The 54,378-nt window shown below is 45.5% G+C and overlaps 2 protein-coding genes across 3 annotated transcripts; one reads left to right on the forward strand and one right to left on the reverse strand.

The window, feature by feature from the left end:
- Nucleotides 1-1,044: 1,044 nt before the first annotated feature.
- RPN2 (ribophorin II) lies at nt 1,045-33,052 on the reverse strand. 2 transcript variants are annotated; one of them, XM_054045676.1, is made up of 18 exons: nt 32,948-33,052; nt 31,239-31,432; nt 28,183-28,278; nt 26,259-26,434; nt 24,502-24,577; nt 21,679-21,813; nt 19,565-19,741; nt 18,953-19,071; nt 17,856-17,961; nt 14,834-14,925; nt 13,620-13,734; nt 12,658-12,852; nt 11,991-12,077; nt 11,233-11,328; nt 8,790-8,865; nt 7,854-7,983; nt 4,326-4,399; nt 1,045-1,393 (listed from the first exon to the last, which is right to left on the reverse strand). In XM_054045676.1, exons 1-17 carry the CDS (start codon nt 32,958-32,960, stop codon nt 4,348-4,350), a joined length of 1,935 nt encoding a protein of 644 aa, XP_053901651.1. In that variant the 5' UTR covers nt 32,961-33,052; the 3' UTR covers nt 1,045-1,393; nt 4,326-4,347. The 2 variants fall into 2 exon arrangements, with proteins under 2 accessions (XP_053901651.1, XP_053901653.1); XM_054045678.1 differs by lacking the exon at nt 4,326-4,399 and having other exon boundaries at nt 32,948-33,051.
- A 3,039-nt stretch (nt 33,053-36,091) lies between these two features.
- Nucleotides 36,092-38,506, forward strand: LOC128847082 (uncharacterized). The gene is made up of 2 exons (XM_054046414.1): nt 36,092-37,030; nt 37,957-38,506. Exons 1-2 carry the CDS (start codon nt 36,476-36,478, stop codon nt 37,984-37,986), a joined length of 585 nt encoding a protein of 194 aa, XP_053902389.1. The 5' UTR covers nt 36,092-36,475; the 3' UTR covers nt 37,987-38,506.
- Nucleotides 38,507-54,378: the final 15,872 nt, after the last annotated feature.

Raw genomic sequence — 54,378 nt, forward strand, 5'->3', positions numbered from 1 at the left:
TTTTCCAATTCCATGTTTTCACAAAAAGAGGTTGAGATAATGGAGCTAAAAGATCACAGTGGTAAGTCACTATGGGGGTGTGGATTGCTAGGGCATCACTCAAGTATTTAAACTTTTCTAACCTTTGGCCTTCCAGTACACCCAGGCTGGGCTCCAATGGCCCAGGAATATAAAGCCAGCGTGGCTTAGCGTTTAACCAGTCCTTTAGACTTCAAAACAAATCCATCACACGTCGCTATGTCACAGCCAGCAAGCCCACTGCAGACTCTTGACATTCATTTATCAGAAAAACGCTCTCTCTCTCTCTCTCTCTCACACACACACACACACACACACACACACACACACACACACACACAGAGAGAGAGAAATTAACCTACTATAAAAAGACACAAAACAAAGAAATCACCCTTGAAGTGGCAAGGTCTGTACCCAGTATTGGAACGGAAACAAAGCTAGGCTAACAAAACTGCTCTGATGGTAGAGATTTAGGCTGAACATCCCTCACTGGAGTTTCACTGACGCTGCATGGGACCTATTAAAAATAATTAACAATTCAGAGTAAAAGGGAGGATGCACGTTAGTCTTCATATTTCAGCACCATGGACAGTTTCTCCCTCAGTTTAGGCAAAGAACTGGCTCTTGACTCTTTTGGTTCTAGGATCAGGGAATCTAACATTAATACAAACAGAGGCCCTGTCTACACAGCCTTCCAGTGTAAGCAGCCGGAGAAATGCAGATGTGGGCTTCCCAGTTGTATCCTCTGCAACCATCATTCAAGACAGCACAAGAGTAGAAAGTCCTGCTGCACAAACTTCTTTACACGAATAGAATGGGGCGAGGCCAAGGAAGGACTTGAAAGCAAGTGCCAGGCACACTGCAGGAGCAGCATCATGAAAAGAGAAGCTTCACACAACAGTATGCCTTGCCTAGAATAAAGAAATTATGGGCTAAGCAAAGCCAGTGAAAACGTGTTTCACTCTCACATGGAACCCAAAGTTACATCACAGCCTCTGAAGCAGCTGGGAATAAAACATTGAACCCTTCTTTCCTCTCATCATCCTCTTTATTCCACAAGGGGGGAAAATGTCAGAATTACAAAATTTGTACTGTCAGAATTTAAACACTTGGGGGGGGGGGGGTGAAGAGGGAGGGGAAGAAAAGACATGGCCTTTGCTGGTTTAATTCCAAAATTGCTCAAACAGCCACTAAAAACAAGTGAGGGAAAACATTCAAAAAAATAAAAAGTATAACCACAATTCTCTTGACTTCATAAAAAAAATTCTTTTCTGCCTTCCAACTTCTGGCCTTTGGACTGTTTCTTGGCCACTTTTCTGTGTAGATTTGAGTTTTTTCCCTCCTATTTCATCCATTCTTCTGGTACTAATGTGTCCTGAAAGGAAAGAGAAATCCAAACAAAATTAACATTTTCAATGCAAGGTTGAAATTCCTTGCTCATTAAGTGTCCCGTGCTCTTTTGAAGGAAGACACAGGATTTCTTTTTACATGGCAAAGATGTAATAAACCGTATCATAACATAACAAGGGGGGGCAAACAGAAGGAGCAGTGAAATGTCCAGAAAACGCAAAGGTGGATTTCTGGCAAATGGCAGAGGTGACCAGCCTTGCAAAACAAAAACTGAATTAAAAAATGGTGGCTGAGTGCAAAGCTTTCAACGGGCTTAGTCTAATTCTTAAACTTACCAAGAAACTGCTGGTTTATGCAATTAGAATGAGTGGGTTTGGATCTTTGGGCTGGTCTACACTGGGGGGGGGGGGGTAATCACTCTAAGATACGCAACTTCAGCTACCTTGGGTCCTCATAGCGCGGGATCGACGGCCGCGGCTCCCCTGTCGACTCCGCTTCGGAACTCCACCAGAGCGAGAGGCGGGAGTTGGCGGGGAGCGCGTTCGGGGATAGATTTATTGCGTCTAGACGAGACACGATAAATCGATCCCCGATAGATCGATTAATACCCGCTGATCCGGCGGGTAGTGAAGATGTACCCTTAAAAGGGAGACTTAAAATGTCTTCTCCAAATGAAAACCTGAGCCAAGAGAAATCTAACACATACATGACAAACCCACGTCCTGGGAAGGGACAAGACACCTGAAGGATCCACTGACTTCAATTAGAGCCATGGATGCTCAGCACTCTTGAGTCAGGCCCCAACACTCTGCAGAGTTCAGAGCGTGCACGTACACTGAACTCTGTTACAGGAAAGTGCAAACTGATGCATTCTTGGAGTATCAGAGCAACCCTGGCTGTGGTTTTGAGGGGCTGGCAAAGACAACTGCCTGCAGCTGACAGCATTTAGCTCTGGCTAAGGGAGAAGTGTTCAAGGGACACACAATGCCATTCCTTACCTACTCCACACTGGGGCACCGAGAATTTAATGTTACGAACATTCATCAGCCAAAGCAAAGTGACACTAAGCTCACATATGGATATCAAGCCAATTCCTCTCTAGTTATGTCAGCTTTTTCGTGTGTGCAGTCCAAGTTTCAAAAGCACCTGCGAGGGAGTTGAGAGGTGGTGATAGGGGTGTCTTGAAAGGGTCTGAAAAGGGACATAAGGCCAAATCTTCAATGTTGTGGACAGTAAATGTACTCATGCACATGTAACACAAAGCATACTGGATACAGATTGGGCAATTACAAATGTAAACAGGAATTTGTACTCACAAGTAACAGTGCTATGTTTTAAGGATACAGTTCCTGTGCCTGTACTTTTGTACATAAAATTTAGTCCCCCTTTGAAAATTTGAATCGTTGGGTCCTCGTTATGTGTGCCTAGAGCACTGGGTAGGTACAATTGTATATACTTCAAAACAATCAAATAGAAGCTTGAGAGATCTTTCATCAGTGTATTCTGCAATGGTTTCAATTCCATCAGATGAATGGTATTACAGTCTGATTCTCTCTCTCAACCCTGAAAGAGTGCACAGTGTAGGAGAAATGAAGGATATCACACATGCACAGAAACAAGAGACATGCAGAAAGACAGGCAGCATGCTGGGCAGTCTGACCCCCACAGGACTATTGCATGGTAAATGGGAACCTTCCCCATTTCAAATTAACAGCAGAAATGAAGGGCTTTATATTGGGAAAGTGATGTGGGGGAGATCTGAAAATGATTTCATTTTCGGAAGGGACTGACCGCTGATGCAGGAAGCCAGGAAGGGATTTTCTTCCCATAGTGTTCTGGGAGTTTAGTTTTTTTTTTAAATGCATCTCCTTCCTCTGAAGCATCAAGGGCCACATGGCTGAAGAGGGGACATCAGACATGGGGGCCAGGGCTTTGAGCTGGCATGGAGCATTCTCTCTCGAGGTGCCTGCCTGCCTGGCTGGTTGGTTTTGGCTCACATGCTCCAGGTCTAACTGCTTGCCGTGTGGGGTCAGGAAGGAATTTGGGTTTCTTTTCCACCTCTCTCTGCAGCATGGAGGGCAAGTCACTTGCAAGATTATCTGACTATATCTTAATTAATGATTTCCCTGCCACTACATAGGCCATGAGCACTGGTGGTCCTTGGTCCTGCCTGTGGCACATAACAGTCTAGTCTCCTGTAACGCTTTGGCCTAATTTGGGTTGTTGGGTTTAGCGTGTGGGTGTTGGTGGCCTGTGATATACAGGCAGTCAGACTAGATGATGTAGCAGTCCCTTCTGGCCTTAAACTCTATGATGCCACAGAGGGAGCCATCAAATCTAGTCTGATTTGATACTTGGATAAATCACAGCTTGGGTCACAAGTCAAAAGAGGTGGGTGGTTTGGCCTTGCTTCTACTGGATATCTGATTACCCACTCCACAAAGCCACACCCAGTTCAACTGGACTCTCAGTCTCTGGTAAAGATGCCCAGGAATGAAATAGCAGAAACAGTGCAGGTCAGTGCAAGTTTGTACAGCGACCACTTCCACTACGCTCACCTCTAGACTACATTTTCCATTCACTTACAGGCATGACAATCCCCCTCCCCCACGCCGGGTTTCCGTGATTAATTTAGCTTTTGTTTCATTGTCGTATAGAATCCCCAGACCCACAATAAAAAGGATGCACGTGTGTTTGTGTATGTATGTGTCACATAAACTTGGGAGAGTGAAGGCTTCACACTGAAGTCGTTTTCTCTTAATGCACGTAGATAACAGAACAACATCTAAAGACAGCTATAATTAAAAATAATACACCCCCACCCCAGATTCAAAGCCATACGTGACAGGTTGGAAAGTGGCTTCAGCTAAGATTTCTTTTGGCCGAGGAGGGAGCGATGAGAATGAAATGAAGTAGCCAGAATGCCTGGGAAAGGCAAATTCCAGAAGAGCCCTTACTTCTAGGAAGAGCAACCCCCTTTTACCGCAGCGTTCTATACTTTGCCAACCTACTGCTCTGTTCTGCAGCAATCCTGCCAAAAGGAGAGAGGGAAAAGATTCAGAGGACAGCGAGGAGGAGAGCAGCCCAGCTCCAGGAACTGGAGCAGATGAAAGAAAAAGCAAAAAGCAAAACCAGGGCTTCCAGTACCTTCAATAAAGACACAGGGATAGGCCAAGCATTACTGCTGCTACTTCTCCTGTGCTGCCCACACCAGGAGAGTGGCTTTGACTCAAAGTCTGTGTCAGGTAGCCATTGCTCTGAGTATCTGACATAGGCTAGTAACAAGGGTTACTCTGGGCTGGCAGTAAGCCAACAAAAGATGCCTTGTAGTAGCTTATTCTCATATGAGAACCTGAAGGATGGGCCACCTCCACAGTTAGGTGGAAGTTCTATTTTAAAGTTGGCATTTTGGTAAAAGCTCTTACGTGTCACAACCAATGAAACTGTATGGCTCAACATGGAGAGGCTGTTTAGAGAGGTAGGGAGTAAGCCAGCCCCCATTTATCTGCTAACAGAAGCCCTGGTAGAGCTGAACCAGTCAGAGATAAGCTTCAATTAATCTCCTTTGCCTGCTTCTCCAGATTTCTTAATATAGACACTAACAATTTCTGGTTTTACTTTTACCATTTCTATTTATTGTCTTAGCAAGAAGCAAACTTCAGACTTACTAACAATTGAAATACAGGAATGAATGACAAAACACAGCTCCATCAGAAAAGAACTCCTGCTAGAGAACTCTATGCAAAGAAGGAGAGGGGAAATACCACATTGAGCATCCCGAGCATGGCTGGAAAATGCTGATTTGAGACAGGATTGAGCTCTGATGATCTAGCTGATTATCTTTGCCCAGCTGCAGTCTCCGCATACTGCTTAATTTTAAAGGTAATAAATCAGTATAAAGTTACTGAAAATACTATTTTTCTCTCGGGTTTTATGGGTCAGATTGCTTTGTAAAAAATGTGTGAACATGCATGTGCAAACTCCTTCCAGGGGACCAACAAGGGCAAGGTAAAAAAAGAGGACAAGTTTGACTAAAAATGTGTTAAGGGGTAAGCCCAGGAGCCAGGCATCGCACTCACAAGACAGGGATCAAAGCCTGAATCTTTAAATTAGATTCAAAGTGACAGCAGTTGAGTGTGGCAACTGAGGGGACTCGAGGCTCTGAGGAAGAAAATGGCTGAGACTCAGTCTGTGGTGATGTTGGGGTCAGGGAGCAACAACCTGAAGGCAGCCTAAGTGCGTGTGTGTTTGAAAGATGACTTTGCAGTAGCGAGGTATGTATGAGAAGGATCTATGGATACTCTGATTAGAGGGCCAAGGATACATCTACAGGGTGATGGTAGCTAACTAAGCTTTAGATTCATGTTCTTATAAAGGTTTGCTTTCACTAGGAAGGTTTGTGCTGATGGGTAAGCCACAGGGAATACTGACAGCAATTGTGCAGGCTAGGGAAGGTCTTGCATGGGGCATCAGGAAAGTAGCTGGTTACATGCTCGCACTCCCACCGTCCTTGAAGAGTGTCATCTTTATAATAGTGGGGAAGGGAGGGAAATTCCACATGCACAGCAAGTTAGAACTGTAGTCTCATGGCTGATGTCTTTTAAAGGCCAATCCAACAGGAGTCTTTCCAGTGGCTTTAATAGGAATTGAATCAACCCTATAGTATAGGGAAGTCAAAGCAACATCCCCTTTACCACAAAAAGCATTTACCACCCAGTAAGTGGAGATGTGGAAGGTTGGAACTTCAGAGTACCTTTATAATGAAAGTTACTGTAAATGTTTGATACACCATAGAGTGAACACTCTCTTCAGAGCATGTGCTTTGTTGTAAGTACAGTTCTTCCAAGGAAAGCCTTATGACCTAGACTTTCAAACTTGGATACCTCAAATTAGGCTCCCAAGTCTGCATTTAGGCATCTAAATGAGCAGGCTGGCTCTCAAAAATGCTAAGCCACCAGCAGCTTCAGTGAAATCCATAGAATCATAGAAGTGTGGCGCCTAAAAGTGGACGCAGTTCTCCAGCTGAGGCCTCACCAATGCTGAATAGAGCCGTACAAATACCTCCCGTGTCTTACATACGACACTCCTGTTAATACAGCCCAGAATGATATTAGCTTTTTTTGCAACTGCATTACATTGTTGGGTCATCTTCAATTTGTGATCCACTAGAACCCCCTGATCCTTTCTAGCAATACTACCACCTAGCCAGTTATTCCTCATTTTGTAGTTGTACATTTGATTTTTCCTTCCTAAATGAAGTGTTCTGCACTTGTCTTTACTGAATTTCATCTTGGTGATTTCAAACCAATTCTCTAATTTGTCAAGGTCATTTTGAATTCTAATCCTGTCCTCCTAAGTGCTTGCGGCTTGGTGTCATTCACAAATTTTCTACACATACTGTCCACTCCATTATCCAAATCGTTAATGAAAATAATGAATAGTACCAGACGCGAGAGAGACCCACCCTGTGGGGCCCCACTAGTCGCAGCTTCCCAGTTTGACAGAGAACCTTTGATAACTACTCTTTGAGTAGTTTCTCAATCAGTTTTGCACCCACCTTATATTTCATCTACACCACACTTCCCTAGTTTGCTTATGAGAATGTCATGTGGGACTGTGTCAAAAGCAATACTAAAAATCAAGATATATCGCGTCTACTGCTCCCCCTATCCACCAGGCTGGTAACCCTGTCCAAGAAGGAAATTAGGTTGGTTTGGCATGATTTGTTCCTGACAAATCCATGCTGGCTATTCCTTATACACCTCTACCCCGATATAACGCGACCCAATATAACACGAATTTGGATATAACGCGGTAAAGCAGTGCTCCGGGGTGGGGGGGGAGGGGCTGCGCACTCCAATGGATCAAAGCAAGTTCAATATAACACAGTTTCACCTATAATGTGGTAAGATTTCTTGGCTCCCGAGGACAGCGTTATATCGGGGTAGAGGTGTAACTCTATTATCCGCCATGATTGCTGTGGCTGTTCTGCACTTCTGAGAAACAGCTCATTCATTTAAGTGCCTTAATTTAGGCCCCAAGTTGAAAAGTCTTGGCCTGTGACTTCAGGAAAACCCATGTTCTGTCAATGCCCAAGGAAAAGCACACATTCCTTCTCTCAAGTATCAGAGGGGTCTTGCATCTGAAGAAGTGAGGTTCTTACCCACGAAAGCTTTAGCTCCCAATACTTCGGTTAGTCTTAAAGGTGCCACAGGAGCCTCTGTTGCTTTTTACAGATTCCCTCTCTCAAAATTCAAAGTATCTGATCAAGTCATTGAGCTGCTTTATAATCCACTCTCCTCAAAACTCCACAGCTGGTAATTCTCCAGTGACAGCCACCCCTACTGCAAGCAGCTAGACTACTTGCTATTTAGCACTCCATTAGGTGTTTGTGCTGAAAATGGCCAGTGGAACATGGCCTCCTTCCTTCCCCCGGCTTTGTAGAAACCAGACCCTACAGTTACATCCACCTCTCTTCCTCTTACCTCTTTACTGCTTTCTGGGCCAACATTCTGTTGCCTGCCAGGAATGTGACACTGCCCAAGATGGCCAGGTACTTCAGAGTCTGGAACATGTTCAGTTGAGTCCAATAGACATACATGAGCCCCAACATGGCTATGAAGAGACAAGACAGAAAGTCTCATTTCAAAGCAAGACCCTGGTTAAAACTGTTCATGGCACTAGACGGTTTAGAAGTAACATATTGTGCTGCCACCCCTCAGCCTTGGATTCCATTCTCTCTCTGGCTCCTTGGCCTAGGAGAACCAGAGAGACTCTGCAGTCAGTTCCATGGGAACAAGGGCCTTGTGCCATTGTTGTTGATGAAAGAGCAGCACTGGTAAGTTATGTCCAATTCTCTTCAAATGGAAGATTGGTGGATGCAATATGAAGGTTTGTGAGTGTTAGAGGAGGAGGATCTTCCAGGGTTCTCCGAGGGACCAAAAAACCAATGAGAACTCAGAGCTCTCAGAGAAAACTAGGTCCCATCCATTCCTGATGAGGACAAGTTGGTCTACAGTGTGTGCACGTGTGTATAAATAGACTCAAGAAGGAGTATAGGGAGACCCCATAGGCCTTCATCCCCACTCTACTGCCTCAAAAAAAATCCCCCATCTACCAAAGGGTGAATACACAATAAAAATAGTGACCTCTGATATGAAGAGTGCTATTAAGTGTAGGTAAGTGGTGTGCAAGAGGAGCCTAGTATAATGACAGCTGTTATAAGCTGATGGACAAAACAGGTTTGTTTATCACCATATTAACAATTCTGAAAGGCAGAAAGGAAGAGGAAAACGAGAGAGAAACGTTATGCTATTAAGTCATTACAGTTAATAGGTTGTGAGTCCATTTATCATCAGAGTACATCTGTAAAGTCCATGTGGGAAGGAGGTCATACAAAGCAAAGAGCCTCTGGCACTTACCAGCATGACCCAGGTGAAAGATAATGGTGCTGGGAGCGAAGCTGAAATTGGAGATGTTGGCACCAATCTTTATCCACTGAAAGAAAAAATAAAACCCCAATCACAATGGATTTATTAGACATTAGCTTTTATTTGTCATCAGTTAACCACAAAGTTCTTCAACATGCCTTTCAAACTGGAGTTACTTCAAATTCCTCATAAATTAAAATGATGGCCAAGACTGCAAAACCAACTTGTTTGTTACTGCTTGTCCACATGAGGAAACAGCCTGGAGTAGTTACTGCAGAACAGCTATTCCACAATAGCTTGCCACACCGCACTAACAGTGTCTTTGTGTGGTTTAGCTTCAATTCACACCTGAGTTTATTTCACAATAGCTTCCCTGTGCAGACAAGCTCTTAAACAGTGGCCAGCCCAAGATCCCATCTACTTCTGCCAAGCTTTTAAAGCAGAAGACACTGCTCCTAGTTGCAATAATGAGTCTGTTTCATGAAAGCAGTCAGTTAGCTGGTATTTAACTCTTAAAGAAATAATATCTTGGAGTCTGCAGGATCTTACAAGTATTTTGCTAAAGCAAGCCTCCAAACCCATCCTTCCCTCAGAAAAATCTGATTTCCCTTGAATTCATATGAATAAAACTGGTAATTGTGAACATAATGTTCTGTTACTGAACCCAGGATGAAACTAGCTACAATTATAGAAGAAATAAAAGGTTATGAATGACCATGTAATAATGTCAGTTTGAAGGGAGTAGAAGCGAAGATGAAAAGGAGAAGCATCACTGAGGGAGTGCTGGCTAAGTCATCAACAAGTGCACCATGGATTCCCAAGGTAACTGGACACGGCTCTGTCCGATTGCCCCCAAGCCGTCAGAAGAGGCGAGGTTGCATTTGGAACACACTCATAGACTCAGACTTTAAGGTCAGAAGGGACCATTATGATCATCTGGTCTGACCTCCTGCATGATGCAGGCCACAAAGCCGTCCCTACCCTTTCCCTGGACAATGCTGTTGAAGTCCCCAAATCCTGTGGCTTAAGAGACTTCAATTAGCAGAGAATCCTCCTGCTAGCGATCCCTACCCCATGCTGCGGAGGAAGGCGAAAAACCTCCAGGGCCTCTGCCAATCTACCCTGGAGGAAAATTCCTTCCCGACCCCAAATATGGCGATCAGTAAAACCCCAAGCACGTAGGCAAGATTCTCCAGCCTGACCCTCATTAGCCATTATACTATTTACCTGCCATGGCACGCTGATCCCTTGACTAAAATCATGTTATCCCATTAAACCATTCCCTCCATAAACTTATCTAGCTTAATCTTAAAACCAGACAGGTCCTTCGCCCCCACCGTTTCCCTCGGAAGGCTGTTCCAATATTTCACCCCTCTGACGGTCAGAAACCTTCGTCTAATTTCAAGCCTAAACTTCCCCACGGCCAGTTTATATCCATTCGTTCTCGTGTCCACATTAGTACACGATGAGGTAAGGATGAGGGTTCAAAGAGGAGCCATATGTTTATCTCACCAAACCATGTATAATTTAACTTGATGAGCAGAGAGATTTTAAAGTATATCAAGCAAGTTCTAAAGTGGTGTTTAGTTGATGACAGGTGCTTGGCTGATGCTGTACATTTCACCTCTGTCAACATGGACTCAAATGCTGATTAGGTCCACAAGTGGGAATCAATCTGGTGGTCTCTCAGCCAAGTCCTTTAGCATGTGAATCCACATCACAAAAAATTGCCATGCAGTTTGGTATGACTGCCTTTGTTCTGGAAGAATCTAAGGCTGGAACAGCAGGGGCAACTGAGGTCAGAACTGAGAATGTCAGCAGAGCCATGTGGGAGAAGATTACACTGTACGATGCCTCATCCTAATCAGTGCTCTTAGTTTTCTAACTGGAGCATGAATTCAGCAAAACAATTTAGGGACAGGAAGTTAGAACTGAAGCTAGTCCAACCCTTTGCACCTAGATTGAGCCCTGAGGAGCTCCATTAATTTGCTTGTAACGTCCCATTTCCATAATGCCCTGCCTTGTTAACATCAGGCTCTTTCTAAGGACTGGAGAGAAGCTATATCAGCCAATAAGTAATATTGCTGAGTGAGGCAAGGATTCCTCTAGTCACCTGATAGCCTCTCATTCGATGTCTGGGAATCAAAACTGCACTTTTACCGAGGCTAAGGGGCTTTATTACATTTTCCTTAACCTGTTCAGTGCTTTAAGATGATTTGCTGGAAGTCCAGCATAGAATGAAACAGAACCAGAGAGTTATCTGAGTTAGAAGGGACCTCTAGGAAGACACTGTTCTTCCCTCTGTATCACAGCAAGATTGGCTTAATTACTCCTAACCAGAGTGTAGGTAAGAGGTGTGGCTGTAGTTGTTTACTGTGCTAGTTTTGGGTTGTAGGGCAGAAGAGAAATTCTATATGGAATCTATTCAACTTACCAGAATGAACAGCAAAAACAGTGGGGAGAGGATCAAGGCTGTGAATGTGTTGGACACCACTGTAGGAGGCCTCTTCTCAGGTTCCCTGAACAGGTGCTGTGGAGAGAACTCCCTTTAGAAGCACTTCACAAGAATAGTTTCAGCTCAACAGGTGACAAGTTTCTGTCCCAGCAACAGGTCCCACACACTAATTTTGATTGGGGTGGCCCCTTTAAGTATCAAAGGCCCAGTCCATGTCTTCCTTGTGGAAGTGTCTCCCCCTCCCAAATGTAATTCCTTGCTTTCTTGCAATATCAATTTTTCCTTGTAGTTGGTAAAACAGGGAATCTCTGGGTACTCAGCATGCATCATGGATTCTACTCTATGAGCTGACCTGGAGGGAACGGTAGGGGGAAGAGATCTTTAGGAGCTCGAAGCTTTCTTTGGTCTCCACTTGATGAAGCATAGAAAGTGTGATCTCTAACAGAGATCAGAGACAGAGTGTGTTCTCATTGCTCAAATATGGATCTCCTCAATGATGGCACAATATTTTGTTGCCACACCACTGGGACACAGAGTTTATTTCTGCCTACTGATAAGTAATGCGACCCCAAACTCCCTATTCACCAAGAAGTTATTTTTGTTTTCCTCTAATGGGCATCACTAACATGGCGAAGATGCTCTCGTATGGAAGGCTACTTTTTAAGACTGTCACTGATAAGGGTAAAAGTGAAATAGTCTATCAAAAATAGAATTCATTCCCAGCTTTTGAGCTGTACCTGGATTTCTGGCTTGGGAATGAAAAGCTTCTTTGACTGGACTGCGGATGGAGCCTCTTCCTCCGGGAATTTGATAACAACATCAGCCTGAAATGGAATTGAACAAAATTACAAAGCCATGACCCTGGTGTATGACCTATAAAGGCTATTACACCTCCCTTCCCCCACAGAGACAGATTCCCCAACATAATGAAGGCATTAAAGACGACTAAGCAATTCAGCCACACTACAATGAACAACTCACCACATAGACCTACTGAATTGCATTTTAAACTGACATTTCCTTTTCTGAACAGGGAAGGGAATGCCCTTCATTTAGCACCATACAGCTGGATATGTTCAAATCCCAGCTGGTACACACAAGCTACTTCCAGGGGCAGCTTGCATCTGAGCCTACGCCCAGTCAGTACAGGACTGATCTCAGAGAGCCTGTTCCACGGCTGCTCTTCCATGACACACAGAGCTGAAAAGTCATTCTAGTCTTGCTTTTGCACTGATTCAAAATTTTTATTTTTAAACCAAGAGTCTACATATGCCATAAAAGGAAGCAAGATCAGCCACACAGAACTACAGCGTTTGTCTCTTTATTCTTCTAAGCTTCTATTATTGCTTCTCGCTACACTGTCAGTGATCCCACAACCATGTCACTGCACAGTCGGCAACATACCACATTCCACAGGATTGGATTTTCCAGAGTGGCATCTCCAATTATCAAGTAAAGGGTGTAGGTACCAGAGGCAGAATCAAACTCTGTCTTTCTCTCAGCAGTGTCCAGTTCAAACTTGTACACATTCTTGCTGTCTGGTTCTGCGACAAACACCACCTCCTGCCCAGTCTTTGGGTTGTGAAGACGGACAAATGTCTGAGAAGGAAAGTGATAATGACTTTAGATTTATAGAGGGATTTTCATCGCAGGAAGAAATCCTGGTTTTGACACACTGAGGCAGGCAAGTATTCATATTTTACAGATGGGGAAACTGAGGCACATGGTGGCAAGTGATATACCTAAAGTTAGTGATTCAGTGGCAGAGCTAGAAATAGAATTCAGGAGTACTGACTACTGGACACCTTACTGAATCACTTGAGCACAATCCTTCCCACAGTAGCCACACTAATATAGGAACCAGTGCAGTTCACAAAGTCTCTTGGGTGCTGGGCATTTCCTGCTGTGGCTGCAATGAGCGCTACTTGCAATGTATTACTATCATCACATGCCTGGTCTCTGGACTGTGAGGCTGGTATATCGAATGCAAGCGTAGGCGTGAGAGTTTCAGGGAACATTCTGTATCCAGGGTAGAAATGCACTTTTACAGCACAGGATGTAGCTTCCTCCACTCTGTATTTGTTTCTCTAAATAAGCCATGAAGTAAAGCTTAGCAGAGGCTTATTTAAAATGTAACAAAAAAAAGTAAGTGAATTGGATTCACTCTGTTCAGATCCAATCTTCTTTCCCTCCCTTTTGGGTGCACAAAGTATTTATCTACAATTTTCCCATCACAGTTCGTTTCAAACACAGACAATAGGATGGTTTTCAAAGCCTAAGAAAGCTTTTCAAAGAGCAACTGCTGCCTAAGATGCCTCAAGAGGCAGCATCCAGATGACAGGATAACTACATAAATTCATCCTGACCTGGTGAGGGATGAGCTCGGCTCCACTGTTCACATCCACCAGCTGGAAGGACAAGGCAAAATTCTGATGGCTGTCAGCTGTGAATGATCCTTTGGCTTTGGCTGGATAAGCTACCCTAAGGAGGAGGTGGGGGAATAAAAAGATTAGAGATGGTTTTCCAACAGAGGGTTTGGAGTCACTGACATGTAAGTCTGGCTAACAGTGTCACGATTTACTCATGGGGGACGTACTGTAGATTACTTGATAAAACAGACCATCAGTTCAGAGAATTAAAATGCCTCTCTGTTCCATCACTGCCCTCCCACAAAACTGAGGGGAAAAAAGTAATGATTTAGCATGATTTATTTCTGCAAGCTATTTGTGTATATTAAGGGGAAAATATTGGATTTAAAAAAACCCCACAAAATTTATAGTTAGATTTATAGTTAGAGCTGTGCAAATAATGGATTTCTTGGTTTGCTGGCAGTTAAAAAACAAAAACAAAAAACAAAAAAACCACAACACACACCCTGAAAACTAAATTTCCAATAAAGTGAAAAGTCAAAAAAAAAAAAAAATTGGTTTGGGTTGAATGAAATTATTTATTTGACCGGAAACAAAATGTTTGATTTGCATTTTTAAAAAATAAAATTGAAGAAAAATTCAAGATGAAAATTTACCACTCCCAACTCAAACATTTTGTTTTGAAAATGTCAAAACAAAATGTTTTAAACTTTCAGAATTTTTTGGCTGAAACTATTTGGCAAAACAGACAATTTCGCCGAATCTGCATTTCCCCCTGAAAATAAAGTCTCAGCTGACAAGTTTCACCCAGCTCTATTTGCAGTAACATGACCTCACACCACACATTCATCTTAGAGGTTCCTCTAGATGAAATCTGCCAATACCATGAGCACTTAAGCAATTATTTTAACTACTTCTATCTGCTAACTTGAGCACACTGCCAATATGAAGTAGCTGCATGGAAGTAACGGAGGACTACGGGGCTTGTCTAGCTTCAGTCAGCACTTTCTTCAGTTTAAAAAAAAGCCACTTTTCCCCAATGAGCTCTCAAGGATTTGTGAGTTGAAAGGAGAAGGCACAGATACACTTCTGATGACGTTTAGATACAAAAGACTACTTGAGCTTCCATAGCAGCAGATCAGGAGGTACTGAACAGCAGCCTCGGCTCAATCTTGTCATTTGTCAGTGAATCTCACACAATATTGCCTTACCTTGTGGTTTTTGGTGCAATGCTTTGATCCTTATCCACAGTAGAAAGATCCACATTTGTAATGCCAACTTCTGTGGAGACCTTTACTTTCAACTGCAGCCAAGCATAATAGGGAAATTAACAGTACACCCACACACACAAAGTTCATGCCAACATTTTCCTTTAGAAGTCTAGAAATCCCCCTTACTCCCAGATGCATAAGAGATAAATCGAGAACAAGTTTGAAGTACCCCTTTTGCCAGAATTTGGGGGTGGGCTGGAGACTGATCATTCATTTAGAATATACTCCCATACCAACCCCTGCACCCATGCGCCAACAATCCAGACCTCACACTGAGATCAGTAAAGTACAGCTTGTCTATTATGGTCAGATACCTGACCCTTTTTAGATAATAGTACCCCTCTCCAAAGAACAGCATAGGAAGATGGTTCAAGCAACTAGATCCCGCTATACGTTTTTTAAAATTAATGGAAATGATGTATGTTACTCTGCTCGCAGTTTTTAAAAATACATTTCTACTTTTCTCAGTTCCTATTAATATCTAGCTAACAAGTCTGACAGTAACCTGCTATATTTTTCTTGCCTTAGACCTCTGGTAGGTCTTTCTGCACAATCTCTTACCACCAGGCAAAACCAAAGGACTCACAAATGCTACTGGCCTCTACTTCAATTTAGCAAATTCTCCTTTATGATTACTGTCAAGTTATTATTTGTATTGCAGTGGCCCCAAGGAGTCCCAGTCATGGACCAGGACCCTGCTGTGCTAGGTGCTGTACAAACAGGACAGCCCCTGCCCCAAGAGTTGACAATCCAAGTAATCAATCAAATCAAGTGAGATTTACTTCCAGCTTCCTCCCAATCATAAATAGTTGCTGCAGAGTATAGCTTTTAATTGGCACATTTGTTCTCCTCACATAAGAATGGCCACACTGGGTCAGAGCACTGGGTCCATCTAGCGCAGTATCCTGTCTTCCAACAGTGGCCAATACAAAGTGCTTCAGAGGGAATGAACAGAACAGGCAATCATTGAGTGATCCATCCCGTCATCCAGTCCTAGCTTCTGGCAGTCACAGGCTAGGGACACTCAGAGTGTGGAGTTGCATCCCTGACCTTGTTGGCTAATAGCCGTTGATGGACCTAGCCTCCATGAACTTATATAATTCTTTTTTGAACCCTGTTATAATTTTGGCCTTCACACCATCTTATAAAAGCATTCCTTGGAGAGTTAAAATCTATTCATTGCCAAGATGTTTTCCCATCATGTACTATGGTTTGTTACTGTAGGGTTGCTCTGAATTCCAGACCCTGCCACACAAGAGGATTTCTTACATAAAGAACTTAATTTGCAATGTTCAAAGCAAAAGAGAGGTAGGTTAGAATTTGGCCCTGCCAATCTTGACTGTCCCTTTACAACTGAGAATTAGAGATTTCAATACAGATGTTACCCATAAGATTTCTTGTTAGTGGATCCTGCCCCAAACTAGCCAGAGAAGAGAACTTCATATTAGTTCTAGGACAGGAACAAAGGAAGCGAGAATCTGATCCACTTCCAGTTTGAAAGGCAACTGAGAGCACCTCAGTGCTGTTCCATAAAGCTCCCTTTATTGACTATTACACACAAGCCCATCTCACAAATATTTTAATGCCAGGAAATGCAGTCTTTCCACATGGAGTAATAACCCTGCAGTTTAGCTCATTACAGTCAAAAACTACTATGCATTAGGGACAATTAATGGTAATGACAGCCTCCGAACACACAGCTCCCCCGCAGCCCTCCCCGCTAACAATGAGTCTTCTTATTAGGAGACGATCACACAAAGCCATGGGCATTAATGCATTCCCCCGGTGCCACATGCCTCGAGAGAGTTTAAGCAAGACCATCAATCCCTTCCTGACACTCTAAGTGCAATTATTACCACAATTACAACGCCAATTTGATAAGCATGGCAGAGGCCAGCACTTGTAAATAAGTGTCTTCCTCCCCCCATTCTGTGCTGACTGAACTGTAAGATTTTAAATGCTAATTTTTTCATTAGCAGTAACTGAGGGCAAAAAGTTAACCCCCCAGAATACACATCACTTGAGGAGAGTGACAATTGTTCCCAACTGTCACCACTGCAGTGACTTTGTGAATGGAATGTTCTCCCTGGAGCAAATCTGGGGAAAAAGTAGAATCCCAAACATTTATTCACAATTACATTTCCTTGACTAACAGGCAGTGGGCAACTGTTCTACTAGCAGAGGTGTGTTTGAACAAGCGCTTTTTAATTTGCACCCACAACTTGACTCTCTCAGTCTTGCTCTGACACGAACATCAATGTCTACCTATTTTCAAGATGGAAGGAACGGAAGTTTGACTGTAGAGTATGTACAAAGACATTAAAAAATCAACTGTTTAATGTTCATGTTATATAAGGAACTGCGTAACATGGCTCTTTAACCACATCCTGAAGTTTATGGACTCAAATTCTGAATAGCTTGGAGAACCAATATTTCTAGTGAGTGCATAACATCCATTAGTATGAAGTGATGGAAGAAAACAGTTGCTTTACATCGCCAATGTTACTAATCTTTGTTCAGTATTTGATGTACATATATTACCTACTAAATGATTAATAATCAGTAAAATTACTCTAATTGATCCCCTCCAGATCTAGCTTCTGATCCTGAGGTAGTCATAACAATAATACAGCCTAAGCATTGGGTACTTTTCATCAGTAGATTTCCAGCTACTTTGTGGCCATTTTACACATAGGGAAACTGAAACAGGTGAAGCGACTTGCCCCAAGGTCACAGAGCAGGCCAGTGGCAGAGCTAGGAATTCACATCCCTCCGTTCCCCCCGGTCTCCTGACTCCCAGCCCCATGCTCAACCCCTTAGGCTAAATCAAAGTCTGCTGCTTTGCAGAAGATTGTGATAGCACACATTCAGTACAATGGGCCAGATCTTCATATGGGATACATTAAAAGTAGTTCCATTGAACAAACACTTGACAATTAGACAGCAATCAAAACACACCCACCTCAACTTTGTTTGCAATTAATCGACTGTCACCATCGACGCTGATGGAGAAATCATAATATCCACTGGCAGGCTTGGCATTCATGAAGTTCAGCTCAAAGATGTCTCTGTGACAACAAGAGCAGAGATATAAAGAACAGAAAACACACGCTCTACAATATCCATATAGGAAACTAACAAATAGGAAACTTGTGCAACTATACAGAAGTGAAAGGCTCCAAAGAGCAAGGTATACTAGATTTTCCTCTACCACAACTTACAAGAATCTGAGAGAAGCAGCATATACAAATTGAAAAATATTAGCATGAATTCAGCATTTCTGGTTAAGAAGAGACTTTAACGCTTCCAAAAATAAAAATATTTTCTACATTTAAGTCTGATATTTTCTAGGTACACTGCATCGTAGTTTTATTACAGCATTTTTTCTTGTAGACAAACACTTATGCTCTATCTACAGCAACTGCAACAGTTAACAGTCATGAGCAGAAGAACAGTAAGTTTATAACAGAGTGAATTTACACAGTAAAATGGAAGGCAGGAATGATCATTTCTTTTGAAGGCGGGGCAACTTCATCTCACCCTCACAAATTCTTGCTGGATCAGTCTGAACTGATGGATTATGGCAGTAACCCCAAACATGTGGCTTTTTGGGCACCATATGTGGCTCTTGTTAAGTCTACACCTCAGGTGCAAGTCTGATGTCAGAACAAACATAATTATGATAAGCATATACCACACTATCCAAAATAAGAAAGGCAACCCTAAGCATACAGATCAGCCCTGCCAAAATCATTCTTCATCCATCCAAGGAGTTAGGGAAAGAGGAGAAACACCCTATGTTCCCTCCCAGCAGTCAGAAATATTTTTGGGTGGGGAGAACTGCATCAGTAGGGAAATGACATGTGGCAATGATTCAGTATCATTACTAAAGAGCACTCAAAATCACTACGCTCACCAATAAATCACTATGGTGCCTTGAGTATTCCATCATTTAACAAGCGTTTCTTTCTTATGAGAGGCAGAGAAGGGGAATAATCCCGTTTTTATAACGGAGGTTGCTGCTTTATGTCAAACAGTACAAACAGGTTTGTTCCTTACTCTGAAACGGCAAACGGCATCTGGTGAAGGACAGTGGCTTTGGTAGAAGCAGACTTGGCATGGTCTAGCTTTACAGCAGCTTGAGTCAGTGGCTGTGACATGACATTGGTCACTTGCAGCTAGAAAGAGAAAAAGTGATTAGTAGGAGTGAGATCCACATTTCTGGGAAGGCTACCCAACCAGCGAGCTAATTCTTGGAAGATGGAGAAGCATCTAAAGACAACTCACTTGTAGGAATCCCCTGCCCTCTACTACTATTCCCCATGATTTGACGGCCAAACATGTCAAGTTTGAAACACATCATCCTCAGTCTACCAAGTTCCTTATGATGCCTTCATATAGGGATGAGAAATACTATTAATTCTCCTAATAAAAGCAATTATGCCGAGCACTGTGGTGCTTTTTGTGGTAGTGTCTCTGCTTAGTCCCCAGTACACAGGGATCCATAAGACTCAATTCCTAAATCCACATTCAATGTCTATGTGAAATAAGTCTGCACTTGAGCCCTGGTGCCAGAAGTGAAAGGCGTTATCCAACGCACTCAGCCATCCCATCCCTGCAATACTGCAGACTGAGCCAAGATTATGGACAAATTCAGATCTAGGAGCTCACCCTGAGGATGGGTTGATGATGAGACACGGCTGCTGGCCCATCAGGGACAACGATGACGGGCAAGTGGTAGCGGTTCTGGGATAAAGAGCCTGCAGCACAAGCCACGCTGAAGGCCTCAGAGACTGTCTCAAAGTTCTTCTTGCTAAAAATTGCATTCATCAACTGGATTATCTGATCCTGAAACAAAGAGGAACCAATCATGTGTTAGCCAAACGGGGGGGGGGGGGGGGGGAAGGAAGGAGAGCGAGGGCCACTTTCCCCAACATTTGAAAAGGGCCTAGCCTAACAAAGTGCTAAAAACCTTCTTGTGCAGGAACAGAAGCCTTGACTAATACTCCAGTGATTTTACCTTAGAGCTCTCTGCAGATATGACTGGCAAAATAGTCTCATTCAAATACAAATACAGTACCCAACAGCCACAAGATTTATGTTTCTTTTCTTTTAAATTCATTTTGTTTAAACTATTATTAGGTCAGCCCTGTAACAATGGAAGGTTAGTTACCTGTTCTTCGACTGGGTTGAACCTTAGGATTCTTGTTCTTGGGTCTAGAGTTCCCAGCACAAGACAGGAGGGTGAAGCCCAAATTAATACAGAATCTTTAGAATTCCTGTTTGTTTCCAACTATAAGACTACCCCTTGATGTAAGCACAGGCATTGGGGCCAGCTTCGGGTATGAAAATGGCATGGTACTCAAAGCCAATAAGAGGCCTGTATACACACCTCATATCCCAGAGAGTCCGTCCAATATCTGAGGAACGGATACAGTTCATTTATCATTACAAAACCAGACCAAAACCACCCACCACAGTCACCTTCTAAACAATCTCCTTTTAGTTTTCTCAAATGCATTTAAAGTTCCTCTAGTTGCTCAGTTTCCACTGTGTTCATATCTACTGATGTCTCATTTTTCCCCGTGTTTGCATCTACTGATGCTCAATGGACAAGAGACCCCAACTGAAGGCACCCAGATGGAAGCATCAGATCCTCTATTTCGTGCCAATCTCACAAAATGCTCTTCAACAGAAGAGAGCATCTTGCGGGATCAGGGACTTAATCATCAACAGATACACTGGTTTAACACCATGAAAACTGTAAGGGGAGTTGTTTTAAATATTATAAACTGGCTAAACTTTAAAATAACTCGGGCAGCTTTCTGAAGAGAAGGTATTTTCCCCATTCAGTTAAAAAGTCATCCAACAAAAGAGCTCCTGACAGTCTGATTTAGAATCAACGCTAAACAATTTTCTCTAATTGGACCAATTTATTTTTTTCTGTCTTGGGACTTTGACAGTCTGAAATGTGCGACTGTGTTCACCAGAACCTTTGTGTCAAAAGCGACATCCAAATTACTGCTTGGCAGCAACATGGAAAACGGCCAAGAATGAACTCCGATTCCGTACACAGGCTTCATTCTCAACCCCCTCCATTGCTGCTATTACCTGAATGATGCACCAAGTGGCTCAGCCTAGCTTCTTTATTCAGGTCCTTACACAAAACAGGTTATAACGGTACACTGAGGTTCAGTGAATTTTACCCTAAAAGATGCTAAGGAAATGATCCTGTAGAGGGCTCGCAATAATGATTTCTATTAGGGCTGTCGATTAATTGCAGTTAATTCACGTGATTAACTCAAAAAAATTAATTGTGATTAATCGCACTGTTAAACAATAGAATCCCAATTGAAATGTATTAAATATTTTTTTTATGTTTTTCTACATTTTTCAAATATTGAGACTTCAATTACAATACAGAATACAAAATGTAGTGCTCACTTTATATTATTATTTTTGATTACAAATATTTGCACTGTAAAAATGATAAACAAAAGAAATAGTTTTTTCAATTCACCTCATACAAGTACTGTAGTACAATCTCTATTGCGAAAGTGCAACTTATAAATGTAGATTTTTTGTTTTGTTACATAACTGCACTGAAAAACAAAACAGTGTAAAACTTTAGAACCTATAAGTCCTTGCTATGGGTCAATTTCTGCTCTCAGTTATACGTGCTGCTTACACCTTTTAAAGCTCTCCGGATACAATAATTAATGTTCTTTCACAAGTGTTTTTTTACCAGCTACTACACCTTCTGGATCATAGGATCTGTTACATACCTCCTTCATCGCTGGCTCTGTACCCACATGGTCTGACAGGCCGTAAGTAGCAGCAACAAATAATGCAGTAGTCTCGAGTCCTTCTTCAAACTGCAGATATACCCCACCTAGGTCATCCAAGCGGGCAACAAGGTCCTGGCAGCAACGAGTGAGAAAAATTGTATGAAAGGTAAAGACAAGTACCACTGACAGCAGAACTACTCAGATTAATTCCATCTATTAGGCATACATTCATGGAGTATTTGTATTGGGATCACTATAAGAATTTTCTCTACTGTAATCTGAACAACTTTTAAAGCTATGAAAATAGCCAAAACACAAGGCCTGGTAGTAATGAGGGACTTTAACTACCCAGACATCTGTTGGAAAACTAGTAGAGCAAAATAAAAAATGTCCAGTAAGTTCTCGGAATGTACTGAGGAGAACTTTTCATTTCTGAAGGCAGAGGAAGTAACTAGAGGGACAGTCATTTTAGACATGATTGTGACTAACCAGGAGGAACTGGTTGCAAATCCGAAGGTTGAAGGTATTTTGGGTGAAAGCGATCATGAAATGAGATTTCAAGATTCTAAGAAAAGGAAGGAGTGAGAGCAGGAGAACAAGGCCAAAGCAGACTTTAAACTCAGAACTGGTAGGTAAGGTCCCCTGGGAAGAAAATCTAATGGAAAGGAGAGCTGACAGTTTCTCAAAGAGACAATATTAAAAGGCACAACAGCAAACTATCTCAATGAGAAGAAAAGACAGAAATGGTAAGAGGTCAATATGGCTCCATTAGAAGCTCTTTCATAACCTGAATATTAAAAGGATTCCTACAGAAAAACTGAAACATGGACAAATTGCTAAGGGTGAACATAAAAGAGTAGCACAAACATCTAGGGACAAAATTAGAAAGGCTAAGATATAAAAGGGACATAAAAGGCAAGAAGAAGAGGTTCTTTAAATACATTAGGAACAAAAAGAAAGACAAAGGGAAGTGTGGGTCCTCTACTTAGCAGGGAAGGAGAGCTAATAATGAACACTATCAAGTAGTCATTTAATGCCTATTTTGCATCACTTTTCACTAAAAGGTTAACTGTGGCTCAACATAATTACTATTAACAACAAAGGGGAAGGAACACAAGCCAAAATAGGGTTAAAGAATATTTAGATAAGTTAGATGTATTCAAGTTGGCAGGGCCTGATGACACTCATCCTTGGGTACTTAAGGAAGTAGCTGAAACAATCTCAGAATGATTGCAATTCTCTTTGAGAACTCATGGTCGACAGGTGAGATCCCTGGGGACTGGAGAAAGACGAACATAGTTCCTCTCTTTAAAAGGGGGAACAAAGAGGACCCAAAGAATTACAGGTCAGTCAGACTAACTCTGATACCTGAAAAGACACTGGAACAAATTATTATAAGCAGTAGACAGGATACATCTTGATTTTTGTAAGGCTTTTGACACAGTCCCACATGACATTCTCATAAGCATACTAGGGAAATATTGTCTAGATTAAATAGCTATAAAGTGAGTCACAACTGGTTGAAAGACCATAAGCAAAATGGTGTTTTGCAGGGGTCAGCTTTTCATTAATGACTTGGCTGATGGGAGTGGAGAGCACACTTATAAAATCTGCACATGACACTAAGCTGGGAGAAGTTGCAAGCACTTTGGAGGACAGGACTAGAATTCAAAACAATGTTGACAAACTGGAAAGCTGGTCTGAAATCAACAAGATAAAATTAAATAAAGACAAGTGCAAAGTACTACACTTAGGAAAGAAAAATCAAATGCACAACTACAAAATGAGGAATAACTGGCTAGGTGATAGTACTGCTGAAAAGGATCTGGGGGGTTACAGTGGATCACAAATTGAATATGAGCCAACAATGTAATGCAGTTGCAAAAAAGGCTAATATCATTCTGGGTTGTATTAACAGGAGTGTCATATGTAAGACATGGGAGGTATTTGTACAGCTCTATTTGGCATTGGTGAGGCCTCAGCTGGAGCACTGTGACCAATTCTGGGCACTGTACTATAAGAAAGAGGTGGACAAATTGGAGAGTGCAGAAGAGAGCAACAAATGTGATAAGTTTAGAAAACCTATGAGGTAATGTTAAAAAACAGGGCATGTTTAGTCTTGAGAAAAGAAGACTGAGTGGGGGCTTGATAACAGTCTTCAAATATGTTAAGGGCTGTTAGAAACAGCACAGTGATCAATTGTTCTCCATGTCTACTGAAGGTAGTATAAGTAATAATGGGCTTAATCCGCAGCAAAGGAGATTTAGGTTAGATACGAGGAAAAACTTTCTTATTATAGGGATAGGTAAGCAGTGGAATAGGTGTCCAAAGCAGACTGGGAAATCCCCGACATTGGAGGTTTTTAAAGAAAAGTTAGAGAAATACCTGTCAGGGATGGTCTAATATACTTGGTCCTGCTTCAACATAGGGAGCTGGACCAGATGATGTCTTTAGATTACATTATTATGACTCTGTGAAAATACTCTAGTATCATTATTATGACTCTGTGAAAAATACTCTAGTATCATTGTCTTGGGAAAAAACAGAAGTAGTAAATAAAGACATTAATTGGCTTGAACCACCGCTAGTAATTTTCTGGGTTTAATGTGAATTGAAGATCCCCTTTGTTAGATCTAGAGTCCACATACTTGTTCAATCTTATTCACAGGGAAGAATTCTGCTTTGAAAGGAGTTTTCCAACAAACTCCAACACTGCAGAGAAGGGAGGGAGTTAGCCAATGCTGCATTCTAAAACAATCTTTCAGAGCTGCGGATTTCTAAAGACCGCCTCAGCAATTTAAGAGTAAAGCAAGTTCCTACCTCTATCTCCTCCACAATGCCACTCAGGTCTGCCTGCTGGGACAAGTAGGATGCCGTCTGTAACGCCTGAATGGTTCTGGAACAATGAAAATCAAAGCAGGGATGAGCAAGTAGTGTGTGATTTTGCCAGTTTAAAAGCGTAACAATTTTAAAACCAAAGCAACTGAAATGGAAAACAGAGGCAGTTAGTACATTCTGTCAGTTGATTTGTGGAGGTGGGGAGTTCTCAGGGGGCAACAGAAACCTGAAGAGGTACACGGGAAACTGAATATTTAATTTCAGCTATGTCAAGTAAAGGGACGCTATTGAGTTAAGGAAAATGCATGTATACAAAAAAAATAGTGCACTTGCATTACTGATAAAACCGTAAGTCAAATTTTTTGCATTTTAGTGCTTAAGGATTTCCAGAGACGATAAGAATCCAGAATTCCCATTGACTCTGATAGCAGTTGTGCCTGCCCAACACTTGTGAAAAGGAGAACACTCCTATAAGTCCCCAAATATGGATTTGGAGCCTGACATTAGGAATTTACATTTGAAAGTCTGGGCCCTAGATTATTCAAAGTAAATTACAGTGTTATAAATGGATCACTCTCAGGGTACAACAGTTTTCACAACTCCCTCTTCCCTTTAAAAAGATGGATGTTCAGGTCTCTAGTTTCTTGCAACTGCTTATCTGTACTACACAAAATTACTTAGCATATTTTTCAAAATGAGCAGAAACTTGTTTAGTTGGGTGTGGGGAAAGGAATAGATGTAATTACAAGCAAAGTATACAACAATTAGGTCAAGACTCTCAATCAAATGTACTATTCTGACAGGATGTTTAATAGTAAATGTCCATTCTGGTCATGATCTACAAGTCTGTTCACTGGCAAAGTAAGTGCTTATTGCATATAGGATATGGTTTTCTTGAGTACATCTCCTGCCTAATAAGCAAACTAGAAAACTGATTGACATGAGTGTCACAAGCAAACAAATTGAATTCAAGTTACAATACTAGCAGGAAAGAGCTTCTTATTTAGAGCCTCAGTTGGATGCTCAAAACAGAGAAATTGCTCTTGTGGAGCACACCTTGTGAGATAAAACTGCCAAATGACTGCCAATCAGTGCAGGTAACTTCAGAGGTCTGAGTCAACAGGCCCAATACTACAATCTGCTGATGGGCTCAGCTCCTGTTGTCTTTCAGTGGGAGTTGAGGGTCTTAGCACCTATAAAGCTTCCTCTCTTCTTCCAAACAGCTCCATTCTCTTTCCAAGCTCATCGACTCGAATAAAGCTATTAAAAAATTCTTAGGATGCTAAATATCATGATGCTTGTGCCACCAGACAAAGGATTCCCCCCCCACCAAATTAGATTGCTCTTGACCTGTGAGCAATGGATTGAGGCAGAACACAAGCCAGATTCTCCAGAGATCAAAACAAATGAACTTTTACTTTCTAAAAAAGCCAGTCAGTTTCTTCCAAGGTCATTGTTCTTAAACTAAAATGAAAATACTAAAACCTGAAGGTGAACAATTAAGGGAAGAGAGCATATTTTCACCTGCTCATTTACAAGCATTTTATTCTCCCAAGCAGTAGACACTGGAGTGGATAGAAGTCACCGCTGGAAATGCAGTGTCTAATTCACTAAATCTGCATTATAAAAAAACCCCATACATGTGCAAGTGGCCTTCACTTCCAAAAACCATCTTTACAAAGGATGAATATGCAGCTGAGTGAATGTTTTTTTTTTTTTTTTTTTTTTGCAAAACTTACGCCAGGACATTCTCTTCCTTGCTAAGACGAGACGTGAGGGCACTAAGTGCTTCCTGGGATGCTAGAGGAAGGCCAAAGCCACTCAGGGCTCCGACGGCATGGAAGATCTGGTTGACTGAGGAATCCTCGCTGACAGCTGCAAGCAGCAGCTCTCCGGTCTCATTTGAAATGGCAACCTGAGACGAACACACAGAAAATGTAAGACCACGTTTAAATGAATCTGTCCTTAAGAATGAAAGGGTGCTCAACATTTGACCTAAGAACGGGCAGAATCTGGTAGGGGAAAAAGGTCCTCTGTCATTTGCTATCTTTTAGGTTAAATAATAAAAAAAACCTTATTTGTATTGCAGTGGCACCTAGGAGCCCCAGTCACAGACCAGGCCCCATTGTGGTAGGTGCTGTACACAGAACAAAAATATGATCCTTGTCCCTAAGAGCTTATAAAGTATAATATGACCAGTTTTAGTGAGTCCTACCAGAAAGATAGTGGCTCCTTCTTTTTTGGCTATACAATAACTCACCAAGAGGGGCCCAAACAACATGAGGACCACCCCCACCCCAAAAGAGGCTGGCTCTGCCTCAGATACCATATCAGCTATCTGTTCATGCATGCAATTTGCTTGGTCCAGGCATTAGGGGTGGAGGGTGAGGCAGTAACCCTCACAACCCTGAGATCCTCTGACATCAGGAATGATATGGAGGGGAATTTGTGTTGATAAAAGGGGGCGACTGTCCAGGGGCAGAAAGGATATCTGCAGGATGACCAGCAGTGTTGCCACGTGGCATAAGGATACAGAGTAACTGGATGGTGAGGGAGGGCTGTATAGCCATGGGGGTAGCTATATACTCAGGTTTGGGTTGTATGTGAATTTTGAACATATTAAGGAACATTTTGTAACAAGATACATACATAACTTAGCAATCAAGTGGTCTTATGCAAGCATGTATGTTGTGACAGTCTTTAATTATACGACCACATACTGCTTTTCTACAGGGTCCACTGCTGCATTCAGTACACAGGACGGACGCACAAGGGGGCAGAATTAAGGTTGCACGGGTCACTCTAAATCTGGCATTTTCTAACTTTAGAGGTTGCAAAATCAAGCAGTCAATGTTATTTTAATGTAGTTTTTGTAAGTACAAATTATAAGGGCCTCAAAGCTGTGCCCCTGCCTGAAAATGCTGATAGTGCTGAGGTACAAAAAAAAAAAGGCCATATTGCTCTCTGCCTCATTAAAACTCAAGGTGAGGTGAAAAAGGTAAATTTTTGTCCAAATGTTCAAAATTGTTCAGGATCAAAATACTTGTTTATATATCAACTTCTACTTCCCCCTACTGTTAGTATGCTGCAAGGTGGCTATGTTTTTGTTATATTTTATATGTATGGTTTATTAAATGGCTTGGGATCCTCTAAGAAAAGGTGATTTTATATCATAGTCTTTATCCTAGAGCAGTGGTTCTCAAACTAGGACTGCCGCTTGTTCAGGGAAAGCCCCTTATGGGAGGGATGGTTTGTTTACCTGCCAAGTCTGCAGGTTCAGCCGATCGCGGCTCCCACTGGCCGTGGTTCATCGCTCCAGGCCAATGGGGGCTGCAGGAAGCGGCGCGGGCCAAGGGATGTGCCGGCTGCCCTTTCTGCAGCCCCCATTGGCCTGTAGTGGCGAACTGCAGCTAGTGGGAGCCGCAATTGGCCGAACCTGCAGACATGGCAGGTAAACAAACTGGCCAGTCCTGCCAGGGGCTTTCCCTGAACAAGCGGCAGCCCTAGTTTGAGAACCACTGCCCTAGAGGATCCCAAAGTACTTTGTAAACGTAAGATAAAACACAACCACTTTACAGCATGCTAACATAAGGTGAAGAAGTCGTTTTGGCCAAGAACAAAAGCAAATATTGAAATGACTATAATTTAGGGGCTTGAACTCACCTCACATCCAGACAGAGCCTGACTGGCTTGTGCAGCATAGAAAAGGGAATCGACACTGTTGGGATCCACGTTAGACTTGATGAAGTTACATGCAGCCTGTGCAGAAAGAGAAGTCAATTTATGATTTGAGTCACGCCTGTTGCCATTAAACATGGAGTTCAGTTACATTCTAAGAAGACCTTAAATACTCTTTGCAAGGGAGACAACTACACGTAATTCACTTCATTCCAGTATTGACCAAAACCCCAAAGTAGGATAACACACTCTAGAAAGCAAGATGATCAAATTATTTTCATGTTGTCTGCAATGCAAATGAATGCTGAATTAAAATTGTGTCCAATTTTACTAACCATATTGGACTTAAAATGTATTTAGCAGAGCTACTTCTTCAAGGACGGAGGAAATCCATGGGAATGGTGATTTTATTGATTAAAAAATGTGAAATGGTTAACAGATGACAAGCCAGACTTCCAAAAATAAACAGGAAGAAAATCAGCTCAACAAATACAAACTTGAAGTTAAGCAATATGGATTTTTCTCTGCACTCTATGACAAGTTTCTCACTGACAGACTAAAGGGATAAGTAGAGGTCAGATCATTACAATAAGGCACATAACTTGTAAAATAGGAGAGAGTTTTCAACCATTTGTAGATGTTATATGAATAGCTGCTCCTTGAATAACTGGAGAGCAAGTCTGTACCACAGGGTTTGGATACATTTATTCTACTGGATGAAGTTAAACAAGATGCAGTATTTTTGGGTATCAAAATATTATGAATTTGGCTAGCATTTTGTTACTACTACTTGTACAACGTTAAAATTTTTTTAGGTAAGTTCATGGAGGACATGTCCATCAATGGCTATTAGCCAAGATGGTCAGGGATGCAACCCCATGCTCTGGGTGTTCCTAAATCTGTCAGAAGCTGGGACTGGACAATTTGGGTTGGCTCATTCAACAACTGTCTTGTTCCTATTGCCTCTGAAGCGTCTGCAATCAGCCACTGTTGCAAGACCGTATACTGGCCTAGACCAGTGGTTCTCCACCAGGTGTCCAGGGCCCCCTGTGGGGCAACGAGCAGGTTTCAGGGGATCCTGAGGCTGGCATTAGACTTGTTGGGGCCCAGGGCAGAAAGCCAAAGCCCCACCGCCTGGGGCTAAAGCCCAGGGCTCTAAGCTCTGCCACCCAGGGCTGAAGCCAAAGCCTGAGCAACTTCACAGGGCCCCCTGTGGCATGGGGCCCTGTGCAACTGCCCTGCTTGCTACCCCCAACCCTGTTTTTTATATGCAGAAAAAACAGTTGTTGTGGCACAGGTGGGCTGTGGAGTTTTTATAGCATGCTGGGGGCGGGGGTTGCGGGGGCTCAAAAAGAAAAAGGTTGAGAACCCCTGGGCTAGATGGACCATTGGTGTGACCTGGTATGGCCATTCTTATCTTATTACTCTTAACCGTAGAAAAGTATAAGATCTAGAAAAAATAAGTAGAAAAGCACACATACTGGACACATATTGACAGTGTAGAAGCAAAAACTATGCTACTGCTGACAAAATGGAGAGAGTTCAAAGAACAGCAACACTATCATTAATGGGCTAGAGGAAATATTTATGAGGAAGGATTGAAACAGCTAACTATGTATAGCTTAACTAGGCGACATCTGAGTAGTGTGATGTGACATCTACACGTGTTTAAAAGATGTAAACACAAAAGATGAGGAATTACTCATAGTAGGAAAAGAGTGTAAAAATGCTAGAAGCTTAGGGCATACTGGTGATGCATGCACTAGAAATATATTTATATTACAACCAAGAATAACAGGAGAAAATTATGTGGGGTTTTTTCCACTATACCAGCTAAAATGAAGCTACTAAAAACTGGACAGGAGCACACTGCAAATTCCAACTTAACACAACTGCAAAGTGGTCATCTGATTTCAATGAAAGTGAAACGTTTTGAGTAAACCAGCATGACAAAAACCATTCTCCACAGCTGATACTTCCATGACAAAGTGAGTTGAAAGGTATTCTAATGTAGTAAAATGAATGGTCTTGTCAGTACTGACATTTTCTGAGTAGTAACTACAGTAGATTCTGCTTATTAGCAATGCCTCAGTTGTCAGCAAAATGTTGCTATTATCCAGCAGTTGCCAATAAGCAGAAGGCAGGTTTGTGAGGCTGCAGCCAGGGAAGAAAGCGCTGGGATGTGCCTCTCCTGGCTACAGCCCTGCAAAATTGCCTGTGGGCAGGACAGCAGGTGGGCTGCAGCCTGGATGCCAAGGCTTTCTATGGGGAGTAGGAGTGCTGGAGGCCCCTGAAGGCGCACGGCACCTCTCCCTATGCTCTCCGGGGGTTGGGACTCAGCATGTCCCAGCACTTTCTTCCCTGGCTGGGCACAGCGTGACGAGCACAGAGAGAGGTACCACACAGCATCAGCATTCAAGCTGCAGCTCTTCTCCCAATTACTGCCCTCATAGCCTGCACCCCTTACCTCCTGTGAGGTCCTTGTGTGCCTGCATGCCTGTTGCCAATATCCAAACCCCATTAACAATAAAGTAAATGGCATGGGACTAATTCCCAGCAAGCGTTGCTATTAACCAGAATCTGTTAATATCCGGGTTGTTATTAAGCATGATCTACTGGAGAGGAAAATGTAGTTGTGAGTTTTCTTGAATAAAATGCAGTATAGTACTATAGTATGGTAGGGGTAAAATTCACAATCAGTGTTACTGATCACAGATCAACAAAATGCTGCACTTCCTGCATTATATTTGTTTCTACAGTACAACACAATAGCTCAAGAAAACTCAGATCCTTAGCTTCAAAGAAGACCAATAATTAATATTAGTAAGTTATTTCAGGCACCATTCTAATGTTACTGCTTTTGGAAATACTTAGGGCAGCCGGAAGTACCTATCCAAGTTACTGATATGCAGAAATGCTTCCAACTGGTCTCAAAACCTAGGATTTAGCAACATATGAAAAAGATCTCCAGATAAAAAAAGGGTGAGAGGGAGAGAGGTGAATTTTTTATGACGATACAATTTATTGCAGCATCTCCTCACTTGTTCATCAGACACTTGCAGTCCCAGCTTGCTGAGTCCTACGATGGAGTAAAAAGCAGCTTCTAAATCATTGAATGGGCGGTCCAAGGAAGCTTTCAGTCTCTCCACATCACGCCTTGTGAGATAATGGGTAGGTGTCAGGGCTCGGATGCTGGCCACAAACGTTAAAGCCAAGATGAAGAGGGTGTGTGAACCTGAAAAAAGAAAGATGCTATTGAACACAGTGCATTTTGTTTCATTAACAGAAGGCATGTTTGGCATTAGTGAATAGTTAGCATTGCTGGACTAGCAGTTACTGTGGTCCACCCAACTTAAAAACACTTCAAATGGAAATACCTATTCTGGCCCATCCACTCCACAGAATTGAGCAGGAGAACTTAGTCTGAAGGCCACTTTTGGTCTAAGCTTTCACGAGTAAAAACCTCACTTCTTCAGATGAAGTGAGGTTTTTACTCACGAAAGCTTATGCCCAAATAAATCTGTTAGTCTTTAAGGTGCCACCAGACTCCTTGTTGTTTTTGTAGATACAGACTAACACGGCTACCCCCTGATACTTTTAGTCTCTCATTCTTCTGGATAGCACAGGCTGGGAGAGGTGATGCTCTCCAATCCCAAGAGGCAACCGACAGCAGCCTCTGAATAATTCTGACAGTTCTGAATAGTGACCAGTAAAACTGTTCAAGTCAGACGTGGTGACATAAGGCTTTGCAAGAATATTATAGACAAGTGAAAGATACTATTTAAGGTGCAGGACTGCTCAGGAGTCCCTTGTGAGCAGTTTACGGTGCTAAAGATTTGACTTGGTTCCTACATAACCGAAAGGGCTCCCAAGTGGGGAGAACTAGACAGAGGGCAGCTGGGGAAACTAAGTGCAGTAAAGATTTCAGTGTGGGATGCACCCCAACTGCACAATTGTGCCCTGCTGACCTTTATTTTCCACTACCAGATGGAAAATCGCCAACAGCACTACTAGAAATAGACACTGCTAGCGTAACTGTCCAATTCTGGCAGCCCTGTGGGAAAAGGCAAGGGAAAAAGGAATGACAAGGGGTGGGACGACTGCATTAAAATAGAGAACACAAGAACAGAGAAAGAGAGCCAGGTCAGGCTAACGGCTCTTGACCTAATTTTCAAAACCATCAATGGATCAAGCCCCAAGTACATTCAAGCCCCATTTCAATCTATGAGCCAGTGTGACTGCCGTGCTCCTCCGGGACAGTGCAGGTCACAAAGCCCAGGGGAAGTGTGGGGATCCGGCCATGAAATGCACTTCCAGAGGAGAACTAGCAAGGCCCGAGCCTGACCATCTGTAGGGAACCTGCGAAGCCTCCTTCTGCCAACACAATGACACAACCTACACCCGGAACCCCTCGTGTCTAGGTCAGGCAGCCCCCGGGCAACATGAAGGGAGGCCACACAAACTCCCCGGGCAGGGAGATAACGGATCCCACAAGCCCCCCCACAGCGGCCCCCTAGGGCTGGGGCACAGGGGAGCCACACGCCCCGTGCGCCGGGGCAGACCCGCCCCCCAGGGCTGCCGCGTACCGGCCCGGGATCGCGCCTCCCCAGACCGTGCGGCCCTGGCCCCACCTGAGTGGGGGGCGGGAGGGGAGCACCCCCGACAGGCGGAACCATCTCGCCCTACAGGGGGAGGCTGGCAGTGCACCCCCGCCGCTGCCCCGGGAAGGGGGGGAGGGGCTGCTCCTTACCCGGGGCCGCCATTCTGCCCCTGGCCGCCTCACCAAGGGAAGCAGAAACGTGTCTGCTTCCGCCCAGGGCGCCGGCCCGTACCACCCAGCTCCGCAGGGAGGGGGGGCGTGGAAGGGACGCGGAGGGAGTCAAACAGCAGTGGGCGCTGGTGAATTGATCCGTCTCGTCCCTGCCGAACCGGGAACAAGCACAACGCGCCCTGGGAGGTGGGTGGGGGTGGGAGCAGCGCGGAGACGATTCCAAATGATCTCCCCTCCCTAGTGAGGCCGCGTGGTTCACTCCAACCGGGTCGCTTCGGGAGAGGGGCGGGGCCCTGGCTGGGATGTGTATTTCGCTGATTGGTTGGATGCCTAGCCACTCAACTGAAGGGAGGCAGGTTTAAAGGGGCAGTAATAGGAAAAAGTTAAACTCGTGGGGAGCAATGGCTAGAGCTTTCCCTGCTGCCCGCAGGACCAGGCCTGCTGGGGATTCCTGTCCAAGGAGGATCTAGCCACGTCCCCACGCTGGGGCTGCCCATGGGGTGGGGCTCTTTGCCCCAGGCAGGGGTGCCCCACTGAGCTATAGTGGAGAATGGTGGAGGTGGCTGCTGTCCTGGGTGAAGCTGAGCCTGCAGGGGCTGCTCTCGATGCCGCAGCCAGACCCGGGCTAAAAGTCAAACTAGCCAGTGATAACAAATGGAGCTAAAGCAAAACCTCACCCTCCACAGGCTGCTGCGGTTCGCGCTGGTGTTCCCCCCAGGATAACCCCGGGGGTTAAAAGCAACAGAGGGTCCTGTGGCACCTTTGAGACTAACAGAAGTATAGGGAGCATAAGCTTTCGTGGGTAAGAACCTCACTTCTTCAGATGCATCTGAAGAAGTGAGGTTCTTACCCACGAAAGCTTATGCTCCCTATACTTCTGTTAGTCTCAAAGGTGCCACAGGACCCTCTGTTGCTTTTTACAGATTCAGACTAACACGGCTACCCCTCTGATACTTGACACCATGCCCGGGGGTTAGGAATCGCAAGCCTTAAATGCTCAAAAATCATGAGCCAGTCCTCCCCCCCATGTTCTGGATTTTGCTGAGAAATCACACGCTTTATAAAAATAATCAATAACAGGTTCTTTCTATTCGCCTTCTGGTTTCTGAGCACTCAGCATGCACTTGCTTCACATCTTCTGGCCTTTTTCTGCAGCACTGCAGGTTAGAAACTTTTTTTTTTTTAAAGGCAAAGTTCTTATTTTCATGCATTCTCTTGATTCCAGTAACAAGGGCTTTACAAAAATCATCAAATATCATGAAACTCATCATAAAGTTGCGAGGGGGGGGTGAAGACTGCCCCAACAGACGGGGGACATGGAGGGGTAGATTCAGAGACAGTTGCAGCAGAGAGATGGAGCGGAGGGTAAAGAGAATTCAGAGATCATAGCATTGGAAAGAGCTGAGAATTGCTGAAGGGAGATGAAGTTTCTTGGCAAGGGCCTGCAGCATCATAGGTCTGGCAGCAATGAGATGGGGACAGGTGGTGGCTGTGGAAAGAGAAAGGGCAAGAACCACCGAAAGGTAGTGAGGAAATGCAGAGATTGTTGGGATGAGGACCACTGCATGGATCAGCATCGTAAGAGCTATCCCTTGGATTGGTCAAATTGGGGTGACTATCTGGGCCCCGTGCTTTGGGGGGCCCGATGGGCCAGTGAAATTGGCCGGCCTGGTTGGTCCTGGAAGATGAATCCGTCACTTCCGCCTGGGCCCCGCCCCGCCCATTGGTGAAATAATGAATGGTATAGAGAAGGGAGATTTCTCTTCAACTTCTTTCATAGGACAAGGGGACATTGAATGAAATTGAAAGGAGACAGACAAATCTAAAGCTGATGAAAGGAAATACTTTTGCTTGCAGGGTGCTGGAACTAGGGGTGCGGGTTGTACAGCAGCACCCCCTGATTGAAGTTGTTTCCATCATATACAGGGATTAGAGTTTTGTTCAATGGCTCTCAGCACCCCCACTATAAAAACTGTTCTAGTGCCCCTGTTTGCATAACTAGTTTGTGGCACTCATTGCCACAAGATATGATTGAGGACAAGAAATTAGTATGACTCAAAGAGGGACCAGCCATTTATATGGATAAAAGAAATATCCAGAGTTAGAATAACAAATGATTAAAACCAGAGTAGTTTGGGAAGGGATATAAGCCCCAAGCTTTAGGCATAAGCCCACCTCTAACTGTGGAGAGCTAGAAGGAAACTTCCTGTGGAGGTAGGTTAGCCCATAGATGCTTACTGCAGAATTTCTCACCCCTTCCTCTGACACAACTGGCCCTGGGCATTGCTGGTGACATGATACTGGACAAGATGGACCACTGGTCTGATCCCGTACAGTATGTCCCTGTGTGTTCCCTTCCCCTATAGGAGTTGTCTCCCCAGGTTACGATAGAGGCTCATTGCTGGGATGGTGGGGGGCAGTTGCACTGCTGCTGCAGTGCTGCTCTAGCACGTTTTTCTGCCAATAAAAACAGGAGGTTTTGGGGGCTGTCAAGCCAAATAATTACAGTACTTAAAAGTCATTGTTTGACTGGCAAAGAAAGTTTGATTCTTCATCTGCCCTGCAGAGGGTGCTGGAATCTTATTTTTTGTTGTTGTTGTTTCCCAAGCTATTCATAGACCTACTGTTCAGAATCCAGTTTCACATGTACCTTCAGCTTAAAAGGCATCTGCATTTAAACAATCAGGTTCCGGAGGCTATTACTCTCTCCACTGTGGAGGATGATTTTGCTCATTCAGAAAACAACAGCCCTGAAGTTATCCAAGCGTGAAAAACAGCCACTGGGAAGGCAGTGCCCTTCTTTTCATAACTTTATTCTGATCTACTTTTCTTCTGCCTCACATATTGTTCACACTATTGGACTGAGTAGAGAGACTGGCTTCCGGATGGGTTCTCACCAGCCGCTGGGATGTAATGCCCTTTCCTTGACTTTTGTGTGTTAAGAATATGCAGTATAATTAAGATGTCAATGGAAGAACTGACATGATTTCTCTCTCACCGAATCAGGCCCAAAGTTCCTGGGGAGCTGACACAATCTGGGGGTGTCAGCTGTCTTGGTGCAACTCTCTACTAACTGGTCCCCTTCAATTCATCTACCATTAGATCAGGCTATAAACTCTTAACTTAGGCCTGGTCTACACTACGAGTTTAGGTTGACTTTAGCAGCATTAAATCGAATTAAACCTGGACACGTCCACACGACGAAGCCCTTTCTTTCGACTTAAAGGGCCCTTTAAACCGGTTTCTTTACTCCACCTCTGACGAGGGGATTAGCGCTAAAATCGGCCTTTGCGGGTTGGATTTGGGGTAGTGTGGACGGAATTCGACGTTATTGGCCTCCGGGAGCTATCCCTCAGTGCTCATTGTGACCGCTCTGGACAGCATTCTCAACTCAGATGCACTGACCAGGTAGACAGGAAAAGCCCCGCGAACTTTTGAATTTAATTTCCTGTTTGCCCAGCGTGGTGAGCACAGGTGACCACGCAGAGCTCATCAGCACAGGTAACCATGATGGAGTCCCAGGATCACAAAAGAGCTCCAGCATGGACAGAACGGGAGGTACGGGATCTGCTCGCCATATGGGGAGATGAATCAGTGCTAGCTGAACTCCGTAGCAGTAAACGAAATGGCAAAATATTAGAAATGGTTTCAAAGGCCATGAAGGACAGAGGCCATAACAGGGACGCACAGCAGTGCCGCTTGAAAATTAAGGAGCTAAGGCAAGCCTACCACAAAGCCAGAGAGGCAAACGGAAGGTCTGGGGCAGAGCCGCAAACATGCCGCTTCTACGCGGAGCTGCATGCCATTCTAAGGAGTGCAGCCACCACTACCCCAACCATGTGTTTTGACTCCGTCAATGGAGAAACACGCAACAAGGAAGCGGGTTCGGGGTACGCAGAAGATGATGATGATGAAGACAATGAAGATAGCTCACAGCAAGGAAGCGGAGAAACCGGTTTCCCCAACAGCCAGGATATGTTTATCACCCTGGACCTGGAACCAGTAACCCCGAACTCACCCAAGGCATGCTCCCAGACCCTGAGGGCACACAAGGGACCTCTGGTGAGTGTACCTTTGTAAATATTACACATGGTTTAAAAGCAAGCATGTTTAATTATTAATTTGCCCTGGCAATCGTGGCCAGTACAGCTACTGGAAAAGTCTGTTAACGTGTACGGGGATGGGAGCGGAAATCCTCCAGGGACATCTCCAGAAAGCTCTCCTTCATGTACTCCCAAAGCCTTTGCAAAAGGTTTCTGGGGAGGGCTGCCTTATCCCGTCCGCCAGGTAGGACACTTTACCACGCCAGGCCAGTAGCACATAGTCTGGAATCATTGCATAACAAAGCATGGCAGTGTATGGTCCCGGTGTTTGCTGGCATGCAGACAACATCCATTCCTTATCGCTCTTTGTTATCCTCAGGAGAATGATATCATTCACGGTCACCTGGTTGAAATGGGGTGATTTTATTAAGGGGCATTCTGAGGTGCCCGTTCCTGCTCGGCTGAACAGAAATGTTCCCCGCTGTTAGCCACGCGGTGCCGGGGAGGGGTGAAGTGATCATCCCAGAGAATTGTGTGTGTGTGTGTGGGGGGGGGGTAGTTGGGTTTGTGATGCATGTTAACCCGGAAATCCCAGCCCCTCCTTTTACATTGCAAACCCATTTTAAATGGCCAACCCAATGGGTCCTTGGTATGGGAAATGAGGGCGCTGCTGTTTGAAACCATTCCCACATGTTATGAAGGTTAAAAAAGCCAAAAGACTGTGGCTTACCATGGCTGACTGCAAGCCGAAATCTGTTGCCTGGCACTGCGTGAGTGATCTCTCACACCAAACCGGCAGGCCCTCAATATAAGAGGAAAAATGCAACCTTGTAATGAAAGCACATGTGCTGTGTAATGTGAACAGCATAATTTAACGTGAAAGAGTGTACCCATTGTTCTCTAAAATGTGTCTTTTTAAACCACCTCTCCCTTCTCCTCCACCAGCTGCAAATGTTTCTCCTTCGCAGAGGCTAGCAAAGATTAGAAGGAGAAAACGGCGGACTCGGGATGATATGTTCACAGAGCTTCAGATGTCCTCCCACGCTGAAAGCGCACAGCAGAATGCGTGGAGGCAGTCAATGTCAGAGTGCAAAAAAGCACAATTTGAACGAGAGGAGAGGTGGCGGGATGAATCGCGGGCTGAACAGAGCAAGTGGCGGGCTGAAGATGATAGGTGGCGTCAGCTTGCAGACAGAAGGCAAGAGTCGATGCTCCGGCTGCTGGAGCATCAAACTGATATGCACCAGCGTATGGTTGAGCTGCAGGAAAGGCAGCAGGAGCAGAGACCACCGCTACAGCCCCTGTGTAACCAACAGCCCTCCTCCGCAAGTCCCATTGCCTCCTCACCCAGACGCCCAAGAACATGGTGGGGGGACCTCCGGCCACCCAGTCACTCCAACCCAGATGATTGCCTGAGCATCGGAAGGCTGGCCTTCAATAAGTGTTAAAGTTTTAAATTGCAGTGTGTCCTTTTCCTTCCCTCCTCCCGCACCCATCCCGGGCTACCTTGGCAATTATCGGCCTAGTTGTGTGATGAATGAATAAAGAATGCATGAATGAAAAGTAACAATGACTTTATTGCCTCTGCAAGCGGTGCTCGAAGGGGGAAGGGGAGGGTGGGGTGGTTGGTTTACAGGGAAGTAGAGTGAACCGGGGGAGGAGGGCGGAGGGTTCATCAAGGAGAAACAAACAGAAGTTTCACATCATAGCCTGGCCAGTCACAAAACTGGTTTTCAAAGCTTCTCTGATGCGCACCGTGCCCTGCTGTACTCTTCTAACCGTCCTGATGTCTGGCTGTGCGTAATCAGCGGCCAGGCGATTTGCCTCAACCTCCCACCCCACCATAAATGTCTCCCCCTTACTCTCACAGATATTGTGGAGCGCACATCAAGCAGCAATAACAATGGGGATATTGGTTTCGCTGAGGTCTATCCGAGTCTAAAAGCGCGCTGGCGCAGCTTACTAACATCCAAATGCACATTCCACCACGATTCGGCACTTGCTCAGCCTACAGTTGAACAGGTCCTGACTACTGTCCAGGCTGCCTGTGTACGGCTTCATGAGCCATGGCATTAAGGGGTAGGCTGGGTCCCCAAGGATAACGATAGGCATTTCAACATCCCCAACAGTTATTTTCTGGTCTGGGAAGAAAGTCCCTTCCTCCAGCTTTCGAAACAGACCAGAGTGCCTGAAGACGCGAGCATCATGTACCTTTCCCAGCCATCCCACGTTGATGTTGGTGAAACGTCCCTTGTGCTCCACCAGGGCTTGCAGCAGCATTGAAAAGTACCCCTTGCGGTTTATGTACCCGGTGGCTTGGTGCTTCGGTGACAAGATAGGGATATGGGTTCCGTCTATCGCCCCACCACAGTTTGGGAATCCCATTGCAGCAAAGCCATCCACTATGACCTGCACGTTTCCCAGAGTCACTACCCTTGATATCACCAGGTCTTTGATTGCCCTGGCAACTTGGATCACAGCAGCCCCCATAGTAGATTTGCCCACTCCAAATTGATTCCCGACTGACCAGTAGCTGTCTGGCGTTGCAAGCTTCCACACAGCTATCGCCACTCGCTTCTCAACTGTGAGGGCTGCTCTCATCCTGGTATTCTGGCGCTTCAGGGCAGGGGAAAGCAAGTTACGAAGTTCCATGAAAGTGCCCTTACACATGCAAAAGTTTCACAGCCACTGGGAATCGTCCCACACCTGCAACACGTTGCGGTCCCACCAGTCTGTGCTTGTTTCCCGAGCCCAGAATTGGCGTTCCACGCCATGAACCTGCCCCAGTAACACCATGATTTGCACATTGCTGGGGCCCGTACTTTGTGAGAGGTCTATGTCCATGTCAATTTCCTCATCACTCTCGTCGCCGTGCTGCAGTCGCCTCCTCGGCTGGTCCTGGTTTTGCTTTGGCATGTCCTGGCTCTGCATATACTCCAGGACAATGCGCGTGGTGTTCATAGTGCTCATAATTGCCACGGTGATCTGAGCGGGCTCCATGATCCCAGTGCTATGGCGTCTGGTCTGAAAAAAGGCGCAAAACTGATGGAGGGAGGGAGGGGCGACTGACGACATGGCGTACAGGTACAGGGAATTAAAATCAACAAAGGTGGCTGTGCATCAGGGAGAAACACAAACAACTGTCACACAGAATGGCTCCCCCCCAAAGATTGAACTCAAAACCCTGGGTTTAGCAGGCCGTTGATTTCACGAAGGGAGGGGGAAGCAAATGAATACATCTATTTTTTACATCTTAAGCTGGCAGCAGACGGTACAGCATGACTGATAGCCCTCGGCATCTTCTGGGTGCTTGGCAGAAGATACTGTACTACGACTGCTAGCCATCATCGTCAAGACGGTTCAATAGGACTGCCGGCAGGACTGAGTCTCCAGGAGACAAAGCATGTCTGCCCAGGGCTTCTGATTGAACTGGAATACGAAGATGACGGATACCAGTCATAATACGCCATCTACTGCCAAAAGGCAAGGGGCTGCTGCTGTGTAGCAATGCAGCCCCATGTCTGCCAGCACCCAGATGACATATGGTGACGGTGAGCTGAGCTGGCTCAATGCTTGCCATGGTATGTTGTCTGCACAGGTAACCCAGGTAAAAAGGCGCAAATCGATTGTCTGCCGTTGCTCTGACGGAGCGGGAGGGGCCTGACAACATGTACTCAGAACCCCCCGCGACACTGTTTTGCATCATCAGGCATTGGGCTCTCAACCCAGAATTCCGATGGGTGGCGGAGACTGCGGGAACTGTGGGATAGCTACCCACAGTGCAATGCTCTGGAAGTCGACGCTAGCCTCGGTACTGTGGACGCAGTCCGCCGACTTCATGCACTTAGAGCATTTTATGTGGAGACACACACAATTGACTGTATAACACCGATATCTATAAAACCGGCTTCTATAAATTCGACCTAATTTCGTAGTGTAGACATACCCTTAAATTGAGTCCATCAGTCCTTAAGCTCCAGAGCTTTCAATCTCCTTTTGTCTCCATGTTAATGTCTCAGGGTCTCCTGGCAGGCTGCCTGTTACCCCTCTGCCATCCCAAGCCTTTCTGCCTCCCTTTTCCCTCTCTGTTCTCCCCCTTTATAGCTGGGCTTGTTTTCCTTATTGATCCCAGCTGTGGGTGCATGTCTCCACCCTTGGCAGTTCTGATTGCCTGTAAGCAGGGAAGACTCTCCCACTCCCTTCTGTCCTTGCCCAGTATGGGGCTTGTAAACCCCACTGCCGGTGATTATACTTAGAAAAAGGGACATTATCAAGTTCCATATTTATTCCCTCTTGGCTGCCTGCACACAAAAACTTTCCCAGTACAAGCTGAGCATTTCCAGCATCCTACATTCCTGGGATCTGAGAAGTAAGCTGTGTTCTCTTTCCACTTTTACTGAATCCGTTTCTGGCCTTTTCAAAGTGCCTGTCATGGTGCTATCTGAGCACTGATGGTAATAAAGACGACTCTGCCGTTAGGCACCAGCTGAGAAGGTGCAAAATCTCAACTTTGAGATGGAGTCATTTTTAATAAAGCCCATTATGGCACCTTGATAGCTTGATTAGGAATGGGATATAAAGCGTTTTATCTCCATGTTGTTGGTTCAACCCCACACAAAGTCAGCAGATATCCAGATTTAGCATCTGCTGGTTGCTCATCAGACTGTGTGAAATGAGGTGGCTGTCTCAGCTCCATTTTTAGTGATAGGTGTCCACAATCACAAAATCTACTCACTGAACAACAGTCTTGCTGGTCAGACAGGGTGGCCATGCAGACGGATCTACCTTCCCGCACTGGAAATTGGTTGCTCCAGATGAGGGTTGAGACCCATTAGCAGGGGGCAGAAGAGGTACATTTGCAGTGTGTCTGCCTCCTTTTTGGCTGCACAGAGAACTTCAGTCTACAGGGCTGTTACTCCAGCATGTTTCACCAATGACACTTACTCACACACATTTATTAAAAATATGAATAACCGCCACATAGTTTGCCAGAGCTCAGACCCTGTGCCGGTCCTAGGTGGTTGGAAAAACTTAGATGGAACCATTTTCCGTCAGAAAATGTAGCTTCATTGAAATCAAAACGCTGAGAGAAATTGGGTCAATTTTGCCAAAATTTTGTTTCAGAGGGAAAAAAAAAACCCAGGAAAAAAAAAAGTTCCTACGATGTGGAAATGTCCAACTTTGTCAGAACAAAACACCGATTTCTCACTTAGAAATGACTTTTCGTTCTGAAGTTTTTGAATTTGTTATTTATATTATAATATATAATTTTAAAAACTCCAGTGAACTATTGTGATTTTGTCAAAACTAATGTTCTGATCTATCCAGAACAAATTTCATTTAAAAAAAAATTTTATGGAGAATTTAGAAATGTTCAGGTTTCGTTCCGAATTGCATCAAAACCAAATTTCAAAATCTTGAAAGCCTTTGTGAAATGGAATTTCCATTCTCCCCACAGTTCTAAGCAGACGTGTAAAGAGCTTGGAGTCTAATTATAACCCCAAGTGGACATTTGTCCAAATCACAATACTGCTATAAAAATTCGTAATGAATGGCAGCCTCTCCTTTTTTTGAGCCCACATCTGAACCAGCAGAAATGCTGCAAGTTGCAGGGGACATGGGGGTGCATTGGTAGGCTTGTGCAATGAGCCCAGAATATCACAGGTTAAGGCTGAGGTGCATTGGCAGATAGCACCTGTGTGAAGCTTGCAGAGTGACTCTTTGCACCCTGCCAAATGCTATCCCTTGCTATCATGTGCATGGAAATTCATTCAACATTTCCCCAAAGCTTCTGAAGTAATTTGAAAGCTCCAGGCTGCAACCCTCACAACTTATCCTCAGCCAGGCCTCTGGTTCTGATGAGACTTGAGCTTTGAAACCAGCAGTAGCGCCAGGAGGAAGACCTCAATGTCTCCTCGAAACCCACTTCCTATTCTTGCAGTCCAGCATTGTCTCTTCTCTGGGTAAAAATGCCAAATGTGCTTATGGCCCATGCATGTGAGGGGATAAAAAAATTCCACAGTTGAGTTCTTCCACCCGTCACCAATCGAAAGGAGCCTTTTATGAGATGAGAGAGAAAAAACCAAAGGCCACTTGTGCAATTAAGTGCCTTAAATGCAGCTTTTATTTCTATTTAATGGGATGGCTATTGCATATAAAATAAGTGCCAGATGACTGTTAAAACCTTATTTACTAAGTTTTAATAACTGTGCACTTGATCTGTATCCTATTACAGAGCCGCTAAACCTCATTATGGAATAGCTGCAGAGCCCTGCACACAAATGGAGCTTTCTGATTGGTCCTTGATGAAGTCATACCCATGTCAATAATGCCCAGTAAGCGCATTGGGTCTCAGTGTGTATAAATTCCACTTCATAATAGCAATGAAACTCCCTGCATGGTGCACGTGGAGGGCATTATTGTTCTATTTGGGTAGTTAAAGTCATTCTGCCTCATGCTTTACGCCATCACCCAAGGTCGTCTTCTTTCGGATGGCTTGGGTAGGTAGCAACAACTACAAATTTATATCTAAGTTTGATAGCCAGCACATTGCCGCAGGTGTAGTCTTGGGTCTTGGGAGCCTGGAACTCCTGGGCTCTGCATCGCCTTTCATGATGGCTCTTTGGGTCGTGGACAAGTCATGTGGGCATACCCGAGCTAGCTTTGATCTAGCTGGCTCACTAAAAATATCTGTGAAGCCCGAACAGCACAGAAACAGCATGGCTAGCCACCGGAGTATGAATCCAGGGTCCTGAGCAGGGTTGTACTCATTATCCTTATCCTGCAGTCCCTTCCCAGACCTTCCTTAGGCAATTCTCCGGGGGCCCCATTCTTTCCCGAGACACAGGTAACCTCACTGAAGTCAGTAGAATGTACCTGTTTTGGGGGTGGGAGAATGGTTGCCCTTCACACATGGAAGACCCCTGGAAGGCAAAGGGAGTTCTGCATGCAGAAGTGTCACAAGACAGGGCTCCCTTTCAAGGGAATCCAGCCCCATGTCATGGCTCCTTTGTGCTAACTAAACCAGCATGTCAGACCCCTGGGGAAGACCTCTGCTGCAGGAGAGCCTCTGTGGGTGCCTCGGACACATAAAGGGTCTATAGCCCATCTTCCTCAGAGGGCCCCATCTAAGTGGGTGTTCTAGTGCAAGCATGGGCATGGATGGGGTAGTCCCATCCCCTGGCAATTCTGCACGGCTACATTGAACCTTAGGAGCTGTTGACCCCCAGGGCTCAAGTTAGAGCAGCCCTCTGGACTCTTCAAATGCACGACAGAGGCTGACCTTGCCCCCAGCAGCCCCTGAACAGGGGAGGTGCAAGCCTTTGGTCCCTGCACTGGCCCTAGCACCAGTTCAGGGATGAATCTGCCCCACTGGCTTCACTGGGAGCTTTGCCTGAGTAACGACTGCAGGACTGGGCCCCAAATCTTTTGGAATGTGTCATTTTATAGCCCCTCTCCCCTTCCTCTGGCAGTGGGTCAGGCAGCAAGCAGTCCTTGTTTGGTAAAAGCCGCTAACAATTCCCCTTTTAGGCTCAATAATTCAAGTCCCGTGAAGGAATGTCCGCCTGCTTCCCCCCCCCCTCACCCAACGCCCCTTCCGGCATTAAAGGAGCTATGACAGCACAAAGAGCATGCAACTGACATTGCTGCTGAGGCAAATAAGCTTCCACAGGACAGGCTCCTTTAAATGCTAATGTACCTTCTCAGCCTGCCGGCAAATGGATTTTCAAGACACCCCATTTTCCAGGGCACTATTGCCTGTGGAATTCACTGGACCGATTCTGGACTGGCCTTCCTCAGTGGGTTTTCAATACCAGAAGCAGTTGCCCTAAAGGGGAGAAAAGAGAGAGAACATGTTTTTTTTCCTTTCTTTGTAATGTAAAGGGTTATGAAAGACATAACCCAACGCAGCCCTAACACTCGGCCGATATAGTTCATGTTACTAAACCTATTTTCCTGGGGAGCGTACCTTTTTCTAGTCCAACAAGGGTTTTATTGCACTGGCCTGAATCTGCTTTCCTTATTAGGACACTGGGAAAGCTCTCCATGATGAATCCCAGCTGGGGATTTTTTTTTTTTTTTAATTAAATTGTGTGGGTTTTTTTTTTAATTTTCTGTTTGGCCCCCTGGAGTGTATAGGGAGAATTGGATCCACTAAAGACACCGGGATCCCTGCACCCGATGCCTCCACCACTGATTCCCTTACTCATGCTGGAAACCAAGTGCCTTGTGTGAGCATCACACATGCAAGGATGCTCAGAGGGGGAGGAGCCCATGCCGGGTGCTACAGCGACCCCTACTGGGAGAGAAGTAGCAGTGAGGCCTTTCAGAACAAAGAGCTCCTACAGCACAATGACCCATGCTGACCAGCTGCGAGTTACTCTAGTCTATCCAGCACCCCGCTCCTAGAACTCTCCTTAAAGTGACTCCTGCTGGGAGAAGCTGGAACTGTACAGGATCTGAAACCCTTTGCTGCTTAGTGCTTCCAGCATACATCCTCCCCTCCCCCACAGCCAGCTAGTGCTTCTATGCTTCCTCTATGGGGATCCCAGTGAGACACATTGGGACCAGATTAGCTGTGAGCTCCCTGCAGCCAGTGCTCTCATCCCATTAGCTTGAGTAATTTAATGAGTTCTTGGTCTGATCTCACCCAGCCGGAGCTCTTTGCATTTCCCGGAAAGATCACTACAGCAGGCTATGGGAAAGGAGCTGTGATCTTATCCAACCCTTCCCTATGTTCAGGACGATAAATGAGGAGTTGGAAGCGGGGACAGGAAGTCATTCAGAGACGCGAACAGATGGGATGCGTTTGCTCTGTTCCCATCGCACGTGTTGAAACTCGCCTCTCAGGCTGATGTCAGATGTGGGACGCTGGCTCAAAGTGCTTCACTAATTTGATTCTTTTTTCTGATGGAGGGTACAGCGGGAAAGTGGGGGGAGGAGGGCAAGGATGGAAAGAGAATCAGATTCACTGGATACAGCAACTTTGAGGGCTCCTTCCCAGATCCCTCCCTTTCTCTTCTACTAATGAATTAACCTGGTCTCATTCTTTTTCTGGCACCCGATTGCTGGTCTTGTGAGCTGTGTCAGCTTGGCCTGGTATTGCTATTATTTCCCGGTGCAGGATCGTGCCAACTTGCACTTCCATTCACTGCAAGGGCTGGCAAGGTGGTGGTAGCGCCAAGGTGGTGGGTTTAATAACCACCGAGGGCTTTCCAGCCTGCCATGTAGAACATGTGCATGAATGTCTCCTGATGACTCACCGCCTACTGATTAGGTGTTAAGCTATTTTCCTGGCCACGACACTTCCACAGTTAGAATTAGCTCTGTCTGTAAGCGGGAAAATTGCTGCCCAAGATGGTTGCTGTTCTACTCACTCCAGAACTATAGCAAGGTTGCTGTCACTGCCTATTAGCCCTGGTGGGAACCTATCAACCTTACGAGGGGTTAAGGAAATCAGATCTGTGTGCGCACAAGTGCATTTTGTACTTGCATTTGCCCAGGGCAGGTTGTTGAAGTTGGTGCATTAAGCCCAGTGCCAGAGAGAAGCCTGTGCCAACACAACCAGAGTGCAGTCCATGCCAGACAAAGACTTGGGCCAACTCAGCCATTAAGCCGCCAATGCCCGGGAGTAGCTATTGCCAGAGCCCCTTTACATTCAGAGCCAAATGGAAACTAATGCCTCTGCAGCCACTGTCCAGCCAGAGCCAAGATGATGTGCCATCACATGTCTGGCAGAAGCAGCTGCCAACACAGCTCCCAGGCAGAAGCCAGTGCAGCCGCTCTGCTTTCGTTACCAAGTGGATGATACTCCAAAGCAGCCACTCTGCACCCAGTGTGTCAAGCAGAAGCTGCTACCCATGCTCATGCTCAATGCAAAGATTTACTTTAGCCACCAAGCGAGCCCTCCCTCCCTCCCAGATGCAGGCCTGCCAGCCGCCATCATAAAAAGGGAGCCACGTCTCCGACTCGGATGCCCGTTGCTTGTCTTTCCAAGCGGGGTCCTGGAGGGTGGAATGAGATCAGAAAGCACCAGGGCCCTTGTGATTCCTCTGTGACAGGATCCACTTCTCCTTGAGGGCAATGCTGCTGAGGGGTCACCGGGGTGAGAGGGGCAGGAGGGGGGCTGGAATCTCAGCAATGCAGACGGCCGGAATGGCTTTCTGATCGGATAACGGGAAGAAAGGATTCATTGTTTCCGTGGCCTGTAACCTGTTTGGAGGCACAAGCCTCTCTCACACAGAGGCGCCTGGGATAAAACTCACAGCAGCAGACTACATCCTTCAATGGAACTGAGCTGATGTACAGTAGCTGAGAAGGATCTGGCTCAGTCGTATGTTGAGGAAAGCTGAAGGCAATACCAACGGCCTCTGTGCATCACCAGCAGGTGTGCACTAGCCCATGCCCCATAGCTTTAGACAGTTCTGCAGGGGTCTGAAAATTTTCCCCACTGCAGAGGTTTTATTTTATGGTGGGGGGCAGGAGAGGGCAGGGTGATTAAGGGATAGGAAAATAACATGTAGAGTTAATTTAAAGTGGAGCTCTCATTAGGGCAGAAGAAGCTACATGCAGAAAACTGTCAACAGTTCTGTTTCTCTCTGTAATGGGGATCTTACCTTCTCCTGTGTGAAGTCAGCTGCTGCCTCAGTTTCCTCTGGCTGATTAGGTAGTGCAGCTCTCTTGCTAAACCTCCTCTTCTTTTGGGAGCAGAACTTCAAACACAGACCAATGGCATAAAGTGGGAATGAAAGTCCATCCTGCGCTGGCCACCAGCTGTTTTCCAAGGGCCCAGGCACTTTTACCCCTCCATCCAGGGCAGGGCAGGGGAGTATCTTCTCACCCTGTGATACAAGCTCCGGCCCCCCAGCAAAGGGAGGAAACATCTGGTCTTGTTCTCCAAGCCCCTCCTTTTCTATTTGCCCCTCTTTCTCCACTTGGTCTCAGAGTGCCACCCTTTCTAGCATCCACGCATCAGCAGTTTCACAATCCAGAAACTTTCCCTTCTCCATCCAACCAGCTCTCAATGCATCTCCTTCACCAGCCACCCAGGATCAGGAAAGTCCCACAACCTCTACTCTCTCAAGATCCCTCTATACTGAGGAAAAGGATCTGACATACAACAGGCCCTCTTCCCAGCATTCCTTGCCAGCCTCCGACTCCCACTATCCCTCTGGACTATGAGGTCACATAAGCTCGCTGTTCTTGGTGAAAGCCAGCAGCCTAGCAAAGCTAGACCTGGAACCTATTTAGAAGGTCACCGTGCCCTGTGACAATCTTTAATAAAAAGTTAGTAGCAATAAAGTACCAAGTGGAATGCAACGGCTGTTAAGACCCTGCCACCTTGCTGAAAAGCAGTGTCACTTGCCATGGTACCGGTAGCTACCCAAAAATAACTTCTACCAGCTGACACTAAAGCCCCATCCACAGTGCGACTGTACCCAAGTCAGGGGGCCTGGTTGCAGCATGGGTGTTCCGTGACCTGGTTAAAAACATACTATAGATGGGACCAACTGAGATTAAGTTAGGCTGGGTCTACACTACCCGCTTGAATCGGCGGGTAGAAATCGACCTCTCAGAGATCGATTTATCGCGTCCCATTGGGACGCGACAATCGATCCCCGAATCGACGCTCTTACTCCACCAGCGGAGGTGGGAGTAAGCGCCGTCGACGGGAAGCCGCAGAGGTCGATTTTGCCGCTGTCCTCACAGCGGGGTAAATCGGCTGCGATACGTCGAATTCAGCTACGCTATTCACGTAGCTGAATTTGTGTATCTTAAATCGACCCCCGCCTGTAGTGTAGATGTAGCCTAAGTGTCAGACTACTCAAATGACAGGCAAAGTCCCAGGATTGACCAAGGTTTTAGTTTAGTTTTGGGCACATGGTTAAGTCCTGACTACACTGCACCTCTTAACCAGATGTCCTGACATGGAATCCTGAATTACAAGTACATTTATCCCGCTACTCTGCAGGCTGGCTTTGGGGGATCAGTACAGAATAAGTAATAATATACCTAGCTCTTAAAGAGCAGTAGATCACAAAGCACTTCACAAAGGAGGTCAGTATCATTATGCCCTTTTTTTTTTTTAAGCAGATGGGAAAATTGAGGCACAGAGAAGTGAAGTGACTTGCCCAAGGTCACTCAGCAGTCCAGTGGCAGATCCAAGAAGAGAAGCCAGATCTCTTGAGTCCCAAGTTCTGTGCACTACCCACTACACCACACTGCCTCAAGGTGGCCCCCACTGGGAGCCTCCCTCAAAGGAGTGGGATGAAACACCTCAAACTTGGCCCATGGCTGAAATTAGCCTAGAGCCACTAACAGCCCCTTTTTCACTGCAAGCAAGGGGGGCGGGGGAGAGGAGGAAGGAGCGGAAGAGACAGAAGGTAGCCCCTTAGGAGGCATCTCAAAGAAGATTCCCATTCAGAGGGTCACATCCTGACCTCAGTTACACAAGTGTAACCTTGTTAGACCTCAGTTGCATTTGGGCAACCCCATGAAAGGTAACAATTTGCACCAAAGTAACTGCAAGCAAATGTGGCCCAAAGTGGTTGAGTATGTAGCCTGTATTTTTATTGACAACACTGACTTTACTGGGACTGCTCATAGGAGTCAGTGCTCAACAACGCAAGCAAGCCTTGTGCAATCGGAGCCCTGGTTGATTGGCTGCATGTTTCTGGGTGAATTCCCTGCTTTGAGTACACCACACACAGGCCAACATTCAACTCTCCGTTCTTCAGCCCCCCTTCTAAAGCTTTCCCCTTTGTTCAAAGACATCAGTCTCCCCACTAATAACCGTTGCCCAGAGCATTGCACATTAGTGCTGTCTTCCAGATAACCTGCTAACATCTGCTGCACATCTGCACCACTGACTAATGAAATGTGGCACACCAGAGAGGGAGGAGGGCATTTTGTTTGTTTCCCCCACCCCTTTACCCGCTGCATGAAAACATTACACGTGTGATGCTCAGACCTGATGTCAGGTGCTTCGTGTGGCAGCCTGTTCTTGGCACTCCCAGCTCACCTCCTGAGAGGAGTGGGGCCATGCAGACAGGTAGACGGCCTTTGGCTAGAGCCGCTAGGCAAGAGGCTCCTGTTTTTAGCCAGAATGCCAAGTCGGATGTGCTTTGGCAGCCTCCCCTCCTGGACGCTTGTGAAAGAATCCGACAGAGGGGCGGATGATTGAAAAATAAATAAAGGTTTGGAGTGATCAAAGGGAAAACAACTCCATTCCCATCTGGAGGAATTCTGGAGAGGGTGGGTATTGGAGAAAGGAACTTGGTGGTGGAATCAGATGCTTTCCTGCATGCACACTACAAGCGGTTCTTTTGCTGAAATTCTGCCTCCAGCTATCGTGGCCTGGCTCCATGAGGCCAAATTTTGGGTTGGTCCCTGATTTTGAACATCCTCTTTTCGCCCACCTAAATGGGACACCTTCCCAAGTGGATGTGCACTTTAGTGTGTGCAGGCCCTGTATCTGCACACACCATTGCAGCAGGGCATGGGGGAGGCGGGAGGGGGAAACAGACATTACACTGGTATATTGACTGCGTCTCTGCTCATTACATAATAGTCCAGGGCAGGAGGAGAACCAGGTTGCTCCATTTGTCCAGTTTGCCCCCCCTGTGAATGCAGAGGCTCCAAAGAGCAGATGCATCTTGCCATGGGAGTATGAACTACTGGAATAAGAATACCCAGGGGAGCCATCCAACTTGAGGAACCCTAAGCGAGGTGATTAAGCAATGTGAAGACTTGTGTCCACTGGAGCTGAGAACGTCACACTCACTGCAGCTCAGGCAGATTGTTCCAATGCTAGCACAGCTGGCAGGGCTGTGTTTATTTATTCAGTAGGCCACCCAGCCTCCTCTCAGATTCCAGTTGTGATTTACAAGGTCTCGTGCCAGTGCCCAGTAACATGAGTTAGGAGAAGACTGTGGCTTTTGACCTTCCCGTGCATGTGTTGAGGGTGGAGACTGATAGATGAGCCAATTACACTGACAAACCTCTGTTTAACGGATGAGGCTGCAGAACAAATTGAACTCCAGTATCCAGGCTGGATTTTCCATCATCATTTCAGGATTCAGTCATCTGTTGACATTCCGCTTGGCTGAACAGCCTCTTCTCTCCGAGTACACCACATTCTGAAGGGGGTCTCAGTCTAGACCCACACCTTGCACTTATCTAGCTTCTATTTGCATCAATAATCTCCTATCAGAATCACTGATTCAGGAAATTGAGGTGATAGAAAATGTTGCCTCTCTTGAAAAAAACTCCTCCCAGCTCTTTTTCAGCTTCCTGCCTCCTTAATTTTCCTCACATCCCTCTCTCTAGCTCTCCAGCCTCCCAGATCTGAGGCGTGGCAGGCTGAGAGCACCAGAGTCTGTATGGTTCTGAATATCCTCCCGCCCTAGCTCAGTGTAACAACCTAGGAGTTGTATGTGGCTCTCAAGGGCTCTAGGAAGTCTCCTCCTCCCATTGTTCATCCATTGAGACCTAGGCTTGGGCTTGCACCAGTTTTTGCTCAGCCTGCAGGCTCATGGAGGAGCTGAAGAGCACAGGCAGAGATGCTAAAGGCTCCCGTGGCATCCCAAAAAGAGCCATTGTGCAAATAGAAGGAAAACAAACACGCGAAGACTAAAACCCAAACCAGCAGGGAGTTGCCCTTCTGACATTAGACCCCACAAGCCCCCCTTTCAGTCCTGGCCTTCAGATTTGCACACCCACCAATTTCATTCGCACAAGGGTGAGCACTCAGCCTGTATGCACCCTATGTGCACATGGACCTCCTTTCCACACTTTTGTCACCAACTACCCAATCAGGGTAACTTAAGTGCGCAAATTAGGCACATAAGTATGCACGCACAGTTGAGGAGATCAGGCCCTGAACCACACAGGCCCTCAGTTTCCCCTTCCTTGGGGGTAATAACATTCATCAGGTTGCTGTGAGCCTCAATTCACAGAAACTTGCAAATGCTTTGAGAGCCTCGGCCTGAAGGGGCTTTGGGTTTGCAAAGTGACATTGTGTTTCTGTTATTACAATAGGCAGGCAAGGGGAATGTGACTGGGAGGGTGTGATCCTGGCTTTGCACATCCCTGTGTGTCTCACCTGTGCCATGCATGCTGACCATGGAACACCAGGGAAGGAGGGACATTACGCTGGTTCCTGCTGAGTCTCCAACCCAGCCCCTGACACAGATGACTTCTTTTCCATCAGAAAGGAATTCTTGCTCTACCCCATTCATCAGAGATCAGCTGGTGGCTCCGCAGGATCGGTGAAATTGAAACCAGCTTTTGCAGCCTTTGCCCGGCCTCCCTTCTCTTTAGTGTGCAGAGTGCAGGCCAGCGGGAGATGGATTTGCTATCTGGAGGCAGTGGCTCCACAGAGCCTGGCTGGCTATGAGAGCAGCAGCATGAAACAGGGGAGAGCTCACGTGTGCCATGGGTATGTGTGTCCATGTACAGTGTCTGTGGGTGCACAAGGGTTTCGCTCATGTACTGTAGAGTATGGGGGCCTTGTTTGTTCTCATTTCCACTATGCCAGTACGCAGCTTCAGAGGGGCATCTCTGTTCACTGCCCACACAGAGGGCCAAGTCCCACTAATGCAAATGAGAATCAGCCCTGTATTCTGGAGTGTGCTGGGCCCCACCTGTAGTGTCTGGGGCAAAGGTATCGCCACAGGGAGGTATGGATATATAGAATGATCATTAGGACTCGTAGGACCTAACCTTAAGCTCTCTTCTGGCCTCATGCAAGATGGGGCTTGTTTCTATTACGTCTGCCTGAGTGCAACTTGCCCAGGACAGAGGCAGCTGTTGAAAGCTTGACTTTTTTCTTTTTTAAATCTAGCCAGAGCCCAGCAAAGGAAGTTGCAGATTGTGGTTCTGGGGACTCACTGCCTCCTGTTCTGGCCAAAGATGATCATCTACAGTGTCCCAACAGCCTGCTCAGTCTGTTACGAGAAGAGCAATGCCATTGCTCTGCCATCTGTGGGGAGCAGACAAGGGCTAACCAGAAAAGAGAGGGCCTCAGAACTCACTCCCACCTGTTTGGTTCTGTGCGACAGGAAGAGAGCACTACAGATCTCCACAGTTCTCAAGTGCCGTGGTTCTCAGCTGAGGAATCACCACTCTGACGCACAACATGAAGCCAGATTCCAGAGGCTGAGAAGTTCTCTGCGGAGTTTAAACTTTCATTAAAGAATAGAAAGGATTCCCTGAGAACTGCATTCTGACGCTTGGTCTCAGCTGCCTAGCAGGAGACAGGCTGGAATGCCTCTAGCCAGGGCAGGCTCCAGGTTTTCTGCCACCCCAAGCGGCAGAAAAAAAAAAAAAAAAAAAAAAAGCTGATCGGCGGCACTTCGGTGGCAGCAGCTCAAAGAGGAAAAGAGGGACTGAGGGACCTGCTGCCGAAGACCCGGACGGGCTGCCCTAATAGCGGATGGAGTGCTGCCCCTTTGTATTGGCCGCCTCAAGCGCCTGTTTCCTTAGCTGGTGCCTGGAGCCAGCCCTGCCTCTAGCTCTCAGAGATTTGTGGCCTTTCTGGGTACAAGGAATTCAGACCCATTCAGAGACCCAAGAGTAAGAACAGGGCTGCCCAGAGGATTCAGGGGGCCTGGGGTCTTCAGCGGCAGGGGGCCCCCGCCGCTGAATTGCCGCCGAAGACCCGAAGCGGAAGAAGCTCCGGGGGTCCAGGCCCCACGAGAGTTTTCCGGGGCCCCCGGAGCGAGTGAAGGACCCTGCTCCAGGGGCCCCAAAAAACTCTCATGGGGGCCCCTGCAGGGCCCGGGGCAAATTGCCCCACTTACCCGTCCCCCTCTGGGCGGCCCTGAGTAAGAATCCAGTCAAACGATATCTTCAGCAAAGCAAATTACTGGGGCGTAAGTATCTCCTGTAGACTTTCCCTTGAGGCTGCAAAGAAAATGTTATGTAAACAACAGCAGTAATTAGATTAATTGAATACATAGCAGTGGGGAAATGTGCAATTCCCGTAGGAACATATACATTCTTAAATGCTTCAAGATCCTGTCTTTCAAACAGTGGTGGACATGCATTTGAAAATGTTCAGGTACCATCCTACTTTGCACATACACCAGTGCATATGCAGGCACAAATCCCTAATTTGCACATCCATCTGGCGCACAAATCCCCAGTTGGTACATGCCCACACAGTTGATCATGCACAAAGCAGATGTGCATTTATGCATTGACAAACACCAATCAGCTGACTTTGGATCAGGCCCTGAAGGTATCTTTTGGTAAAATTAATTAAAAAAAAATAAATCAGAATTACACCACTTTGGATTGGCAGAAGTGTGTAAAGCCGCATTCTGGGATGGAACACAAAGGATTCTGGGATATGGGCTAGGGGAA

Source organism: Malaclemys terrapin, chromosome 12, assembly GCF_027887155.1.
Source record: "Malaclemys terrapin pileata isolate rMalTer1 chromosome 12, rMalTer1.hap1, whole genome shotgun sequence".
Taxonomy (NCBI): Eukaryota; Metazoa; Chordata; order Testudines; family Emydidae; genus Malaclemys; species Malaclemys terrapin.

Coding starts and splice junctions, on each gene's coding strand:
- LOC128847082 (XM_054046414.1), top strand. CDS start 36,476: ATGATGGAGTCCCAGGATCACAAAAGAGCTCCAGCATGGACAGAACGG. Junction 37,031..37,956: donor GGGCACACAAGGGACCTCTG/GTGAGTGTACCT, acceptor CTCCTCCACCAG/CTGCAAATGTTTCTCCTTCG.
- RPN2 (XM_054045676.1), bottom strand. Junction 24,578..26,258: donor AAGGAAGAGAATGTCCTGGC/GTAAGTTTTGCA, acceptor TCATTGTTCCAG/AACCATTCAGGCGTTACAGA. Junction 19,742..21,678: donor CAGAGCCAGCGATGAAGGAG/GTATGTAACAGA, acceptor TCTTTGTTTCAG/GATCAGATAATCCAGTTGAT.